The sequence below is a fragment of the Phyllostomus discolor genome, chromosome X (genome assembly GCF_004126475.2).
Source record: "Phyllostomus discolor isolate MPI-MPIP mPhyDis1 chromosome X, mPhyDis1.pri.v3, whole genome shotgun sequence".
Taxonomy (NCBI): Eukaryota; Metazoa; Chordata; class Mammalia; order Chiroptera; family Phyllostomidae; genus Phyllostomus; species Phyllostomus discolor.
Window position 1 is genome coordinate 13,519,386 of NC_050198.1, and position 60,948 is coordinate 13,580,333.

Here is a 60,948-nt window from a genome sequence, read left to right on the forward strand (position 1 = left end):
AATTCAATGCATTCCTTCATTGCACAAGTACTGAGTGTCTATTCTGGACAAAGAACTGGGCTGTTTGATGTATGGAGATTCAAAAAAAGACATGACAATGACCTCCTGAAATTTATTTTCTAATGGGTCAGATAGATTTTAATTAAGAAAAAACAAAATTTAGAAATGATTTTATGATGTTAGGAAAAAGAGAAATGCATTAATGACAGCTTATGAGAGGGCATTTTATCTGATCTTTGAGGTGAAGGATAGCTTCCATGTGGTGATGATGGTAAATGCAGGGTAAGTTCCTAGTTAGAGTGAATACCATTCACCATGTCCCTGTTACAGATAGGAGACCCATCAAACACCCAAGGAAGCTTAGTATAATGGAAGATCAGAAAAAGAGGTGGGCTTTGTGAGAGAAGAAGCTCAGGAAGTGGAGACCAGATCATGCAGGGCTTTGCCAGCTATATTAAGAATTGTGCTCCTTATTTTAATAATGTGAAATCACTGAATATTTATTTTTCAACATGTGGATAACATGATTATATATGGACTTTCTGGCCATACTGCAGAGCAGTGCTTGTAAGGAGGTAAGGTAAGAATGAATGTGGGTAAACCAGCTAGAAAGTGATTGCAATAATCGAAATGATAGTGAAGATTCTTTCCAGAGAAATGGAGATAAAGATAGAAATAAATAAGTGGATTTAAGAAGCATTCGACAGTTAACACTCACAAGGCAGTGATATGAAAGGTGAGGAAGAGGGTTCACTCAAGGGTGACTGCTTATTTTCTGGTTTATGTGCCTGCCAGTCTTCAAGGGAACACTACTGGAGGACCATATTTTGAGGAAAAGACAAAACATTTTACTTTATTATTTTATTTTATTTTGAAGAGACTATGTCAAAGTCAAATATAAAGGGAAGTATATAAAATGTATATGATGTGGTGGCTCTTCAAAAAATTAAACATAGGCCCTGACTGATGTGTCTCAGTTGATTGGGCATCATCCCACAAAATGAAAGATCACTGGCTCTATTCCCAGTCGGGGCATATGCATAGGTTGTCGGTTTGGTCACTTGTCAGGGCTCTGTAGGAGAGGTAACCAATTGATGTTTTTCTCTCACATCAATGTTTTTCTCTCTTTCTCCCTCCCCTCCCTTCTTTCTAAAAATAAAATAAATAAATTATTTTTATAATTAAATAAAGAATTAATGTCTGATCCAGTAATTCCACTGTTGTGTATGGACACAAAAGATTTAAAAGCAGAGACCTTGAACAGTTATTTTTACACCTATGTTCATAGTAGCATTTTTTACAATAGCTAAAAGGTGGAAACAACACAAATGTTCATCAACAGATGAACTGATAAACAAAATGTGATATATATATGTATGTATATATGCAATAGAATATTATTCAACCTTAAAATGAATGAAATCCAAATGCATGCTACAACATGAATGAACATTGAAAACATTATGCTAAGTTCCTAGCATAGGCAAACTTCATAGAGACAGAAAGTAGATTAGTGATTGATGGGGGGAGAGAAAGGCAGCAATGAGAATTATTGTTTAATGGGTACAGTTTCAATTTGGAAAGATGACAAAGTTCTGGAGATGGATGGTGGTGATGGTTGCAGAACAATGTGAAAGCACTGCATGTACTGAACTATACACTTGAAAATAGTTAAAACTTGAAATTGTCTGCTCTTTATATTTTGCCATAATATTTTTAATTTATTTTTTAAAATATTTTATTTATTTATTTTTAGAGAGGGAAGGGAGAGAGAAAGAGAGAGAAACATCAGTGTGCGATTGCTGGGGGTCATGGCCTGCAGCCTAGGCATGTGCCCTGACTGGGAACCGAACCTGCAATGCCTGGTTCGCAGCCCGCGCTCAATCCACTGAGCTAAGCCAGCCAGGGCAATTTATTTTTTAATTTTATTTTAATTGTTGTTGCAGTACAATTTTCTATCTTTTACTTCCATCCCAACCCACCCACCCAGCCCTCCCCTCCTCCCTCCCATTTCCACCTGCCCCTAGTTTTTATTCATGTATCCCTTATATGTGTTCCTGTAAACCCTCTCCCTTTTCCCCTGAAATTCCCTTTCCTCTCCCCTCTGAACTCTGTCAGTCTGTCCATAACATTTTTAAAAGGCATATGGATCTGGAGCTCAGAGTTCCAGGCTAGAAATGTAAATGAAGGAGTCATTGCAGTGTCTATGACAATTGAAGCCAAATGAAATTGCCTACTTTGAATATAAGATAGAAAGAAAAATAAGTATATAACTAAACCTGATGAACTCAAGCAATAATTGTTTACAGAGGAGAATTCATCTTCAGTGGTAATAGAAAAGAGAAAGGATGAGTAGAAATTTGAGAGGAAGACAAAAAGAGAATAATATCAGAGAAGTTAAGGGGCACAAACATTTCTAGTAGCCAGTGATCAATACTGTTTGGAAGAATTCCATTTCCCACTTATCTTAAAGACTCCTCCTGAGTCTATAATGTTAGAGTAGTTTATTTTTACTCTAAGGCATAGCTCTCTGCAATTCCAATTTCAGCTTTCACCGCCCCCCCCACCCCCCACTTAGTATACCATAGGGAATTCCCATCTGGCCACAGATAAGGCTTGAAGAAGTCATTTGGCAGGAATAAGCCACTCTGGAAGTAGGACTTATCTACTCATGTGAATTCCTTACATCTTTAGAACTTAGGCTCAGTGCTGTACATACATCTTTTCCATTGATATTTAAAAAGCTTCTGAGTATACTAGAATGTATGGCTAGGTGTAACATCGTATCCAGGTTATGATAGTGACTAGAGTCAGGTATTCTTGTGGGACCCAAGGCCAGAAATTCAGCCCCTCTGAGCTGTTCCAGAGGTTCTTCTCACAGAGACAATAGGTACTTAGGAAAGAAGGCAAAACTTTGTCCCAAAAGCCTTGGATCTCTGTGATTCTTCTTTCATGGTTTACAACAGGCTTGATAGCACATCCACATCTGCTTCCTACAATCCAAGCACCAAAGCATATGCTGTTTTATAAGGGCCAGTTACAGAAAAGCCATTTGTCTTGTATTTTGTACCAGCTAGAATGTCTTCTTTGGCTCAGGGCTCCACTAAAACTGGCAGGTTTTTGCTTTATACAGTAAATAAGTCTAACTAGAACAATATAATGTGGTATATTTTCTAATAGCTCAAGAAACTATCCAGGCATGTTTAGTGGTAAAGAAATGATGATATATAAATATATCCTATATTTTGCACCAGATCACTGAGACTCAAAAATATTTTCTCAGGTAACAAAATCTGTCCCTCCCAAACTCTGAGGCCACACTCAGGCATTTAGGGTACTGTTTGCTTCCTTCTTCCTAGATCCTATTGCAAGAAGTCATTACTGTTGAGGTTCATCATGATCTTAAGGAAGAAGTGTTAGTTGAGGTTCCTGTGTACCCAGTGGCACAGAGCCTGCAAATGGACATATTTCTATGGCAAGATTGTGAGTGTTTGTTCTTTCCCTGCCAATCCCAAGGTAATGAAACTGTTTTACAGTGCATGTGGTTGAGTTAGGAGAAATAAACTTCATAAAGAACCAATACTACTGTCCAGAGCCTTACAGGGTCTTAACAATTCTGTTGAAGTTCACATGAGTAAGAATGTGTATAAGAAAAAAACAGCAACAACATTCTATTAATCATACCTCTCTTTTTGTAGCAAGTTAGAGGTAAACAATAATGAAAAAAAATCTCTTAAGTACTAGGAATCGGTATTCCTAGATATCACAGGCTATCCACTCCTCCTGTGTCTCTGTCTATCCAATCCACAGTGTCTAATTCCTCTCTGAAACAGGGAAGTATCCAAATTCAAGCATTTAGAGTACTTGAATAATTGGCTAATTGGCCTCCCTGTATAATCTTAGCCAAGAATCTGTACTTCTTTCTATTATGAAGTGAAAAGTGGAATTTCAGACATTGCCAAGCAAGTGGAAATACATTTTGAGTTACTGATACATTTGAAGACCCTTTTTAAAAAAATATTTTATTTATTTATATTTAGAGAGGGAAGGGAGGGAGAAAGAGAGAGAGAGAGAGAAACATCAATGTGTGGTTGCTGGAGGCCATGGCCTGCAACCCAGGCATGTGCCCTGACTGGGAATTGAACCTACGATGCTTTGGTTCCCGGCCCGTGCTCAATACACTGAGCTACACAAGCCAGGGCAAGACCCTTTTTTATTGTTGTTCAAGCACAATTGTTTCCATCTTTCCCCACTACTCCCCCAATCCCACCCTCAATCCTACCACCCCTTTTTTTTGGTCCATGGGTCCTTTATCCATGTTCCTTGATGACCCTACCCCTTTTTCCCCCTGTTATCCTTTCCCCTTCCCCTCTTACTATCAGTTTGTTTTTCATTTCAATGTCTCTGGTTATATTTTGCTTGCTTGTTTGTTTTGTTGATTAGTTCCCACTTATGGGTGATATCATAAGACTCTTTGTCTAAGAAAATAAACTTGATGTAGTCAGTTTTTGGTGATTGTGTGACTAAAATTGGAAGGTTAAATCTGCACTCTCCTTACCTAGAATCTGCTTACCTAGAAATACACCTGGGGGAGGTGAGGTTAGTAAGGGACAGCTTTGCTGAAGGCTAGACTGAATAAATTGCTGGAGGGGAGGCAACAGCTTCTCTGACCAAAGTTATTGCAGAAAGACTGTATCCTGTCTTAGAAGTAAGTATCTATAGGTTGGCCAGTACCTTTGCATTGGGCTAATGGAGGAGCCCTTATACTCATCAGTAAATCAAAGAATCCATGGTATGGTGAGTTTCAATGGGAGTGGCATAGCTATTTATAGCAAAGGCAGAAATTAAATAATCATGCACATGCAAACGTTCCCATACCATTTATCAGTTGGCAGAAGCAGTGAATCAGTATAGGTCTTGCCATTAAGGTCTTGCCAAAAGAAGGCAGAGTGGTGACAAAAGCAGAAATAGTAAGTAGGAACAGAGACAGGGAATAGTCCTGGCATAATGTGGTAGCCTTTGATTGTAGGAGACCATTCTGTGTTGTGGGCACAGCTCCCACTCAGAGATGCACAGGACCGATGCCCACTGATAGGTTCTCCCGCAGAGAATCAGGCCTACAATGTGCCTAGGCTCCTTTGAGTCTTGCTCTTGCTAAAAAACTCCCTTACCCTGAATTGAGGACATTTACTGCAAAGTAACTTCCTAAAATCCATGCTAAAACTCCCCAGTATGGAGTGTAACCAGTTCAAGCACTTTTGCCTTTTCATTTGCAAATATCCCTCTTCTGTGATGTGATTAGCAGCATTGGCTCCTTTGTTTTCTGTAAAAGGTAAGCACCTAAAGCGAACCTGTGCATAGTCAATGAGGACCATCATGTAATGTGCCAAGAAACCCAGTAAAGGCTGGTCACAGCAAGGGCCAAGGCTTTTGCTCCCCTTGAGAGAAAAGCCATGCTGTCCTTTTTCCTCCACCAGACTCAGTAGTCCATGTAAATGTCTCATTTCATCCATAATGACTCAGACACTGCAGGCCAGTGTCTGCATCATTTGATTGTGAAATACTAGGTCTCTTTTTCTTGAATGGGGTGACAATGCAACAAGGTTATTAGAGAGGCACCATCCTGAATTTCATTAATGTTCTTTAGGAGATCCACTCTAAAACTAAATCCTATGAACTAAAGCAAACTGGAAAAAAAATCTAGTACACCAATTTCAGTCAGATCAATCATTTACTGTACAGCCTGTTATCATATAAAAATATCAGTCAGTAGTAATTCATTTTATTATAACAAGCTGTATATACACCTTATGTGATTGTGTTTAAATTATATAGTCATAGCTGATATGGTATATCAATTCTTTGAATAATTTCCTGTTGAAATATCTTACAGAAAGAATCCACATTTTAAGTCTTTGCTCTTTGAATCTTTCTTGGCCCATTTTCCTACTTGTAAGATAACTGGCCTCCACTATATGATTGCTCAGATACTAAATATTTTAAGTTGAAATTTCCAGTCTATTCTGACACTACAAGAATTAATTTTACCAAATACTTAACATACTGTAGAAATCTGGAGAATTATTTCTGGTCATAGATTACAAGAATAAAACTGCATCATATTTTTTGGCTTTAATTTTATTCATTTTAGTGGATGGTAATTTTTTCCCCTGGGAAATGTGTAATTTTATTTATTTATTTTTATTTTTTTCTTTCTTTCTTTTTTTAATTTTTATTTTAATTGTTGTTCAAGTACAGTTTTCTTTCTTTTACTCCCATCCCAGCCCACCCCCAGCCTTCCCCACCTCCCTCCCATTTCCACTCCCCCCTAGTTTTTGTCCATGTGTCCTTTATACTTGTTCCTGTAAACCCTTTCCCTTTTCCCTGAAATTCCCTCCCCTCTCCCCTCTGGTCACTGTCGGCCTGTTCTCTATTTCAGTGTCTTTGGTTATATTTTGCTTGTTTGTTTGTTTTGTTGTTTAGATTCCTGTTAAAGGTGAGATCGTATGGTATTTGTCTTTCACCGCCTGGCTTGGGGTATGATAATTTTAAAATGAGACTTGCCAGACATGTAAAAATATTTTTTAAGGTCAAGCTGCTGGATATTTAATAAATGCATTTTAAGAATTGCCTGTGGATATAGACATTTCATACAAAATTAGGGAAGAGAAAGGCCAATATTGAAAAGGACATATGAGAAAACAAAATATGATAATTTGGTTTAAAGAGTAGCCAATAAAGATGGGTTATTGCCTTTTACTTTAGAGTAAGTTATTTTATCTGAGGTTTAAATCTTCTTGAGATAAAATTTTGAGTCTTCATTTAAGGAGTAAACACTTCATATGTATCAATAAAGTTAACTTATATAATGGAATTATATTGTTTGTAGTTGCAGATAATAGAGAATAAATTTCTGTATGACAAAAGATTATGGGTCATTGTGATTCAGGTCAACACAAGTTCATGATGTTGGCAAAATGCACATTTTTATATGTTGTTGAAGCTGCCAAGAGTCTTCCCAGAGTCCTTTATTTAAAGGAAGGAGACTGTCTTTCTCAAGAAAGAAATCCTGTAAAGTTTTATGTACTTTATATTGACTCTTTGTCTTCCTGACATATTTAATAGTTCCTGTTAAAGCCACAAGATATTGAATAAGAGGTTCTCAGTTGGGTCACTGCTCCATTTGAATAAACCTCTAAAGCTTTAGTCTTCAGGAACTGCCAGCTATTACAATGAGATTCAATTCACATGTAAACAGTTTGTCCAAAGATTATTATAATCACATGTGAGACTTCTTTGAAGCTAAAGTCCTTCAAAAATAATTAGTAGCTAAGGATTGAGGCCTTTTGTAATGTTTTGCCCTCCTAAATTTGAGCATGTCTAACTCAGCTTTTGATTTTACACTGGCAAACTGTTTTTCGTTTTTGTGCCATGCAAGAAAAGAAAAAGTGATTGGCTTTATCTGTGTTACTTTGCCAGAGGTAGTTGGTGAGAACTCCAAATGTCCTTTCCAGCCACAGTCCCTGCTCTCCACCATTGTGCTTCATGTTATTCACTCAACAGGCAGAAAATAGGGTGTGACAATTGTGGGATTCGAATCCTCTATCCAACAAGTTTTGGGAAGTGAATAGCATTTGTTCACCATAACTTTAGTTTTAGTTTCATCTTCCTAATTATGTTTATACAAACTTCTTAAAGATGTATTTACTGTTTATTTGTACTTTTGTCAGCATATGAAGTAGCAAAATTTCCTGCCCATAGCCCAGGGCAGCCTTAACCAATGACTGAACCATGTAGCAGTATGAAAGTGTAGCTCCTAAGCCTGGAATAAGGATACATCTGAGGCATAACTTACTATCCAGGGATTCCCAGCAGGATCAGACTGAAGCTATACCATCTGAGAGACTTTCACTGGAGATTGAATTCTTCCTTGGCTTCCATATCCCTTGCAGGAAATTCCTGGAAATACTTCCTTAAATTATTTTAACACAGATCCTCATATGAAGGCCTATGTCTAACTTAAGACACACCTACAATTGAGACCTCAATGTCATGCCAAAATATCTCTTCCTGGTGGCAACACCAGCAGGAGTGTCCAACCTTTTGGCATCTCTGGGATACACTGCAAGAAAAGCTGTGTTGGACCACACATTAAATACATTGTGACACATAATCACAAAGTAAAAATCTCATAATGTTTTAAGTAAATTTATGATTCTGTGTTGGGCCACATTTGCAGCCATCCTGAGCTGAATGCAGCCCGCTGATCACAGGTTGGACACCTGTAAGCATATTGGAGTTGTTCTTTACATTTACTGCATGACCTCTCTATTGAATACCTGCTCAGTAACAGGCACTGAGAGAGATAAAAATAAGACAATGACATTATCTCTACCTCAAAGAGCTAATGATCTCTGCAACCAAAAGAGAAGTGACAGCCAATGTGACCACAGGTAGGATCTGCACAGCTGTCATTAGGAAACAAAGGGGAAGCAGCATGGGAAGGAGAACAGTTTCCTGAGCACCAGGACCACAGACTCTCATTGTCTGAGACACATGAGACACTTCCAGGTTCTATCTCAGCATCTTTTATCATGAGAAGAGGCCAAAGCAAAATTTTTCATATTTTAAAACTTGATAAATAGTTGCAGAATTGAATTACAAAGACTAGTTTATGCCTAGTTAAAGTAGGCCACAGAATGGAAAAAATGAGTGAAGTATACTGGTGGACATTATAAGGAAAGGTTGAGATACTAGTCTACAGACTGTTTAATAGCATGTAAAATTCCTCTAAGGTCAGAAGCCATAAATATGCTACATTTAGGACATTCAGAATTTAATAGCATATCCTACTATATTATGTGGAACTATGCATCATTAATGTAGGTCAAAAATGGTAAAAAAAAGAATCACTTTCATGTGGTTCCACCTAATCCAACGTTCTATGGAGTAGCACATCTTAGACATAAATTAAATATATATAAAACTGTATAGGTCATCTAGTCCAAGCTATCCATCCACACAGATGTGAATTCTTATTCCTGATTCTACCAACTTGCTTTCAGCATTTTAGTGATGCTAAGCTCACTCACTCATGAAATTTGTGATCATTTGTAGGGCTTCTCAGTTACAATGTTTGTAATTAATCCTACTTGTAATATCGGGAGGTGATAAATGTATTCCTCTTTAATTTTCTCTTCTTAAATTACAAGCTCATGTTTACTTTAACGTCCTTTTTATGATAAGATCCTCTTGATCACTCTTCTTTGGAGTCATTGTAACTGATCAGTTTTAGAGCAGAATGCACTATCGTATCAGAATTGTACACTGAGCTTATACATCATAGTATTTTCTCTGCAATTGAGGGTATTATAAAGAAACTGAATACTTTGCAATTGATCCCTCATGAGTAAATCAATAAGTTTTGTTTTATAATTTCTAATTGAAAATAATATGTAAAAATTAATCTAGGTGGGAAAACCAAAGTGACTAAAGAAGTTTGGTATTACCTCTATCACTTTTAAGTAAGGAGAATGCTAGGGGCAGGCCATGCCAAGAGAATATCTGTCAAGAGTTTAACAATAATTTGGGGTGAAGAAAAAGTGATTTGTGGATGACAAGACTTTGTCCAACAAGACAACTGTATTCAATGACTGCATTAAATAACTATAAGGGAAATAAAACATAATTATCAAATTTCTTTATCACATCCCTATTGTTAGAATAAAATGTACTTAAACAACTTAAATGAATAGTGGTCAAATTTCAAGAGTGAATAAAATTGAATGAGTAAAAAATAAGCAGATATTTATAACCTGAAAATAAGGTAGCAAGAGAAAAATAACTAGATAGGATATTTCTAACTAAAAATATTTCTAACTAGAAATGATAACAAAGAATCACCTTTAAACTATATCAGCGATTTAATGATAAGAATGAAACCCACAGGATTCTGGAATGTGTTAAAAATACAATGATATTAAAGCATTAAGAAATAATTTTTCCTTTATAAAGGAACTTGACTTTGGTTCCCCAGCTAAAACTTATTGGAACATTAGGTTTAATATGAGTCTCTATTTTAATAAAGAATATGAAGAAATTAAAGAGTATGCCAAATATTTTTAAAACATTGAAAAAGAAAAATCTAGTTGTATTAAAAGGCTCAAGTTCTGCCTACACAGAATATGGAATAAAAATGAATTAATTATTGTTTATGACTGGAATATTGTTTTTTTCTGCAGAGGATCAAATAAAAGGAAATGGGCATTAGTGAAATGAAAAAATCAATTACACATGAAGAAGAATTGGTTAATTATCTAATTGATGAAGAGTAGAATGGGTTGATCATGATGAGGTTTAGAATAGTTTTTTTCAGCAATCAAACTTATAAATAATAGAACCTCAAGGGAACATATGGCCATTCGCTCTCTCATCTTACATTTTTAGACCAAAAAAATAGGTACAGAAATTAAATTGCTTAAGTCACCATAGCAAGCCAATGACAAATCTAGCACTAGAGCTCACAGTTCTTAACTTCTAGGCTTGGATATGCTACTTAAATCTTTTGCACATTAGTTGGTTTTGTTTTCATTTGTACAATTGAAATAATAATGCCTAACTCAAAAGGACAATTGTGAATTTCAAATAAATATTTGGAAATTACTTAGCATGATTATCTATAACTGTTCAAAAAACACTAGCTTTTTAAAAATTGTTATTATTGCCTAGTGCTTTTTCATCTTATAAAAAAAATCTAAAACAAAAAAGATAACCTAGGACTATCTTTTTTGTTTCTTTTTAATATTTTTATTGTTGTTCAAGTACCGTTGTCTCCACCTTCCCCCCACCATTCTTCCCCTCTCTACCCCCCACCTTCTATCCTATCCCCTTTGGCTTTGTCCATGGTTCCTTTATCCATGTTCCTTGATGACCCTTCCCCTACTTTCTCCGTTACCCCCCTCCCACTCCATTCGGGTTACTGTCAGTTTGTTCTTTATTTCAATGTTTGTGGTTATATTTTGCTTCCTTGTTTGTTTATGGGACATCTTTTTTGTAAAAGTTTAGGTGAGAACACTAAAACGTTAAAAGTATATAATTTTTCCAATAGGTGAAAATGTATAATCTTAAATTATGCCACTGACCAAATAGCTGCTGAAATATTAATATTTTAGTATATTTGATAAGTAAACACATGGAGGCCATTTACACTTTCATTTGTTATTTATTTTTAAATCCAAAGACAATTTCTTCTCCCAGAAACCTACACTCAATATAGGCTTTATTGTCATCTCTATAAATGAATAAACCCAAACTTCCAAGAGGAAAAATAGCTAATTAATGTTCTCTCTGATGTGTTTAGTTTACTTCTGGCATCTGAGGCCCCAGGCTGATGACCAGAAAGGATATGGGAAAACACCTTATTTGAAACACCGTATTTGAAATTTGCACCTGCTTTTAGGAGTACAATTTGGGTATATCTATCAAATTAAAAAAAAACACACATACTTTGATTTAACAATTTTCCTCTAAGAATTCATCTAATGAATGTACTCAAAATGTATATATAAAAAATATTCTCACATATACACATAAAGATATATGTACAAGAATACCTTGCCATGTTACAGCCTTCATAACCACAAATGGAAAGAAGAATACAAAAATTTTAGTGTTATTTGTACAATGATTGTCATGTAATCAGAAAGAAGAATGGAATGGCAGAATATAGGCTGATGTGGGAGGATATAAGTGGTTTATTGATTATTACATTCAGCAAGGACTTGAGCTTATACTAAGTTCTGAGCTCTAGCTATGCAGCCACCAACAAGACAAAATCCCTGTCTCTATGGATTTTATAAGGTAGTAAGAGAAGCAAGAGTTAAATAGAAAAACCAGCAAACATATTATGTATGTCATATAATGCAATATCCTAAGTGCCATGAAGAACAATTTTTAAAATGGGAACAAAAAAGTATATATTACTCAGTAAAAAGGAGCTCCTACCCTTTGCAACAGCATGGATGGAACTGGAAAGCATTATGCTAAACAAAATAAGTGAGGTGTGAAAGACAAATACCATATGATCTCACCTTTAACAAGTACCTAAACAACAAAACAAACAAGCAAACTATAACCAAAGACACTGAAATAGAGAACAAGCTGACCAGAGAGGAGAGGGGAGGGAATTTCAGGGGAAAAGGAGAAGGGTTTACAGGAACAAGTATAAAGGACACATGGATAAAAATTAGGGAGGGTGGAAACAGGAGGGAGTTGGGGAGGGATGGAGGGGTGGGCTGGGATGGGAGTAAAAGACAGAAAACTGTACTTGAACAACAATTAAATTTAAAAATTATAAAAAATACATAAGAAACAAAACAATCTATTATAGTTCTATTTGTGTTAAAATTAAATAGTATAAAATTAGAGGGGATATACATAATTAAAGATATGCATAAGACATTTTGGGGGGAGATGCATAAGTCATTGTTGATAGTGTATTTCTGGAGAGAGGCTAAAGGACTGTGTGACAGAAAAATTATTAAAATATTAATGTTATTAAATTATAATTTTCTGTGCAATAAATCTTGTACATATGACTTTTTATCACATGCATATATTACATCAAATTCTTCACTGCCTAAAGAAAAAACTTGAATAGCCTTTTACTATCAGTGCAATGAAATTCCAGATTGTTACAATGGCTTACAAAGTTCTCTATGGTCAGGCCCTACCCACCTCTCTTTTATCATTTTTTTTTTTTGCACTTCACTGGCTATCACACAACAAACTGAGTTTTGTTTCTTCTCTCTATAGAACCTGAACATTTAGTAGTCTGTGTGATATGAACTATTTACAACTCAACTGAATTGATACAAAAAGCCATTTTATTTAGAAAAGCTAATATCCCTAAAATATAGCTACTTTGAAGTTTTTCTTGTCTAAGATGGAAAGTAAAATTTGAGAGCATATAGGCTCCTTTCCATTAATATTTTCATGTGTCATCAAATACCACTGAAATAAGCATTTTTAAATGAGAGACAAAAATGCATTTTTCTGGGCCAAGCAATTTTTCTGTATTTATTTGCACATTTACTTGAAACTTCTTTAGATATATGTACATTTATCATTCTATCAGAATGACATTTACTATATTAAGGAAAAAAGCTAACAGAATGTCACATTTAAGATCCAAATCAGACCTGGCTGGCGTAGCTCAGTGGATTGAGCACAGGCTGCAAACCAAAGTGTCGCAGGTTCGATTCCCAGTCAGGGTACATGCCTGGTTTGCAGGCCATGACCCCCAGCAACCACACATTGATGTTTCTCTCTCTCTCTCTCTCTCTCTCTCTCTCTCTCTCTCCCTCCCTTCCCTCTCTAAAAAATAAATAAATAAAATCTTTATAAAAAGATCCAAATCAAGTTGTAGCAATTCGTTAACTTTCTGAATCTAACAAGGTTAAAGAGATGTTTTTCTTTTTATTTATTTCTAGGATGTTGTTTGAAGAGAAATATGGCTAGGATACTCCAGGTTTCCTAAGCATTTACAGTATGAATTTAAATCCATGTCAGGAATGGAAATAGATATAATTGCAATTCATTACAAAATAAAATTTTAAATTTCTACACAAATCATTAATATGTGTCAAAACTAGAATATTGGTTGTTGGAGTGTAAAGCTGTATTTATATGTGATAGAAATATCAAAAAATGAATAAGTAATGATAGTTAATCTTTATTGAGACATCTACTCCTGTTTCTTTGTTCTGTTTTCACTGCAAGTATAAATGTTGTTATGAAGATATTAGGCAATGGAATATCCAAAAAATTGCATGTGATGATCATCAGAACAAGTTATGTGCTGATAAGTGTCATGAAGAAAAATATCTTAAAAAGGAACAGAAAGTATAATTACTCAGTAAAAAAATAAAGAAATAAATAGAACAATTTGACTGTTATAGTTGTATTTGTGTTAAAATTAGTGGGAATGTACATACATAATAACATATATGTATACAACATATTTGGGGGATATGCATAAGACACTTGATAGTGGATACTTCTGAAGGGAGGTTGAGGAACTAAATTATTAAATTATAACTTTCTATGATATAAATTTTGTATATGTGACTTCTTAAAACAAATATTAAATTGTTCACTGCTAAAGGAAAAAATATTGAATTGTCTTTATCTATAAGTGCAATAAAATGCCAGATTTTTACAATGGCTTATAAAATCCCCTATAATCAGTGTCCACCTCTTTTCTCATTTATTTCCACTCTGCCCTTCACTGGCTATCACACAACAAACTGAGTTTGTTTGGGGTCCTTTACAAAGGTATAATATACAAAATGCTGTTGCTGTGTGGAATTTTTCTGAGGAGAGAGTTAGATTCTCAAATGGATCTATGACCCTAAAGAGGGAAGAATCAGAGACTTAGAGAAAGAGTTTCTTTACTTTGGCGACTAACCCACTAGTTCTCAGCCAGGGATGATTATGTTCTACAGGCAACATTTGGCAAGTGTCTGCCAACACTTTCAGTTTGTCATGGAATGGAGAAGGGAAGGGAGGGCTCTAGAGGCATATAGTGGGTAAGGTCAGGAAGGCTGCTTAACATTTTCCAGTGCACAGGATAGATAGTTTCCAACAATAGAAGAGTTATGTAGCCCCAAATATCAACAGTGCTTAGGGTGAGAAACCTACTCTTAACCCATGCCAGGTCCTAAGATAATATAAGAGATGGGCTCCAATATTTTGTTATGCAACTTATGTACCAATGTAGGAAACAATTAATTATTTTAATCAGATCATTAATAGATATACTTGATGTGTGAATTTTATTATGAATCATAAATGAAAAGCATATCATTTTACTAGAACTTTCTGATACTAAGTGACCTCCTCCCTTAAAAAATAACACACACACAGATATCTGAGAGGATCTTTTTGAAGTTATTTAACATATATGGAAATAAAACTGCCACATGCTTTGTTTCATCACTAAAAGCATGGAATCCATTAACAAATAACTACAGAAACTTAGCTCTGTAAGTCAGGAAATTTATCAAGTGTAGCATATCTGTGTATTTGAATTGACTAAAAATTAAATGTTGGGATAAAAACAAAAGCCAGCTCTCCATAGCTTATTCATTTTTCCTTTCTCCCCAGTTTTATTGAGAAACAATTGACATACATCAGTGGATAAAATGTACGACATGATGGTTTGAGTTACATATGCTGTGAAAAGATTACCACAGTAAGTTTAGCTAACATCCATCACCTCATATAGATACAATAAAAAGAAAAGAAGAAATTTCTCCTTGTGAACAGAACTTTTGCTATCTTCTCTCTAAACAACTTTCCTATATATCATACAGCAGTGTTAACTGTAGTCAACATATTATTTATTTTACTATTCTTCATGTTAGAATCATTTAGATTTTCACCTGATGTATAACTTCTATTCCCTTAGATTCTACCACAATTAAATAATATATTAAAAATATTTTGGTAGTATTTCCCTTTGTTATGTTCCTGTTCACATAAAATCTGTTCTATAGTTTTATCATTATATTTTAAATAATTTCATTTATTTCTGTGTTTCAGTATCTCCATTTAACTGTGCTTAAATTTATTTGAAAACTAAAAATATTAATATATCTATCAAACTAATCTTTTTGTAAGCTGACTGAATTTCAGAAGAGCAATGTTGCTTATCAAGTACACAGTGTAGTATTAATGCTTGTGTGAACTGTGTATGACTAACCGTTGTTTCTTTAAAAAAGGTTTTATTTATATTTAGAGAGAAGGGAAGGGAGGGAGAAAGAGAGGAAGAGAAATATCAATGTATAGTTGTTTCTCATGCATCCCCTACCGGGGACCTGACCCGCAATCCAGGCATGTGCCCTGACTGGGAATTGAAGCAGTGACCCTTTGGTTTACAGGCTGGCACTCAATCCACTGAGCCACACCAGCCAGGGCTAACCATTGTTTCTTTAAGGCATGTCAAGTAATACCTACAAGCCAAATTAACATTGAAAGTTCAACTATTTGAACAGAAAATACCTGAATTTTCTTTCTGTCTACTTAAAGACAAGTTCATATTTGTTTTTCCTTTTTGTGAATCAAAAATTCTCTTAATAGTAAGGGAAAACAAACCCAAATTTTGAAGTAATATTCTACAGATAACTTTCAGGTACTTAAAGATATCAACTACATTGGAAATAGTCACATAAATTTTTTCTTGTCACGTATCTATGAGGTTCAAGACATCCCATGCCAGCCTTGTTTCTCATTATTATGACAATAGAAACATGACTGTACTTGAAATGTAAATACAGCTAGTATAATGACACTCCAACTACACTGTGGGACATTTTTATTCAGGAAAGACTACCTCGTAGAGTTCAATTCTTCCTACCTAATGGGTTTTACATTGCTCTTTTTTTTTCTTTTCCTACCTTGGCTAACCCAGTGTGCACAGCATACAAGGAGACAGAGGAGTTTGAAGATTTGGTTTACAGACCTGGACCTCTGTGTGAGTTCACACCCTTCTAAAACTTAATCAGCTTTATGATCCTTCACATTAATAGGTCTGTCTCCCCTTCTGAAAATTATCAGTTTATATTTGATAAACTCTAAGGATCTTTCTTGTTATAAAATTCTATGTTTAATTAAGAGAAGACTGAAGGGTGACCTAAGGACCATTTTTTATGAAGGTTACTGTTATTTTTGCAGGTTGGATTTATGGTAATATGCAGGAGTTTATGCAGAACTTTACTTGCCAATAGAAAACCAAATTATATAAACAAAATTTAAATTAAACCAGAAGAGAAATAGTTTCAATTCACCATTGGCATGTGCTACAGAGAATGGCATTTTGGAGTTAGAAAAATGGACAAGAGTTTAGGTTTTGAGATGAAGCAGATCTGAAATGGGATCAGTTTCCTGTCATTAATTAAATGTTTTTCAGAAGTTCTTTAACTTTTGGGGTGTCAATCTTTTCATCTAAAATATCTGTATAACAATACCTACTTTTCAAGGTCAAATATGTTAAGTGCCTGTCATATAATATAATCATAGTAAATAACAGTTAGAAATATTATAACCCTCCCAATACTTAAGACAGAAATCAACATTTGTCCTGATGAACATAATTTAATGCCTCCATGGAGGACTTTATAAAGGAAGCTCTTCAGCTTATTTTCAGGAACTATGATTCAAATTTCACATATTCCATTTTAAATATAAGTAGGCTAATATTGCTATCAAAATTAAAATGTAGGATATTGGGTGGCATCCCAGAAAAAATACAGCCAAGACTGACTCTACCTAGTTTTGGGACCTTGTACAAGATGCTTCACCTTGTTTCTCAATAAAAAGAGGGTTTAGACTGGATAGTTTAACAAACCACTTTTCGTTTTAAGTCCTGACATTTACTATTTAAGAAATAGTTTCAGTGGATGAAAATCTATAGAAATGTTCTTTAAGAAGAATAAATACTTTAAGACATATAAACAAGGACAAGTTATGAGCAAATGACCCTCAAAATTTACTTTACTTTTCCTCCTATGAACTAGTTTCCAAAACAAAAGGCTTCCCGATGATTGACAAGCCACTTCCTGTCAAGTGCAATAGTAAATCTTTCTGAGAAACTATCAGTAGGTTTGATTCTTGAATCTGTCTTTAAATAAACTCCATAGGGCAGTCTAGACACAGGACCCAATGGCAGGGAAGACATTTAGAGTCAAGTTGGAAAGCCTTGCATCCTTTAAAAGTAGTAGCATTTTTGTTTGTGTGGAATTAACAATATCCCAAAAAGGAGATTTCCACAACTAAATTGAGAAGCTCAATCTGCCATTATCAGTTTATCGGGTCATAAGAGGTTGAGGAGGGCACCACTTCCTGGGCTGCAAAGAGTTTGAAAATAGTTTCTTTTAAAAAATGTATACAGTATTCTCTTAACCTGACCTAACCTCTGATACTTGGTTAAAAGCTGAATAGCACTTCTTTTCAGCTAAAAATAACTAGCAAAATAAAGTGAGGTCACAATTTTGCACTAGTCATATTGATAGGGAAAAGGCCTAGAAAGAACTCTGTAGAGGTGATAAAAAATACCCAGTGATTGTTAAATAAATACTAAAACAAATCTTATGTCAACTTTAACATTTGTATTGTATAATATTTTATACCATTAATATATTCCTTTCCCTCAAAACCAGAAGTCTGGATATATACAGTCATGATGTTTCTTGGTAGTTTTGGGGGTTGAGAAAATGACAATAATATCCAATAATCTAGGACAAATTCGATACACATATATGTTGTGTACTTTTTAATAAGTATTCTTAGTGCTCTGCTAAATTCATATACTAAATGCAGGGTTGGAAGATCATGTTTTTCAGAAACTCTATAAAACAATTGAACTGAAACAAACCAAAACATAATTTTTATAACTAGTTTATTAATTATTCTGTTCTTTTGTATTTATCTTTTACAAAACCCAATTAAATGAATCATCCTCCTGGCTTTAACTATCCAATCCATTTCTGGATTGAACATCTTCAATTTTATCTACCTCTATCCCACCCCCTGTTACCAGAAACAAAGCCACTACATTCTTATTGAAAATACCTTTGCTCTGTTTTTAATGCTGTGTGTGAAGTCATAAATATGGCTTTATCAAAATGATAAATGAAAACCTTCAGGTCATGGTACCTTTTTCTCCACATCTAAGGTCTAATTTCTGCTCTATTAGTTTCCATATTAGACAGGAAATAACTAGTGGTAAACATGGCCTTTGGCAGGTAGATCTGACTTAGATCATCGTTACAGAAATGGAGACAACTGTACTTGAACAATAATAAAAAAAAATTAATGCCTTTTGCCTACTACCTGAAAAAGAAGCCAAGGATGGGGCTGAGTGGCTTGTCATGATGCATGAGGATAGAATATGCCTATTTCTTACTTGGGTCCTGTGACCCATGTCAGTAATCTGTTAGCTGATATTATTTGATGTTTTTAGTATATTCTTTACATGCACTAATTATGCAGTTTATAATTAATGTATATACTAATTTTAATTGATTAAGGGAATCTACATCTACTTTAATGCTGACATTTGTATTTCAATGAAATGACAGTGACCTGGGCCATCTCTGGCCTAGAAACCCGTTAAGTGCCTGAGTAGTCAAGGGGAAACATTGATGGTGATCCAGTGATGGTATTTAATGCAATTATTATATGAAAACTACACTTTCAGTTTGTTACCTCCTAGAAAGCAAGTTCATTTTATAATAGATGAAATATAGGAAAATGTAAAGTAACATCCTGTAAAGGGTTCTACCAGAACCCTAATTCTGCTTTTTCATGTATGGAATGTCTTAAAAGATAGATAGGTATAAGAAATCAAGCTGTTGGAATTATTTTTAACCCTTAATTATACCAAAATAATGGAATGCTCATTCATTGCTTGTTTTTTTTCTCACTTGAGACTGTTCTAAAAGTGCACATAACACTTCTTTTTTCTAAGTTTGTATACCTCAAGAAGACAAAGAAGCCTGCTTAGCAGTTCCTTTCCTAGCCATTTGTTTTCAACTCCCAAGACTTTTTCTCCAGGTATGATTAGTTTAGTAGAGAAATGTTCATTCCTTTTTTAAATATTTTATTTATTTATTTTTAGAGAAGGAGAATGGAAGGAGAAAGAGAGGGAGAGACACATCAATGTGTGGTTGCCTGTCACGCATCCCCCACTGGGGACCTGGCCTGCAACCCAGGCATGTGCCCTCACTGGGAATTGAACCAGTGACTCTTTGGTTCACAGCCCACGCTCAATCCACTCAGTTACACCAGCCAGGAGAGAGATGTTCATTTCTTTTGTATAAAGTAACTGTTTCAGCATCACTAAGATTTAGAAAGCATTTTATTTTGGTGAAGGAGTACTTCTTTGGCAGCCCACATCATTACAGAAGAGGCTATAATTTATGAATATTGCAAAAATAGTGGTGAGGATACAGACACTTGAGAACATAAGGTTTGCTGATAGTTTGGATATATTGACAAGAGCTTTCCAACCTGCCCAACTTCCCTACTCCTCCAAGTGTTGAAGTAATTGCAAATATTGTTGTCCCATTTTCTACAGGGTTTGAGGCCATATTACCTCAGTCTTATGAGTACAAAGCCTTCAGCCACCTTGTAAAACATGTTTAAAGTGGAAAAACATAGATTTAAAATTTTTAACAACTTACAGAACATATATTTCTGGGTGCAGATAAAATTTTCTGAAAATAACTCTTCACCTCCATGCTGGGGACTTTAGATGATTTTACTGTGATACCAATATATTTTTCTCCTCCACAAGACACAATACTCCATAATTCCTAAGGAAAATAATATATATAGGGGAAAACAGGAGTCTGTAACTAATAACAAATGAATTTTTGATATTGGGGTAGAATTTGGAAAAATAAAATCCGAAGGCACTTTAATTCAATTGTTAAAAATACAGAGGTAGGATCCAGACCCACAAGTGTGGGAAAGTTATCTTATGTCTCTGGATCTCTGGTTTCTCATATATAAAGCAGGCATCAGTAATACCCATTTTATAGGGTTATTACAAGGAGTAATGTTTTAATATTTATCAAAAACTTAGCCCTGGCTGGTGTAGCTCAATGGATTGAGCACGGGCCTGTGAACCAAAGGGTCACCAGCTTGATTCCCAGTCAGGGCACATGCCTGGGTTCTGGGCCAGGTCCCTAGTAGGGGGTATGCAAGAGGCAAACACACATTGATGTTTCTCTCCCTCTCTTTCTCCTTCCCTTCCCCTCTCTCTAAAAATAAAATCTTTAAAAAATGTAGATATGTATATTAAAAATGTAAATGTATATATGTATATTAAAAATATGTGTATATATACTATATATGTCTACATATACATACACACATATATGTGTATATAAGCACAATAAGTGTCAGTTAAATATAAAATATGTATGTATATTAGAAATATATGCAATATATGTATATGTACACATATATACATTGATATGTATACATACGTACATGTGCATTTATATACACATGTGCGTGTGATGTGTGAGAGGAAGTTATTGATGCAAAAGGAAGTGACACCAGAAAAGAATTGGGGGCATCACTGCCTCAAACTGTGTCCTAATAAGAACAAAATGTAAGGAAATTCACAATTGTATTTTTGCTCCCAGGTCATTTCTACCTCAATCACTTTAGCTACAAGTACAACCAGACTTTCTAAGATGCCTAATGCTAAATTAATTACATCCCTTTCTTCAGAATGAATAAAACTATTTTTGCTTTTCCATCTCAGAACTTGTAACATTAGTATTATCAAATATTTTTGAACCATGCATTGCATAACCTTACATTTAAATATGCTATGTTTGTTCTTCATGGGCATTAAGTAAACTAAAATGCCAATAACTTGGTTACTTTTTATTTTTATTAAGAAATCTGATTAGACTGGCACTGAAAGAATTTATTTGATCCTGTTAGGAAATTGCACTATAAGAGAGGTCTATTAACTCTTTCAGGATATTGTGAAGTCAGTGGGGAAATCACTAATTGCTACAGGCACAGGTGAATGCCATGAGTACCAAATTATGCATGGCAGCAGCAATTTCCTAAAAGACCTGTGATTTGTTAGTGGTTAAAGATTTAATGTGCCTCCAATGCCTAAGTCATTAACAGAGAATGATTTACGTGCAGGGAGACTCTAAATGAAATGTAAAATTTTGAGGGCATTACAAATAATAGTGAACCCAGTGAAAACGCTTGCATATTACTTAGTGTAAGATGCAAAAATTTTGTCCATTAATTCTGATATGTCATAAAAGATTCAAAGCTATTGAAAAGCACAAAAAGAGTGTTTTTAAATAGATTTTTTATGTGTATTTGTTTATAGAGAAAGGGGAAAGGAGGGTGAAAGAGAGGGAAACTTCAATGTACAAGAGAAACATTGATTGATCAGTTGCCTCTTGTACACCCGCAGCTGGGGACCTGGACTGCAACCCAGGCATGTGCCCTACCTGGGAATTGAACCATCAACCCTTTGGTTCACAGGTCAGCACTCAATCCACTGAGCCACAACAGTCAGGGGAAGAAATAAAAAAGCACAAAGAGAAACCTTGTCATAAAGTGAGACAAGAATAATTGGAAATAAATAAAAAAAGGTTGTATATCAGCATCTTCCTAATATGTATAAAATCTTCACTTTTCTAATTTAAAATAATACCATGGTCCCTATATTATTGGCCTTCCAACCTTTACTATAAGATCCTTTGGGAAATTTGTCATTAAGTTGTTTAAATGAGGGAAACAAAGACTAGATGTACACCTAAGCCTGTGGAACTTGTGATATGCAGTTATTTTATTTTACTTTAGTATTGCATTTGTTCTTACAATTTAAATAAAATTTTAAAATATATATTTGTATTTCCTTTAAATAACTATTTATAAATGCTCATGGTCTTCTTTTAGTCTCTATTGAAATATTAATTTTAAAAAATAACTTTAATCACAGCATATCAACCATGTTTGATTCCAATTACATTTTCAATTCCATCATTTTCATGAGTGCATAATTTCATTTAATCAAAATGTTACAACAATCATTTCTCTATTATAAAATATTCAACTTTTACTTTCATAAACAATGCTGTAATTAACATCCTCTTTTTCCCAACTTCACCGAGAAATACAATAAAACCAATCTATGTTAATCACACAGTTTGAAAAATTTTGGCAACTGTATGTATTTGTGCAGCTGTCCCCACAAACATTATATAGAACTTTAAAATCAACCCAAAATTTTCCATAGCGACTCTGCATTCATTCCCCTCATCTTCTGAGCCAAGCAACCACCACTCTGCTTTATGTTACTATAATTTTGCATTTTCTAAAACTTCTTACAAATGGGATCATGCACTATATACTCCTTTATGTTTCACTTTCTAATTTAGCATCATGATTTTGAGATTAATCCATGTTATTGTGTATATCAATATTTGCTTTCCTTTTATTACTGAGTAGTATTCCATAGTATGAATATACCACAATTTGTTTAGTCACACACCAGTTATGTGACACTTGGGTTGTTCTAGTTTCGGACTCATATAAATAATGCTACTTTGGAAATTTGTGTATATGCCTGTGATGGTTAATTTCATGTGTCAACTTGTATGGGCCATGAGGTGCCCAGATAATTGAGAAACATTTTTTCTGGGTATGTCTGTGAAGCTGTTTGTGGATGAGACTAACATTTAAGTGATAAACTGAGTAAGGCAGATTGCCCTCTCTAATGTGGGTGTCTTTCATCCAATGAGTTGAATGTCTGAATGAAGGAAAAAGCCTGACCCTCTCTTGAATAAGAGGGAACTTGGCCTGCCTGTCTGACTGAGCTGAAACAATGGCCTTTTCAGCCTTCACAATCAGAATGAAATATGAGATATTCTTGGGTCTCAAGCCTGCCAGCTTTCCAACTGGAACCTGGCTCTCCTGTGTCTTCAGTTTGCCAACTGCAGATCTTGGGATTTTCCATCCTCCATAATCACATAAGCCAATTCCTTATAAGAAATATCTATATCTGTATATATGTGTGTATATATTTGTGTATAATATGTACACATTCTAATGATTCTGTTTCTGTGGAGAATCCTGGTTAATATAAAATCTTTGTGTGGACCTACTTTTTAACTTTATTCTGAGTAAATACCTGGGTATGGGATTGCTATGTCATCAGATAAGTGCATGATTAATGCTGAAGTTTCACTGATAAAATATTATTTCTAAAAATGGTTGTACCATTTTGCATCCCCACCAGCAATGTAAGAGAAATAAAGTTCCTTCATATCCTAGTCAAAACTTAGCATTTCAATTTTTAGATTTTAGCAATTCTAGTGTAGATGTCATTGATGTTTTAATATGAATTTCTCTGATGACTAATGATGTTAAACATCTTTTCATGTGATTATTGACCATACATATATTTTCTTTTGTTAAATATCATTTCAATTCTTTTGCCCATTAAAAATTTCATTTGTTTTCTTAATATTAAGTGAATTTTATTCTTTATAGTTTATGAATACAAGGCTTTTGTCAAATATAAGACTTGCAAATATTTTCTCCCATTTTATGACAGGCAATTTCATTTTCTTAACCTTGTCTATGAAAGAACAAGAAACTATTTTGTCTTTTATGGATCAATGACTTTTGTCCTTTTTAAGCAACTTTATCAAAGCCAATATGACAAAGATTGTATCCTATGTTTTCTTCAAGAAGTTTTATTCCTGTATCTAACATTTAGGCCTATCATTCATTTTAAGCTAAATTATGTATATGACGGGAAGAGTCAGCTGTTATTTATTTGTTGCCATACAGATATACAATTGTTCCAGTAATATTTATTGAAAAGAGTATCCTTCCCACTTCAAACCAAGTGACCTTATATAGCATGTGGGTCTATTTCTGAAACCTTGATTATTTAAAATTAATCTTGATGTCTTTCATTAAGCCAATACAACACTACATAAATAATTTTAGCATTATAGTAAATCTTGCAATAGCTATTAAAAGTTTCCAAATGTTTTTATCAAAGCTGTTTTGGCTATTGTATATTCTTTTTATCTTAATGTAGTTGTCATAGTCAACCTATTAGTTTGGTGGGGATTACATTGAATCTATAGATCAATTAATGAAGTACTGACATCTTAATAACATTGAGTCTTCTAATTTGTGAATATATATACATGTATGTGTGTGTTCTTTAATTTAAACTCATCAATTAATGTTTTATAATTTTTCTCAGTACTCAGACATTGCATACCCTTTATTAAATACATTTCTAAATAGTTTATATTTGTATATTTAAAATGGAGTTTTAAATATTATTTTTCAAATATTAATTTCCATTTTATATAAATACAATCAAATTTTGTGTACTGACCTAGTAAACTGCTGTTTTGCTAAGTGTACTCATTAATTGTAATAACTTTTTGCACAGTTTTTTTACACTTTTCCACATATATAATCAAATGATCTGCAAATGTAGTTTTACTTCTTTATTTCCCAATCAAATTGTGTGCCATTTATTTATTCATCCATTCACTTAATTTTTTCATTTTGTGCTGTCTGGGTCTTCAGTATAATGTTGAATATAATGGTGGTAACTATTATAAAAGGCAATATCGTTGAACAAATTGGAAATGCAAAGAGTAGAATAGGGGGAATTTATAAGCTAATTAATTTCATTGTTGCTCATAATAGACTGCCTTAAAAATGAGACTAAAGACTAAAGATATTATATAAATGCCTGTGTTTAATAGTAACACTAAAACAAAGATTTTTAAAGTCCTAAATATTAATAAGGACTGCAAAATCCTAAACATATTTAAATAAAGTGGACACAACTCACTTAATTTTTCTAAGTTTCAGATTAAATCAAGGAGCAAAAAAAAATCAATAAAACAAACTATCAGCATCCTTAACACAAAATTAGAAATAATATGAATAAATAATCAAAATCATTAATGGAATTTTATTTTTTTTTTAAATTGTATTTATTTATTTATTTTTAGAGAGGGAAGGGAGGGAGAAAGAGAGAGAGAAACATCAATGTGCGGTTGCTGGGGGCCGTGGCCTGCAACCCAGGTATGTGCCCTGACTGGGAATCGAACCTGCGATGCTTTTGTTCGCAGCCCACGCTTAATCTACTGAGCTACGCCAGCCAGGGCCCATTAATGGAATTTTTAAAAAAGAAATATTTACAGCTACTTTAGGGTGTCTCATGCAAAAATCGTAAATGAAATGGATAAGATTATAGAAAAATCTACCAAAAGCATTACTAGAACAGAAAGTGGAAACATAAATCTCCTTAGAGAACTAGAGATTTGTATATAAAATAATAACCTCCACCCTATAAATAACACCAAGCTCAGATGGTTTCACATGAAATCCTCCCAAATTCATAAAGAACACATTATTCTAATGGTAATTCACCTATTCAAGAGAACATAAAAAGAAATTATTTAAAAATTATTTTCATAGAAATAAGCATGAGTAAAATTTTATCCATAACTTGATAAAAGTACAAACAATGAAAACTACAGAATAAATTCTCGCTTATCTCTCACTAATGCAGCCCACTGATGCAATTCAATGCAAATTTATATATTTTTTAATGTTGAAAGCACATTTAGACTGGATCAAAACCTATTTCTTCTTAAAACAAAATAAGAATATCTTGATAAAGTAGAATTCAACTGATATGCCATAAAAATGTTTCTCAAGCATACATATTAATTACAATGCATTGCACGTGTTCCAGTTAAAATCAGGAAGAGGACAAAATGCTTATAACACAACCACTATAAATATTGTATATATCAGCCAGTGAGATTAACAGGAGAAAGAAATTTGATCTATAACAGTGTAAAATGAGGAGGTAAGTGTTATTTCTGATGGCAAATGCTAAAAATGCGTTTGTGTAGTTTTCAGGAGAATGATCTGAAAAGCTACTACAAATGATAAGTTATTGGAGTCTAAAATTAGTATTGGGAAATCAATAGACATCTTCTACATAAAAAGTACACTTAAAATCAAATAAAATAAGATTCCATTCTTTACAATATCAACAACAATAAAGAGGATATAGATAGAAATAAATCTCCAGTGAAACCTATAGGTTTTCTGAAGGACCCAAGTAGAGTTGAACAAATAGAAAAACATACCATAGCTAGGAAGATTCAACAATGAAAAGATGTTTACTTCTCCAAAAGTAACTTTATATCTTATGAAATTTATAAATAACAAATTAATGTTATCTCTACTACTAAGAGTTTTGTTGCTGCTGTGTTTGGTTTGTTTTCTAAAATTAAGCACATATTATCGAATGTTTACATGGGAAAATATGCTGGCAAAAACAAATAGGAAAACATTGTAAACAAATCTATTAAGGGACACTAGCTCTCCACTAAGTTAAAGTATACCTTAAAATTGCAATAATTAAAAGCATGTTATACCTGTATATAAATAGAGAAAGCAATCAAATAGGATGCAAAGTTTAGAAATAGACCCAAATAAACATAGAAATCAGTATATAATAAAGGTGACATAAAAATCAGTTGGTAAAAGTGCATTCTTTTTTTTTTTTTTTTTAGATTTTTATTTATTTATTTTTAGAGAGGGAAGGGAGGGAGGGAGGGAGGGGGAGAGACAGACAGACAGACAGACATCAATGTGTGGTTGCTGGGGGTTATGGCCTGCAACCCAGGAATGTACCCTGGCTGGGAATCGAACCTGGGACACTGTGGTTCCCAGCCCGCGCTCAATCCACTGAGCTACGCCAGCCAGGGCTAAAAGTGCATTCTTAAAATCAATCTTGCTTGGACAACTGGAAACCATTAAAAGGTGTCTAATTTTTATACCTATCTCTCACAATAATACCCCATGATTGACTCAAATTAGATTAGAGATATAAATGAAAAACTAATACAGCACAAATATTAGAAGTCAGTATAAGTGTATTTTAAATACTGAAGTTGGGTACTACTTTCTAACAAAAGAATCAAAATCTGAAAGCTTATATGAAAAGAGTAATAAATTCTACTATATTATTTTTAAATCATAAGCAAAGTCAAAACAAATGAAAAATTGTGAAACATCTTTACAGTTAGTACTATAGACAAAACACTATGCTCTTTAAGATATAAAACATTTCTAGAAATCAAAAATAATGAGATCAACAATCCAATAGAAAAAATTAGCAAAGAACATGAACTGGCAATTCTCAGACAGGCAAATACAAATGAGCTTTAAAAGCCGTAAATAATTTTCTGATTTTTCACTTTTAAAAAGAGAAATGGAAACACCCACTACAGAGATGTGTTTTCTCACCTGTCACATTTCAAAATTAAAGCAAAAACATTATTGAGACTGTGAGAAAACAGCATTATCATGCAGTGCTGGTAACTGTGATAACTGGTGTAACTCTTATGCAGGGAAATCTGACATTATTTACCAAAATACAAATATAATTATCCTTTGACTCATGATACACACTTCTGGATATTTGTCCTACGAAAAATGCCTACATGTATTCTAAATGATATGTAAATGAGGTTACTCATCAAGGCAGTGTAATAGTACACAACTAGAAACAAACCATGTGTAAATGATAGGAAATCGATTCAATAGCCCAGCCTACAACTACACAATGGAATACCATGCATCTGTAAAAAGAATTAACAGTCTTTATGTACCAAGATAAAGTGATCTCCAATAACATTTTAAAGTAAAAAAAGATGACATATCGTGCATGCCACATTTTAAAAAAAAACCTGAGGCTACTGAATACATGTTCAAATTTGCATAAATACTGAGAAGGTAAGAAAAATATGATAAAAATATCAGTATACAGTGAAGTAGAAAGGATTGGAAGGTTGGGGTATTAAGAAAACTGATCATGTGTTTTGTATTATTTTGGTTTTTGAATCATGTACATATATTTCCTATTCAAAAAATGTCAACTGTGAAAAATAATCAATAGGGACACGTCCCTGCTCTCTACATTTTAAGGACATTTTAATAACAGTTTAAATTGATTTTTCTACTTGATGGTAAATCATATGGTTACATGTAAGAAAAGATTTATTGGATAAATTGAATATTAGAGGATTTATTTTTCTCCTAAACACAAAAGTGTTCTATTAATGATTGTGTCTGGCTCTTTGTGTGGAGGAGTGTCAGTTGTTTATTTCACTTACTATTTGAAGACTGGAATAAACTACAGGGAAACTGAATTTTTAACAGTCCAGACTATAGAGAAGGTTTAATTTTCTGCTGGAAGTAAAAGGGCAAAAGAAACGCTTTTGTACTCCAGCTGTAACTGCAGTATAATTCAGTTGGTAACTTGTCTACTAACTTCGTTGGAATATGAAATAGTAAATTCATCAAGCAGCAGAAAAGCAGGCTATAAAAATCCACTTTGTCAACTCATTTTTAACTATATTTTATTGATTATGCTATTACAGTTGTCCCATTCCCCCCTTCATTCCCCTCCACCCTGCACATCCTCTCCCACCCACATTCCCCCCTTTAGTTCATGTCCATGTGTCATAAGTTCTTTAGCTTCTACATTTCCTATAATATTCTTGCCCTCCCCCTGTCTATTTTCTACCTACCATCTATGCTACTTATTCTCTGCACCTTTTCCCCCTCTCTCTTCCTCCCACTCCCCTGTTGCTAACCCTTCATGTGACCTCCATTTCTGTGGTTCTGCTCCTGTTCTAGTTGTTTGCTTAGTTTCTTTTTGTTTTTGTTTTAGATGTGGTTGTTAATAATTGTGAGTTTGCTATCATTTTACTATACATGTTTTTTATCTTCTTTTTCTTAGATAAGTCCTTTTAACATTTTATAAAATAAGGGCTTGGTGATGATGAACTCCTTTAACTTGACCTTATCTGAAAAAGCACTTTATCTGCCCTTCCATGCTAAATGAAAGCTTTGCTGGATAGAGCAATCTTGGATGTAGCCCTGACTGGTGTGGCTCAGTGGGTTGAGCGTGGGCCTGCAAACTGAATGGTGTCAATTCATTTTTTAAAGCACAAAAGATGCAAGCATGTTCAGTTCTTCGCTGCTACAGAATGGATTCTTCAAATAACAGAACTATATTCACATTTATTAACATGATAGATCTTTGACTGATTTTTAACTAAATAAGTTGATCCACTTGCATATACTAGGTATATTTCTACTTTAATAGCTTTAAAACAGGATAAAAAACAAGTAATATTTTAGCTAAAAGGAATTGAAATGTTTTATAAATAAATAAGTACATATTTTGTTTTTGAGAAAATGGAATAAGATCTTGGACACTTAAATATATTTAACACTAAGTAATTATTAAAGAAAAATAAACTATGAATATTATTATAGGATTCAAATCAAATATCTCAGATTCCATGTTTTCAATATCATATTTTTTTAAAATAAGAGACATGAATTGTGGCACAAATGCTTTATAAGTAGTAAGATAAAGGCTCAGATCAGCAATCCCCACATGGAGACTACACTGAGGGTTAGCAGCAGCTAGGATTCAAAACTGTTTTTCTCCACCTAAGAACAGATTTATTTGCAATAATTATAAACAATATAATTGATCTGCCAAACGTAGATGCTGGCATTTTAACAAGTGTCATATTTATGTTAACTCTTTATTTTCAAATTTTGTTTTATAAAGTTCCAGTTGAGCCCAATATATAATAAATGGATGGAAATTGTAAAGGCAAAGATCATATACTACATTTTAAATGCCACTGAATACACACACTTGCACACACATACACTGGGTAGTGTTAACAATAGAATAATTAACATGCAAATTAAAAATTATTATAAATAGAGTAAACTTAATGTTAAAATATAAATTTCTAGGAATAATACAAAGTATATAATCAAATTGCTCAAAACAAGAAATAACTTGTTAATCTTTTAGGTGTAAATGCCTAAGATAAAGTAAATATATATATGTGTAAACCAGAACTTCTGTTAAAATTAAGTCTTGCAAATATGAATGCCATTTCCATTTATTTCCCATCAATAACATATTTAACTTTGAAAAGAACAAGAGGAATAAGTTAGCAATCTATGTTAGTGGTTTTGTGTTATTTTTTAATTGATATTCAAGCACAATTGTCTCCATTTTACCCCACCACTCCCACCCACCCTAGCCACCCCCACCTCCCACCCTCAATCCTACCTCCCTTTAGCTTTGTTGATATGTCCTTTATACATGTTCCTTGATGACCCTTCTCCCTTTTCCCTGTTATCCTCTCCCACCTCCCTTCTGGTTACTGTCAGTTTGTTCTTTATATCAATATCTCTGGTTATCTTGCTTGTTTGGTTTGTTGATTAGGTTCCACTTATAGGTGAGACCATATGATATGTGTCTTTTACTGCCTGGCTTATTGCACTTAACATAATGCTCTCCAGTTCCATCCATGCTGTCATGAAGGGTAGGAGCTCTTTCTCTTTCTTTCTTTCTTTCTTTCTTTCTTCTTTCTTTCTTTCTTTCTTTCTTTCTTTCTTTCTTTCTTTCTTTCTTTCTTTCTTCTTTCTTTCTTTCTTTCTTTCTTTCCTTTCTCTTCCTTCCTTCCTTCCTTCCTTCCTTCCTTCCTTCCTTCCTTCCTTCCTTCCTTCCTTCCTTCCTTTCTTTCTTCTTTCTGCCATGTAGTATTCCATTGTGTAAATGTACCACAGTTTTTTGATCCACTCATTTACTGATGGGCACTTAAGTTGCTTCCAGCACTTTGCTATTGTAAATTGTGCTGCTATGAACATTGGGGTGCAAAGGTTCTTTTGAATTGGTGTTTCAGGATTCTTAAGGTATAATCCCAGCAGTGGAATTACCAGTTCAAAAGGCAGTTTCATTTTTAGCTTTCTGAGGAAATTCCATACTGGTTTTCCACAGTGGCTATACCAGCACTGTGGAAAACCAGCACTTGTTATTTGTTCATTTGTTTATGATGACCATTTTCATCGGTAAAAAGTAGTATCTCATTGTGGTTTTAATTTGCATCTCTCTGATAGCTACTGATGCTAAGTATCCTTTCGTATGTCTCTGGACCCTCTATATCCTTCCTGGGGAAGTGTTTGTTCAAGTTCTTTGCCCATTTTTTAATTGGGTTGTTTGTGTTCCTGCAGTGGGGTCCTGTGAGTTCTTTATATATTTTGGAGATCAAATCCTTGTCCAAGGTATCATTGGCAAATATGTTTTCCCATACAGTTGGTTCCCTTTTCATTTTGCTGATGTTTTCTTTAGCTGTGCAGAAGCTTTTTATTTTGATGAGATCCCATTTGTTTATTCTTTCCTTTATGTCCCTTGCTCTAGGGGACATATTGGTGAAAACATTGTTGCATGGAATATCTGAGATTTCCCTGCCTATGTTTTCCTCTAAGATTTTATGGTGTTGCAACTTATATTTAAGTCTTTTATCTATTTTCAGCTTATTTTTGTGTATGGTGTAAGTTGGTGTTCACATTTCTTTTTCTTTTTTCTTTCTTTCTTTCTTTTTTTTTTTTTTTTTTGCATGTTGCTGTCCAGATCTCCCAACACCATTTGTTGAACAGGCTCTTTTTACTCCATTTTATGTTTCTTCCCCCTCTGTCAAAAATTCATTGACCATAGAGACTTGGGTTTATTTCTGGGCTCTCTATTCTGTTCCATGGGTCCATGTGTGTGTTCTAGTGGTTTTGTATTACTTAAGTTAATATAGCTCTACCATCTCCTTATGTACCCTACTCACTTTAACCAAAGCTTGATAACTTATATATTGCAACATAGACCAAACACTACCCTCTGTTATCACATTTAAATGCTCCTTAAGGTATCTCTCTCCACTTCCTCCCTCAATAATAAATTTTCTCAGAGGAAGCTAACTTGATTATTCTCTCCCTGATCAGTTCTCATAACCTGTCACTCTCCTTTTAATCAGAATGAGATTTGGGAAAATCAATTCTTAACAACTCTTTCTCCAGACTAATTCCAGACTTATTACCTTACTTAAGATAAAATATTATGTAGTCCCTTTATGTCATTAGCTATTATTATTAAGTTCCTACTTTGTGCCAGTCATGAGACAGATATTAATGCATGTATTTCTAAGAACACATTAGGTTGGGTACAAATTTTTTAATAAAATTCAAAATTTAAGTATTTTATATATATATAAAATACTGGGATTGAGTATATATATATATATATATATATATATATATATGTGTGTGTGTGTGTGTGTGTGCCTTATTCTCCTTCTTAAAGTCTATGTTTGTTTTAAAAACAGTTTATTTTCCATCAACCTTATTTCCATTCTGTTAAGAGTTTGTGGAAGAACAGCTTAAGACCACTCAGTGGTTGTTCTTACCCATTTTGTGGCCTGTGCATTGGGGGCTGCAGGCAAGTCTTCAGTGGCAGGCTTAGTGCTCCAGTCTGCAGTAGGAAACTGCTGAACAGGCACAGAGGTCACCTGTGCCTTCAGACCAGTCAGCAACCTAGGCTGAGCAGCAGTGAACTCAGTAGCTGGAGCTATCCATTCACCCTGAAATTCCTCCTTGGTCATAGCCTTTTCAGCAGCTGCCTGCTCTTCCTTCTTAGTCTCTTCAGGGTCTCTATAGAAGTAGAGATCAGGCATGACCTCCCATGACTGTTCATGAGGGATGGTGCTGCACATGCACAGAACTTCCCAGGCCAGCACCCACCACCTCAGACTCACTGAATGAGCCCCCTTGTTAAAGGATGGAAATGTCCATGTAGCACAGAGGAGAGTCTGTGTTACACAGAGTGATGGTGGGCTGGTTAACATTCAACGCCTCAATGAGAGGCCGGTGATCAACCCTGGGATCAGTAACCACCAAAAGACTTGGCTCCTGGAAGGCTGCCTGGATCTGGTTAATGAAGATGCCAGGAGTGAAGCAGCAGCAATGGGAGTTGCTTCAGTGGCAGCAGTAGACTTCAGCATAGCTCACTGACCAGTGTTCCTGGATGATATGATACTGACATCAGCAGGGTTTTCAATGACAACAAAGGAATAGGCTGCCAGCCGAAGCTTCTTGCAGGTTCTCTTCAGATTTATTATGTAAATGCCCTCACTTTTCCTTTTGTAGATTTGGAAGTCAAGGTTGGTGCCACCTAAGTAGATTCCTGCAGCAAGAAATTTGAGGGCACCCTCCTCCCTCATTTGCAGGACATCAATGCCTCTGGACATTGTGAAAGTTTCCCTTTAAATTACATGGGAACCAAGAACATCATATGGGCCCTTCCTTTGGTAGTGCAGAAAGTTAAAGTCTATGTTCAATCAGCACATTCTCCACCTTTTTTTCCCCAGATTTTGCAAAAAACAGTCCTTATCCCAGCATCCCTATGCTCACCTCCTGCTTATTTTTTTGTACTTAGCATATCGCTTAATATTAATACATCAGGACATGGCTTTTTATTTGTCTTCCTCACTCTTTTATCCATTGTATCTATTACACTGCCTGATATTTATCTGGTAGGCATTCAATAAATATTTTCTTAAGCAAATTTGTTTTTGAAAAAAATGTGAAGAACATGTTTTCATTTATGTAAAAAGGGTAAAGTAAGAAAATGTCTGAGTTAATAACCATTGAAGGACTCATTTATTGAATTTAAATTAAAACATAAAATAAAAAATTGGTGTAATCTAAAGCTCCCTGCAAGCAGAAAGTTTTATAACATATCAGGTTTAGTAAGATTAAAATGATAAGTCCTCATTTCTCTGAAGTGGGAGAACAAAGGAGAATAGGAGGAAGTGACTTTAGTGAGATATAATTAAATGCAAAACAGTCCATCCACTTTAAGTGTATGGTATCATGAATTTCAGCAAATATTTTCAATCGTATGACTGTTAAAACAAAAAAAGTGGATACCAGCCTTGAAAATTTCCTGAGCAGACAAAAGCAGTTTAGTCTTACAAACAAAGCTTAATTTAACTTATTTTGCAAGAATAACTTGATCCGGGTCATTTCTTGCTCATGTCTCTGGAACTCAGAAGCAAAACTTGAACAGTTTCCCATGGTTGATAGGAGATAACCACTGAATATTCTGATATTATAACCAATCTCTCTGAAGAATAAACAGTCACTGCTTTCTCACTATATAAGTTTCTTTATAACAATATGTACATCTTTTAATAATTGACTTTATGATTTATTTAGAAGCCATGTAAGAAAATCAGCCATGTTGTGTCACACAGACAACTTTGTATTTGGCCAAAATTAGCCATGAAAGCATGTAATCTAGCCTTCTTATTTTCATTTTATAAAACTGATTCTAAGTGACCAAATTCTACCATCCACCCCTTTTCCCATCAAGTGGATTCATTAATTTTTAAAGCACTTTATAACCACCATTTTCTATCCCTTACCCTTGGCAACAACATTATCCAGTAAAAGCTGGATCAGAAACATGGTTAAAGTCAGAAGCTGAAGTACAGATCTGCTAACTCATCCAAAATCTAAATGTTGGTACTAATTTAGTGAGTGGGTTGGTAGAGAGGGTGGCAGTGAGTGGGGAAGGTGAGAGAAAGGCTGAAGAAAAAGAACATATACACAGAGAGTTCATGTGATCCGCAAAGCAGTCAATGTACGTACCCAAACTGTGCATAAACAAGGATGCTAGGTTCATCACACTAATAGATCAGTGGTAAAAGACAGCAGCATTAAGAAGGATGGAAAGTGCTTCTACAAAAGGTGGGCCCTGGGCACTGTCCAAGTATACTTACCCCATGTTCACAAGAAGCCCAAAGTGCTCACCGTGTCAGAGCACTGAGGCAAAAGTGTGGGTACGAGAGCAAGAGGGTGTGTCATACATCAGCAGGGAGTCTGTTCAGTAATGAAATGTGGTCTGCCGTATTTCAGTTTGAAGTATCACATTTGGTGTAAAAATGGAACTATTCCAAAAATGGAGCAAAGCAGAAATTTTTATCTGCACAGAAATGAGAAGAGAAAGAAAGAGTGGCACTACTCCCAATAATAGATGTTTAATAAAATAGACTTTTGTTTACCTTTAAAATATAAAGTGCTTAATTCTCAGGCATGGGAGGGTGGTGGTGGTAAAAATTCCATTATATATACTAGTATATTTTTGCATTGTAGTTTTATAGCTTTATTTCACACATTAACATGAATATCCATGTTACATACCCTTAGAAATAATGTTCTCTTATTCATTTAAATATATCAATATATCTACCGAGATGCATGGATATATAGTTTTCTATGCTCACTGAGTGCTTTATTAAATGCACATTTAATAATTGATGAAACTCAAAGACAATTTAGTTTTCAAAACTTTATTTTTATTTTTCTTGAATAGTACAATTTCTGTGACTCACTAAATTATACAAACAATAGAAAAGTGTGATACATAGTAATAGCTCCAACTTTCACTAACACAATTTTTTTTTAATTTGAGGCAGTGAAAATAATTGGAGTTGGGTGCTGTATTCATCTTTTAAGACAGGTGGTAGTCATTCATTCTTTGGAGATATTGATACATTTTGGCATAAATTATAAAAAGACAAATAGACTAATTATAATGAAATGACTTGTATCTTCTGTTTCTGCAGATGCTTCTCTTCTAACTTTAAAATTATTCACATTCTCCTGGGACAGGGAAATAATTAGGCTTGCAGAGTGGATTAGAAACAAAAATGTAAAGTCAGGATAACACTAAATAAGGAAGTACTGGATGACATACCAACTCTGGCCAAATGGAAAGGTGAGTGGCAATAAAGGACAGGAGAACAGATACCCTTCAGTATTTAAAGTGTTCTTTCCTATCTGTTATGGCTACTCTCTTAAAAACTGAATGAGACTTTGTTACCTTCTGAACTCATCTGAAGTTGTTGACAACACTTTCTTTGCATAATGCTTGTTTATTTTCAATAAATGGTGTCTATGTAATAATTGTGAACTATGAAAATGCATTTTTGCTGACAGGCATATTTTAAGATGTGTCATCAACTTTAGTTGGGGCTTGTGGTGTATGAGGATGGTGACAGAAGATTTGGACACTTTCTGTGAATAACTCAAATGCTGTTTTTCCTTCTTTTTATAGCAAATCTATACTAAGGTTGGCATCAGTACATTCCTTCACAAGTTTATAGGGGCAATTCAACTTCCCTCATTATGGGTGGAACTTAGAAGTAGTGAATTTGAGAAAAAAGTCACTGTACAACAGCCAAATTAATCCCACTTGGTTGACAATAAATCAGCATCTGTTAATAGAATCAGAAATTTAGGACAGCAAAAATCCAAGAATTCTGATTAAATATTTAAGATACCAGGACATTAAAAATAAGCACTAAAACATCAAAACTATTAAAAACAAATACTAAAATATTAAAGCACCAAAAACAAATATTGAAATATACTGAGATGTTGGCTTAATTAGATAAGACACTGTGTAACTTTATAACCCCTAAGGTGCTCAGAGACACTCAAATGCAACAAGCATCTGAAATTCATCATATTAAAAATAAAACCAGAAGGCACCCCTTCAAGCCCCACCCCATTCTATTCCTCCTATTCTCCCTGAATCAGGGTCACATAAGGTAGATGACTAAAATAAGGGTGTTCCTTATCTTTCTTTCACAGGCCTTATCCAGTAAGTAGGTCAACAGCATTTCCAGTCAGTCAACAGTGAATGCTGTACATCTCTTGAATCTGCTCCATCTGTGTTGCCACTGCCATTAAGTTCAAGGCTAGATCATCATTTATCGGCAATATTCTGATAGCCGTTTACTTGGTGCTTTCATTTGTTTTCAATAAATCTTTACTTGGTGCCTACTCTGGACTCTCTACCAAAAGCTGTAGCTATAAAGATTAACCAAAAGCAGTACTCACATTCAAGTAACTTACTCTTGAGTAGAGGAAACTACACATAAAAAAGTATCAATGGTATCATACATGTGCTTGTAAAACAGTTCTTTCAGCTAGAATGCGAGAAATTGTTCGAATTTAGTTTTGAAGCATCTAACTTTGTATCTACCTAACTTATTCCTCTTCCTGAAAATCACAATTATAAAATGCAAATCCAATCCTTGCTCAAATCATTGAAGTATCTATCTACCCATCATCAAATAGATAAAATCCAACTTGTTTTCTGTATGTTTATAAGAAATCAGCAGTTCTTACAGTATGCTTTGGGACCTATGAGAAAGGAAGTGGGTCCCTGAGTCCTATTTAGTGGGTCTCAAAGGTCCAAATTATGGCCATGATAATCTTAAAACGTTCTATGCCATTTCTCACCCTAAATCTCTTACAAATGTACAGGTGAATTTTCCAGACATGGCATAAGAAATATGCAACACTGGGAAAAAATAAATTTGTTTTATTTTGGAAAAATTACATTTTGGAAACTATTTATGTTAACATGTAATGGGTTTGTTATTCTTCTTTAAAGAAATAATTTCAGGGGAAAAGGGGAAGGGTCTGCGGGAACAAGAATAAAGGACACATGGACAATAACAAGGGGGAGTGGAAACGGGAGGGAGGTGGGAAGGGCTGGGGAATGGGTTGGGATGGGGGTAAAAGGCAGAACACTGTACTTGAACAACAATTAAAAAAGAAAAAAGAAAAAAGGAATTGATAAATGTTTTTAAATTTATCAGCTTTAATCCCTACTGTGGTAAACATCAGTTGACATAAATCACATATGGACGAGTACCTTGGATTTCTCAAAAATTTTTAAGAATGCCGAAGGGGTCCTCACACCAAACAGTTTGAGAACTGTTTCTAAAAAAAAACCTTTCTCCTAGAGTAGGAACTGCCTTTTAGAATAAGGAAATAGCTTCTGGGAAAATTAAGCTTATCAGTCAGCCATGTCTGAGAATGAATTACTTTAATCTTTCAATCAAATTGCCTTTGCTTTAGTAGCTTGGGTACAGATTATAGTGTTCTGGGTCATCCTGTCCTCCAAAGTTTCATATATCCTTATAGGCCATAAGGCAGTAAAGGAAAAAATGAACTCTACCTCCTCTATGGTTGAACACACTTGCTGATCACGGCAAAAGCGGCCTCCACTGGGACCTCCAATCAGCTGACCCTATCAAATTTGCCCTCTTTATCTCCCGCTTTTGTTCTTAATTCTCTTTCGCATAGTTAAATTCATGGTTCTTTACAAAATATGTCAATATGTGTAATTAAACTCCTTTGCCCCCAAAACCTCCATTATCCTCAACTAGCAAAAGAACTCAGATTTTAGCTTGAACCTGGATATTTGTCTACTCTCTTCCTGTCCTCCAGTGTCTGAAACAGATGAAAACTAACAACCACGCTGTCTCATTCCCCTTTTATGGGATCAAACCACAAGTGGACCCTCTCTGCTTCTAGGCAAACACTCTCCATTCCCCTATTGGACTCCTACTCCCATTCACTGAGTTGACTATTCCACACCTTCTTCTGCCTCAAGGACCCAGCACAGCTTTCATCCTCCTCATTCATGGCTGATATGCTTCCTTCTTTACTCACTGGGAGAATGGAAGCTATTAGAAAAGAGCGTGCACATTTTCCCACCAGCAAAGACGGCATTCTACCTGCCCCTGTGCTAAATATTTTGTCTCCTTTCCTGTTACAATTCCCTTACCTATGCATTGAATTCTATACCCTCCCCCTATTCAAGACTGTTCTTCCTAAAATTCCCATCTCCCCTGCATTATCAGTTTTTACCCTTACTAGTCAATCATTGTCACTATCATAGAACAACCAGTGGTAATCCAATCCAGGTTAAGAACAGACGATCTTGATGGCAAGCTCCCTTCTCATAGGAATTCCACTGAATGTGTAGATCGCCTTGGATAGTGTGGACATTTTCAAAACATTAAGGGGTCCAACCCATGGACACTGCATGCCTGTCCAATTATTTGCGTCTTCCTTAATTTCTTTCATCAATGTTTGGTAGTTTCTATTGTGCAAGTCTTGTACTTCCTCTGTTAAGCTATTCTTAAATATTTTATTCTTTCTGGTGCTATTGCAAATGACATTTTTTCCTTAATTTGCTTTTGAATAGTTCATTCTCAGTTATTCTGAATCCGAATCTAGATGAGCACGCTACAGAAAAACTATCAGAGAACATTCCTAATAAAAATAGATGCAAAACTCTTCAACAACAAGAGAAAATAGCAGACCAAGTTCAGTAGCACATTAAAATGACAATACACCATGACAATATGGGATTTATCCCTGGGATGCAAGGATGGTTCAACATAAGCAAATCAGCTAGGTCAGGAACAGACTCACAGAAACAGAGATCACATGGAGGGTTATCAGTGGAGAGGGGGTGGGGGGAGAATGGGGGGAAGGTACAGAAAACAAGAAGCATAAATGGTAGATACAAAATAGACAGGGGGAGGTTAAGATACTATGGTAAATGGAGAAGCCAAAGAGCTTATAGGTATGACCTATGGACATGAACTAAGGTGGGGGGAGTGATGGTGGGAGGGGGTCCAGGGAGGAGGGAATAAAGGGGAGAGAAACAGGAGACAACTATAATAGTATACTCAATAAAATGCATTGAAAAAACATAAGCAAATTAATCAAAGTGATACACCTTTAACAGCATGAAGGATAAAAGTCACACAATCATCACAGTAAGTGGGAAAAAAAATAGACAGAATCCAATACCCTTTCATGACAAAAATTCATAAAAAGCTAGATATAGAGGGAACTCACTTCAACATAATCAAGACCATAAATGAAAAGCTGACAGCTAACATCACACTAAAGAGTGAAAAGCTGAACACTTTACCTTCAAGATCAGGAAAATGTGAAGCACAGCTGCTCTTGACATATCAATACAACACAGTACTGGAACTCCTAGCCAGGGACATTAGGAAAAAAATAAATGAAAGGCATCCAAATTGGAAAGTGTGAAGTAAAATGAACCGTTTGCAGATGACATTTCCCTATACATGGAAAACTCCAAAGACTACTAACACACACACACATATGCACACACAAAAACTATTAGAATCAATAAGTTCAGTAAAGTTACAGGATATAAAATTCTACTTTCTGCACACGACTCAATGGGAAGTACCACCAGGACAACAAAGAGAGGAGCATTAATTTGGGAAATTTGTCTCCCTGGCCCTCTCCTTATCATTTTACCAAGGGATGGTAAATGATAGCCCTTGACAGTTCAGACTCTCCACACTGCCCTTTCTGGCTCAGGTGTTTGACAACTGCTCTCTAGCTTCCCCACTTTTAGGCCTAGAGGTACAATATAATGTCTTCCTGTTCTTAAAGACCCTGAGGTCCTGACCTTTCTCTTGAGAACGCCCTACAGACATCTCACTTTTGTAAAAATCCCACTTGTGAACTGCTTCAAAGTGCCCAAATGATATGCATTTCTTGGCAGTAGCCTGACGGATCCATCTCACATTCACATTCAATTTAGGATTCAATGTTGAAATTTCCACTGTGAAAATATATTTCAAACCTAAACAGTTTTCACCGCCTGTGCTATCTTCACCCTCATTTAAGCCACCTTAATTTCTCACCCAGATTAGAACAATAGTTTAGTACTTCTGCTCTCTCTTCTTACCTCATTCTCTTATCCACACAGCAGCCTGTGTCATCTTTTTAAAAGTAAGTCAGGCAACGCCATTCTCCCACTCCAAAGCTTCTAAAGGCTTTCCACCACACACAGAATGAAAGAAAAATTAAAATTCTTGGTCATGGACAGAAAGGGTCCAAGTAGTTGGCCTTTGCATCTCCTGATGCCATTTTCTGACACTCTCTGTCATGCTTACCTGCATTGTTTCAGTCACCGTGGCCTCCTTGAAGTGCCGTGAACACTCATATTCTGCTTCTACTTTAGAGCATTTGCACTCAACATCACTATATAGGGAACATTCTTATCCTAGAAATTCCCATACTCCATTTCTCTCTTTTTTTTTCAGCCCTCTGCTGAAGTATCGTCCCATAAAAGAGACCTTCTTTGAATGCACTATCTAAAATAACAACTTCCAGTCTATGAGTACTTGCATACCTTTACTTCTCTTCATACCACTCATCAGTGCCTCATATGATCTATGTGTTGACTTGTCTATTGTCTTTTCCCCCTCTATTTTATGCTCTATGAGTGAAGGATTACCACTTTCATCAGAACCTAGAAAAGCATGTGGTGTTTATTTAGAGACTCGAAATAAATTTCTGGAGAATGAGTGAATGTATGAGTAGGAATGGAAATATACCAAATGGATCAAATAAATTAAATGCAAACTTAAATGAAAAGCCAATTCATAATCACTTTGCTTCATGAGTTTGTATTGTAGAAAAATCAACCCAAACTAATACAACAGCATCAGATTAAAATAAACTGACTCAAACTCTGAAAGGGAAATTGTTCCTGAAAATGGGGCTAGGCATGTTTCCAAATCAAATTATGAGGGATTCCTTCCCAGGACCAAGCCAGAATGAGCATAATAGGGTTTAAGCTCTAGTTCCCCTAGGTGGGTGATTGATTGCTTTGTTGTATATTGTTTTTGTGGTCCATGGCTGAAGAAGACTCCTTGTTAATGAACTACTCTGTAATCTATCATACATAGAAAAGGTTATATATATGTATATATATATGTGAGTATATATATATATATATATATACACACACTCATGTATATGTATCTGTCACTGAATAGACAGTAAAAAGAATAACAGCATGCCAATATCCACTATAATCTATAATGTCTCCAATAGTTTATTCAGTATTCCCTCTTCCAGATTTTAACTTCCTGTTCTTCTCTTAATAATTACCCTGAATTTGAACTCAGTTATTTACTTGTGGTTCTAAATACATTTTTTATACATGAAAACTATAAATTTCTGCCTAAAAAATGAAATTACGGAGTAGTCTTCACTCACTTGTGTAGTTCTTCATTGTTATTTTAAGATTCACCCATATTCCTGCATTTAATTTTAATCCATGAATCCTCATTTTCATACATTATTCCATTATAGAAATATATGCTAAAGGATTCATCAGTAATACTCTTGATAGGCCTTCAGGACATTTTCAGGCGGCTGTGCTGTTCTCTGCAGAACACTATGGATATTCTTTTGCGTGTGTTTCCATTACATTTAGGAATAGAATTCTTCTCTCCAGAAGACTATATACTTCTATGTTTCATCGGCTTTCCATTGATCTTGCAATTACTCCGAGGGAAATCTGGTTTTCCCCACTTGGTCAGTAGTTCACTGTAGCCATTAAAAGATTTACGGGCATCACCCTAGATAAATCATTTGCCAAAAGCTCCGAAGATAACATAGGAATCACACTAACAGTCTCTGAGTTTTCTTTGCCTAAAAGCGCACACACCCAAGCCTCTTTCCTATTTTGGGAAATATTTTCAATATTGTGATACCTCTATAACATCACAGAAGAAAGAATTCCTTCTTCATGATTTTTTTATGGTGGTGTTCTCCAAGAATCCTAAGCCGAACAAACTCCAAATAAATACATAGACTCTCTGGTGGAGGAAGAAAGAGCTGTGCTTCTATTTCAAATTGGTGATGCAGTCGCTATTTCAATATCTATATCAAACTGATCAATTAATTTCAGCTTTGATGACACAGAGGGTCTAAAGTACTGTTCTCCCTAAAAAAAAAAAAAAAGCCTGCCAGAGTTAACGGAAAACAAAACACAGGACGCATATTTAAATTTGCTATGCTATTCAAATGAATAATAAATATCTTTATTAGTAGTCATGCCTAAGGCAACATTTGGGATCTACTCATGCTGAAAAGGGATTCATTTTTCAATCCAAAATGCAATTACCTAGGCGTTGTGTTTTTTATGTGTCGACGCTATGGCTTTCCTACCAATTAGAGTTCTCGAGGTTTTCCTTCAAGTGTTTGATTTGGTGAAGATATTGTTCGCATTTCAGGAACTCACGATCTGTGGGGTCCTTAGCAGTCTCGCATTGCATTTGACTATTCATTTCAGGACTGTACATTACCTTCGATCAAAACACCGAGAGGCTTAGGGTAAGTGCTTTTCCTGAGGAGGATGGGCTTTGTGGCAGGTTCTCTAATAAGAACGCCTCTCAACTGCATATGTTTCGATCTTCGACAAAAGAAAAAGCAGCAAGACACTGGTTGACAGTGTAAGACAGGTATGTGCACCAGGCTCCGGGACTAGATAATGAAAAACAAAACAAAACAAAACAAAACAACCCCCCCTCCCCCCCCCCGCCCACAAAACCCAGGCATTCGAATAACCGCGAGTAACCGCGAGACTGTAGATGGGAAAAAGTCTTTTGAACCTCATCGGCTCCCGTCCTGGGAACGGCCTCTGGCGGTTACCGTCCTTCCAGGTTTTGCCTACCCAAAATGGTGGTGAACCTGTAGGGCTACCTTCTTGTCCTCTGGTCTGTTACAACCCAGGGCTGTCCAGCCACCTTCTTCAGGCCTCTAGGACTTTTACCGCTACAGCAGGCGGCTACAGCTACTATCGTCCTAGATGTCTGGTAATGGGGGTAGCACGGATGGCCTAGGTGAGCCCTGCAAAGTGGAGGCCAAGATGGAGACCTCGTCAGATCTCCATTCGACACCTGAACCTCAAATGAACTTGAGATTGCCCAGAGATGGTGACGGAGGCGAGGATGGTAGTGTTCCCGAACTTGCTGGCATAGAAAATCTAAGCACAGATGTGCAAAACGATGGTGGCCGAGACACACTCGAGCACAGTGACGGCGGACTAAGACGAGAAGTAGAGGAAGGTGAGGAAGACGCGGCCGAAGACCGGCGCCAGGTACCGTGCGATGAGAGCAACCCTGGTCAGTCTTTATCAGATGAGGCTCGGGCCCTGGAGGACTGGGTGTCGTCAGAGACCTCTGCCCTGCCCCGCCCTCGTTGGAACGTCCTTACTGCTCTGCGAGATCGGCAGCTGGGGTCGAGCGCCCGCTTTGTGTACGAGGCCTGTGGGGCAAGAGTGTTTGTGCAGCGTTTCTGCTTACAGTACGAGCTAGAAGGCCACCGTGGTTGTGTCAACAGTGTTCACTTTAACCAGCGTGGTACCTGGCTGGCCAGTAGCAGTGATGACCTGACAGTGATAGTTTGGGATTGGGCCCGCCAGCAGCCAGTCCTGAACTTTGAAAGTGGTCACAGAAATAACGTCTTTCAGGCCAAGTTCCTTCCCAATTGTGGCGATTCCACCCTGGCCACGTGTGCCCGTGATGGGCAGGTACGGGTGGCACAGCTCCCTGCTCTGCCGCACAGCAGCTTCTCTAAGCAGGTGGCCCAACATAGGGGAGCCAGCCACAAGCTGGCTCTGGAGCCAGACTCCCCTTTTAAGTTCCTGACCTCAGGTGAAGACGCCGTTGTCTTTGCCATTGACCTCAGACAAGACCAGCCGGCTTCAAAAGTGGTGGTAACAAAAGAGAATTGGAGGAAAGTGGGACTCTACACGATCTCTGTGAATCCTGCCAATACTTACCAGTTTGCTGTGGGTGGAATGGACCAGTTTGTAAGAATTTACGACCAGAGGAAAATTGATGAGAATGAGAATAATGGAGTACTCAAGAAGTTCTGTCCTCATCACCTGGTCAGCTGTGACGCCGGAGTATACATCACCTGCCTGGTGTACAGCCATGATGGCACAGAGGTCCTGGCCAGTTACACGGATGAAGATATTTACCTCTTCCACTCCTCTAGCTGTGATGGGGCCCAGTATGCTAAGAGATATAAGGGGCACAGAAATAATGCCACTGTCAAAGGTGTTAATTTCTATGGCCCTGGGAGTGAGTTTGTGGTGAGCGGTAGTGATGATGGGCACATCTTCCTCTGGGAGAAATCATCCTGTCAGATCATTCAGCTCCTGGAGAGAGGGGACAGGGCAGGTACTGTAAACTGCCTTGAGCCCCACCCTTACCTCCCTGTGATGGCGACCAGTGGCCTAGACCATGATGCCAAGATCTGGGCACCCACAGCGAAAGATCCCACTCAGCTTCTTGGGTTAAAGGATGTGATTAAGAAGAACAAGCAGGAACGAGACAGAGAATGGCTGGGCCACACTGATGTGTCTGACAGCGACCTGGTTTTGTTCCTTATGCACCACCTGACATACAGAAGTTACGGTCCTCATGTTGGTCACTGGGTACCACGCTCAGTTGGACTCGGGGAAGCAGAGTCGCATCAGTCTCCCCATTCCACAGATGTATCCGAGGACGAGGCTGCAGACCAAGAGTGCTAATAACAGGGACAGGACCAAGAACATGTGCAGCGCCTGCCATCCTGAATGCTGCATACCTGATCCAGCTAGATGTCACCGCAGTAGGCTGGACTTTCAAGTTTGAAATTCAGATTGACTAATAGATTTGCCTTTCTTCTTTTATTTTCCACAATAAAAACTACCTTTCATATCTTTCCTGTGCTTTCCTTCTTTCCTTTCTCACATGCTTCCTCCCTCATTCCTTTCCTCTCACTAGGTCTCTTTATTCCTCTTTCATTACCCCTTACTTCTGTGTAAATGTAGAAGGAATGTATTGATGGCTCACTCTGTTCTCTTACGGTGCACTTCCAAAGGTTCCTGATTCTGGTGAAATATTAAGAGATGTATTGAGTCTGTCATATCATTTCTGACACTGAAAACTCTCACCTTTCTTCCATCATTAGTAGTATATTAGTGAGTTATTTGGTTGATCTGAAAGTTGTATGAATGTGTTTATTTTTTAAAAGTGAGTAAAATGAACTGCATGCATAAATGTACACACTCGTGTAATAATACAGTGTCTCAGAGAGAGGAAGGGAGAGCAAGAATGGTAAATGTAGAGAAAAGGTGGTTAGGTAGATGCATAGGAAGTGAATTTATCTATCCAGAATTAATAACTTGGTGTTGTTCCTGTTCTCTGAATCCATACGTTAATAGTGAGGAATTGAGCCTGACAGGACTGGAAAGGATTAAGTTTAGTGGCCTGACACTGTTTGCCTGGTACTTTGAATACTTGTGAAGTAGCATGGCTGAGAATTCCCACAGGATTACCTTGCATAGAGTCCTCTGGGACAACCGTCTCCTAGAAGGTACCAGTCAGGAAATTAAGAATTCTTAGTATTTGAAAATACATATATATTAGAACCAACATTAAGAAGAACTTCCTATTTGAATAAAGAATAGTTTCTACGTACAGATAAATTGTGTGATATTATTGGGTGAAATATCTCATCAACTCTATGCATTACTTAAGATTGATTTGAGGGGTTAAATTGCTTTTAAAACTCTTTTGTTCTAAACCTTATTTAATGTAAATGTTGGGTGCAGGAGGTCCAGTTGGTGTGCAATAACAGTGTTTCAGTTTTACACCTGTTACTTGTCTTGGTGATGCAGAGGCCCTCCTTGCCCCCAACACCCCTGGGAAGTATAACCCACCCTGCTTTGCAGATGTTTGTTGGTAAAGATGGATGTGATAAAACATCCTGTGCCCTGACAACAGTTTTCTTGGCTAATGCTCCTTAAGTTGACATCTCCGGGCCCTTGAGCGCAGTTGGAGAAGTATATATAATGAGATTACACTTTAGAATTTTAGAATGGAAAACTACATGTCCAAAATTTCTGCTGGCTGAGATTCAAAGTTAGGGACAGCTGCCTAGGATTCTAGCCCCGTGGGGTAGCCCCTACCAAGCTCTGCTGTCAGGAAAGGATGTTAAATGTCCCTAAAGAACACATGAGCCTGAAGGATGCACTGTGGTTTAAAATGTGCCATAAGGAAAGCAGAGTTAAAACTAGAATCCTAGGTTCAGGGCAATCCCGCACAATTGGGTGGGATGTATAATGGCAAGAACATCAACACATTAAAAAAAAAGGGAAAGAATGTTTGAAATTTCCAGTGACAGTGGGTGGCTGTGAGAACAATGGCAAGGGGCGGGGGTGGGGGGGATAAGTGCCTAGTTCTTTTGCCACCTGCTATTCGGCACAGTTTCTCTCTATTGGTGGGGGTGGGGTGGAGGAGGGACACAGGATTCATAGGGAAGGGGTTGTGCTCTGAACTAAAACCTTCTTCAGGTTTCCCTGCGTGGCTGTGGGATTGCTTGTGCAAGAAGAAGAGGCACTTGGAGCCACATTTGGAAGGCAAGGGCAAAGTAGTAACCCCATTTGGTTTATGCTCAGAAAGTAGGGCAGAGGCACATTGGTACTTACCTACTGGCTTGCCTTAGTGTGAGGCAGCAGCCGGGCCCACAGCCACAGCAACCCCCTTCAGATCTTTCTTCAGCTTCAGCAGCTCCATAAGAAGACTGCCCACTTCTCCTTCCCGCTCTCATGCCACCTTGGCTGGAGGCCTGGGGGCAGTGGAAGATCAGTGTGGGCCCCAGTTTGTCCTTGTGGGTTCTGGTTATTCCTCACAGGTTCCAGTCTATCTTTGCTTCCCCCACTGCACATCCACCTATCTCTCCTTCCTGAATGCTGTGCTGAGCCCAGGCTCCAGCACCTGGAGCAAAGACAAAAACCTCACGAACACTCACTGCTTAACCAGACCCCACAATTACGTACTCTCTGGTCCCTATTATGAGTCACCTCTCTTTGGACCCTGAAGGAAGCAGCCATAACCACCTGTTTGGATTGAGTAAGTCACCAGATTATGTAGACAATTTGCCATTTGGAAGAGTCAGTTCCTCTAAAGAGAGGGGCTTGACTTGCATAGTATAGATGGGTAGGTACACAGATAGGTTGATAACAGGGAGTGAAATAATTTTAAAAGTAAAGTTACTGTGATAGATGACAACCAAGCCGGTAGTGTAGATCCCAGAAAATGAAAGTAATGTTAGAACTTTAGTTTATGTAAATATTGGTGTGTTAGGAAATAGAAGAGAACAATAAACATCACAACCAACCTTCCATGAGATGGGGGACAAAGCTAACACTTCTAGCATATAAGCAGGTGAAATTCCAACTTGAATTTCTCAACCCAAACTATTTTCATTCCACAATGTGCTTTCTACAGGACAGTTCTATGTAGGCTCTCATGGCCTCTACGCAGGGTTATAAATGTCTTCTCCTTAGGCACAGGTTCTAACTGCAAAAAGTTCCTGCATAGGCCAAACTTTACTTTCATAAAGACAACTTCTGGCAGTCATTCCTTAAAAGGACAGGTGTGGAAAAGACCACAGGTGGAAAATGTATGTATATAAAGGAGTCTAATTATGAAATGGCAAGCCAAAAGAATTTTAGTGAGTCATGTCAGTCCAACAGTGACCTTCAGCAGTGCTGCTTCTACCACACGAGACAAAAGCATAAGGCAAAACTTTTCAGTAGTCTGGATCTTAGCCATCCCTCATGCATATCCATGAACTTCATTATCTTAATTTGCCTTGTCTTCCATCTCTTCAATAGTAAAATCTGAGGTTTCGACTTTCAGATTTCATTCTCAGAGACTTATGGGGGACTGAACGCACATTTCCTTAATGGACAATGAGTTCAGAGATGGGTGGTGTATGGCAAGGAGCTTACTACACCAGTCTCAAGCTGTGTCGTGGGGAGGACAAGGGATTTTTGGATGTTTTCACTGGGAGGGGCTTCGGAAGTTTCTTATCCTGTTGTTTCATTCAGAGTATCATGCTTTCCTTTTCCCTGCTAGGTTTGGCAACAATTTTATTTCTAACTCCATTGTATAAGCAACCACCCAACCACCTATGGAACTTCATACACATATACCAGCAAGTATATTCAAGTGTAGTTTCTCAATAATTCTCTTTTGTTTGTATTTATTGATTTTTGAGAGAGAGTGGGAAGAGAAAGAGAGAGTGTGTGAGAGTCAGTCTTGTTGTTTTACTCACTTATGCATTCACTGAGTGCCCTGATCCGGGATCAAACATGCAACCGTGGCGTACTGGGGCAATGCTCCAAGCAACTGAGCTACTGCCCAGGGCTCAATAGTTTTTCATAAAACCCATATTAAAATGGAAGACAGAAAACTTAAGTTCAGAGAAGTTAACTGTCCAATGCCATTGAGCTCAGGAGGTGTAAACCAGAGGATTACATGCAATTTGCAACTAAATTATTCCAAAAATAGTGGCACATAGCATAACTGTTTTGGTGCGTGGTCATTTGGCCTAGGTGACGATGGAAATAGGGATCCCACATCTCAAGATTTTTTCATGATATTTTTAAGGGTTTAGTACTCTTTATCTGATATTGATCATAAACCACAGTAAGAGCGTGATATTTAAAAGTCACCTTTCACCTATTAGGGTGGCTGCTGTCTCAACTTGAATTTTGTCAGCTGTATGGCAGGCATGTTAGCACTCAAGCCCTTTTCATTCATTGAATTGTAGTCCTCTGAGTAGAACAAACTAAACACCAACATTGAATCAACAAAAACAAAACATAAAATACAAAGTATGGAAACAGTACATTCTTGGGTAGGAACCATGAGGATTTGAATGGCACTAGATGAAAAGGTTTCTGCTAGTGAAGGTACCAAAATTCTGACACTTTGAAACTGCTATGGGGGATATTAGTTTTAAGCTGTTTGCTAAGGGACAAGACTCAGAAATAACCTTTCACCTTATTCCCTTTCCTTCCCAAGTGATTCAGATGGAGAAGCCTGTTTCAGGAAGGAGGTTTTAGAATGCGACCTTAGCCTAATTTGAATTAAGTATGGGAAACAAGAGGGCTTCAAGCAGGTAGCTTTTGACTGGATGCCCTCTGTGTCCCCTTGTTTCTCAGTGGCCTAGAAAGGAGTTTCCTGTTGTGTGAGTGTGTATTCCGTTATTTCTCAATTACCTGTAAATCACCCACTCTCACTTCTGAAATCTAATACCTAGTTCACCCTCACTCTCCTTTGTCCAAAAATATATTAGATACTCAAAGTTGCCTCACAGTCCTAGGAATTTCCACACCTAAGCATTCCCTATGTGCATGTATTAAACTTTGATCTCCTCCTGTTAATCTGTCTTGGTTAATTTGGTTATTAACTGAGTTTAGACAAATTTAGATGGTAGGGAGGAAAATATTAATATATTTTTAGCCCTCACACTTATAAGTCTCAAATTCACATCACATCTTACCCTGACTGATTGGTTCTTTTGCTCTGCTAAAAATATTATAATAACTCTGATATTCTAGGGATTCTCTTCTTCAGCTGACAGGTATAACCAAAATTTAAAGGGACTAAAATCCATGATAGATAGCCATTAAGATCTTGCATCATATAAGGAAACATTTTTTTCCATAGTGAGCAGCTTTCTAAGTAAGAGTCAATATTTGGTCATTAGGTGTTAGACTCTTAAAACTAGTAAGTTGCAATTGATAATCATACTCTTTAATATTTTTAAAAGTTTGCAGTTATGAGGTTTGGGTGAGTAAGGGTACCTGTAAAGGTTTTTAAATGTTCTTAGTGATGTGGAAATAAACTTACATTAACATTACCAGACAGAACTAAATATTTGTGGACTGGGGGGAGATTTTGTTCCATGCTTTCTCCTGTAGTGGCTTTCATAAAAAAAAATCTGTGTGGAATTTTAAGGTGATGGAACTCCTCTGTGTGATACTGGAATGGTAGATATATGAATCAATGCATTTGTTAACACTCATGGAGTTATACATGAAAAATAATAAACTTTAATAAATGCAAACTAACAAAAATTGAACCAGGGTGTCGGAGGATCTTAGAATCGAACACTGTGACAAATGAATCGAAGTCTATTACAAATGTATGACATATCCTCACTGAAGTAGGTGGGAGAAAAAGAAACTGACTAAATAACTTTGTCAAGTGCTGTTTTGAAGGGCAATTGTAAGGGTAAAAACAAAATGAAATGTATGTAAAAACTTTATCGACAAATTGATATCTCATAATGATTCACATTAAGTGATAATTTTAAATCAGCTGTATATATATGTCTTAGGTGAAAAAATCAAAAGGTGTATGATGGATAGCGACAATTAGGTGTTTTACTGTCAGAGAGGTAAATTACAGATAAGCAAGGAGGGAAGGGTAGATGAACCCTGCAGTACTGAATCAGAGTTGAAGATATCAGTATCAATTCACAATTAGGTTAGCACAATAGGTGTATATATATATATATATATATATATAATCTAGATAATAGCTGTAGAAATAATGTTATAAATGTGTATATACATAGGTTAGTACACACACATATTTCATAGCTCTGTCCCCCGAGAGGCCCTGGGGACAGTGATACCTCAGTAACAATGGGTACCCCCCAGCTGTCAGATCTTGATTTATAAAACTATTCTCTAATAAAAGGAACAAGGGATCCTGGGGAAAATGTGTAATTTTGGAGCTGGGCCAGGAAATATACAAAATAAACTTGGAGCATCTTGTAGTTCTAGATAGCATGGAAGTGGATGAGGGCCCATCAACGTGACACATGAAAACTGAGTTCCCAATGGCCAAAGCTGGAATAATTTCACCCCCTCCCCAAATAAAGTGGTATTACATTATGACCTAAAGACTTAAATATTCACCAATCCATCATGGTATAAATAAATAAATAAATAAATACATTGAGAGAAGGGCTAAATCTCACTACAGAATAATTCCAAATAGCATGAGTGGACACTGACTTCATGAAGAGATGGAGTTTTAATCTCTGTCTACTTTGAGTATGAGCTAGATTTAGTGTCTTGTCTCCAAGGAGCACAGCATATAAAGGGAAAAAATAGTAACCTCACAGTAAAAAAACAAAACAAAACTACCAACACCACTTAACCAAGTGATGGTGGCTAATATCACCAGCGATAAAGTCACACTGATGTCGTATGTCTCCAATATGATTATTTACCTCTCTGGTTATTCTTTCTTAAAACCCATAACTTTGCTGTGGCCATGAAAATATATCAATGCAACCCAAACTGAGGGACATTCTACCAAATATGGGCCAGAACCCCTCAAATCTTTCAAGGTCATAGGAAACAAAGAATAGTTGAGAAACTACCACAGACCAGAGGAGCCTAAGGAGACAATGTGACTAAATGCAATGTGGTGTTCTGTATAGAATCCTGGAACAGAAAAGGACATTAGTGGAGAAAGTGATAAAATCTGAATAAAATCTGTAGTTTTGTTAGTACTAATAAACCAGTTCTTGTTCTTCGTTAAACAAATATACCAAAGTAATGTATGATGTTAACATTAGGGAAAAAAGAGTATTATCTGGGAACTCTGTGCTTTTTCTTTGAAACTTTTCTGTAAGTCTAAAATTATTTCAAAATAATAAACAATGCACTAAATATCCCCAAAATCTTTACTGTTAGTAGCCATAGTAATTCTGGTAATATTTATCATGTCAGTAGAAATAAATTAGCTCTCTTGGTTTATGAAGTCTCTGCTTATTTTGTGATTCATGCTGAGTAACTTTCATTATTTGTGACCTTTTGAAAATATTCTTTCTTTCATCGTTTCTCTATTTTGTTCAATGATGTGCTTCTGGTAAGTTGCTCCAAATAAAAGTGAAATAAAAAGTGTAAATTGAAATAAAAATGAAATTTTAAAGGACAACATTTAGCAAATTCTAAAAAGAAAAAAATTTATCAGAGACATTTCACCAAACTAAATTTTAAAGTACATAGTATTTTGAAACATTACAAAATATTCCTGCATAGCTATTTTCTTTAAAGCACTGATCATTTAACAGGAAACTTTTCTTTGCAGTAAGTAAAATTTTAAAGACATCTTTAGAGCTGAGGTGGAGTGGAGCCTGATTTACATTGGCTGAAATGTTTCTAGGAGGAGAGCAATTAAAATGGTGAGTGTAGGCAAGTCTTTTCAGAAGTTTGGCTATGAAGAGAAAAAGAAAGAAGGAGTGACAGCTGGAATGAGATATAGAATTAAGGGGTCATTTCCATACTTTATTTTTTACCATAAAGGATATTAGAAAAAAAGCATATTGGCAGTAAACATCTAGGTGAGAGCAACAAAGAAATGATGTGGGAAAGTGAGGAAAATAAGAGGATTCAAGCCCTTGTGAGGAAGTGTGATCTAGAAGCCAGTGGAGGAATTACCTTTCTTACAATCAGACCAGACGGTAGAAATCAGTCAAGAAAACTGACAGGTTTGGTGTGGGAAGATGAGTGTGGGGAGCCTGATGTCATTGCTTTGACATTCTGGTTTGTAAAATATGAAGTAAGGCCATCAGTTTAGACACATGGGAATTTTGTGGATTCAAAAAGAGAAGCTAATTGAACCTCATTTTCTCAGAAAATAAGAAAATAAACTTTCTAGGATTATGTACTTTTTTTTCTGGGCACATTGAGCTATTAAAATAAAATTGTAACTAGACACAAAAAAGAAAAAGAAATTCCAGCCAATACCACTGATGAACATAGATTCTAAATTGCTCAATAAAATATTGGCAAACCTCATCCAGCTACACATTAAAAACATCATACCATGATTAAGTGGGATTCATCACAGGGATGCAAGGACGGTACAACATTCTCAAATCAATAAATGTAATACATCACATTAACAAAAGCAAACACAAAAATCACATGATCATATAAATAGATGCAGAAAAAGCATTTGCTAAAGTATAGCACCCATTTATGATAGAAACACTAAGCAAAGTGGAAACAGAGGGAGCATTCTTCAACATAATAAAGGCCATATATGAGAGACCTACAGTCAACATCATACTCAATGGGCAAAATCTAAAATATTTCCCACTAAGATCAGGAACAAGACAAGGTTGTCCATTTTTACCACTTCTATTCAACATAGTGTTAGAAGTTTTAGCCACAGCAATCAGACAAGAAAAAGAAATAAAAGGCATCCAAATTGGAAAGGAGGAAACAAAACTGTCACTGTTTGCAGATGGCATGATAGTGTACATAGAAAACCCTATAGACCTCACAAAAAAAACCCCTGCTCCACCTAATAAATGAATTTGGCAAAACAGTGGATACAAAGTCAATATCCAAAAATCAAAGGCACTTTTGTATACCAGCAATGAAACATCAGAAGCAGGAATCAGGAAAAAAAAATCCCATTTGATATAGGAACAAGAAAAATAAAATACCTAGGAATAAACCTAACCAAGGAGGTAACAGACCTGCACTCAGAAAACTACACAACACTGAAGAAAGAAATCAAGGCAGACACAAACAAATGGAAACAAATACCGTGTTAATGGATCAGAAGAATTAACATCATTAAAATGTCCATACTACCCAAAGCAATTTATAGATTCAATGCAATACCTATTAAGGTACCATTGACATATTTCACAGATATAGAACAAACACTTCTAAAATTTATATGAAACCATAAATGACCCCAAATAGCTGCAGCAATTTTGAGAAAGAAGAGCAAAGTAGGAAGGATCACCATACCTGATACTAAACTGTATTACAAGGCCACTGTAATCAAAACAACCTGGTACTGGCATAAAAACAGACAGATAGACAAATAGAACAGAACAGAGAGGCCAGAAATAAACCCAAGTCTCTACAGTTAATTAATATTTGACAAAGCAGGAAGCAGCATAAATTGAAGTAAAAATAGCCTCTTCAACAAATGGTGCTGGGATAGCTGGACAGTTACATGCAAAAAAAGTTAAATGAGCACCACCTTACACCATACACAAAAATAAATTCAAGGTCAATAAAAGATGTAAATATGAGTCATGACACCATTAAAGTCCTAGAGGAGAACATAGGCAGGAAAATCTCGGATATTTCATGCACCAGTATTTTCATTAATATGTCCCCTGGAGGAAGGGACATGAAAGAAAGAATAAACAAATGGGATCTCATCAAAATAAAAAGTTTCTGCACAGCTAAAGAAAACAGTATTAAAAAAAAGAGAACCAACTGTATGGGAGAACATATTTGCTAATGATACCTCAGACAAGGGTTTAATCTCCAAAATATATAAAGAATTCACATTACTCCACTCCAAGAAGACAAGCAACCCAATTAAAACATGGGCAAAGGACTTGAACAGACACTTTTCCAAGGAGGCCATACAGAGGTTCCAGAGACACATGAAAAGATGCTCAGTATCACTAGCTATAAGAGAGATGCAAATTAAAACCACAATGAGATACCACCTCACACCAGTCAGAATGGCCATCATAAACAAAGCAACAAACAACAAGTGTTGGAGAGGTTGTGGAGAAAAGGGAATCCTGGTGCACTGTTGGTGGGATTGCAGACTGGTGCAATCACTATGGAAAACAGTATGGGGTTTCCTCAGAAAACTAAAAATGGAAAAATGGAACTGCCTTTTGACACGCCAATTCCACTGCTAGGATTATATCTTAAGAACTCTGAAACACCAATCCAAAAGAACTTATGCACCCCAATGTTTATAGCAGCACAATTTACAATAGCCAAGTGTTGGAAGCAACCTTAGTGCCTATCAGTAAATGAATGGATCAAAAAACTATGGTACATTTACACAATGGAATTCTACACAGCAGAAAGAAAGAAGGAGCTCCTACCCTTTACAACAGCATGGATGAAACTGGAAAGCATTATGCTAAGTGAAATAAGCCAGGTGTGAAAGACAAATACCATATGATCTCACCTTTAACAGGAACCTAATCAACAAAACGAACAAACAAGCAAAATATAACCAAAGACACTGAAATTTAGAAGAGGCTGACAGTGACCAGAGAAGAGAGGGGAAGGAATTTCAGGGGAAAAGGGTAAATGGTTTGTAGGAACAATTATAAAGAAGACATGGAAAACAACAGGGCGGGTAGAAATGGGAGGAACGTGGCGGGGGGCTAAGGGTTTGGGCTTGTTTTGGGGGAAAAAGCAGAAATCTGTACTTGAACAATTAAAAAATTTGTAACTAAAGAAGTTTGCCTTGGTCATTGCATTAATGACATTTCATGTGAAATACAGAATTAGCTATGAAATAGAAAGTAAAGATGTCTGGCAAAACTTTGCTTCACTGAAGAGAAAGGAGTTACCTCTGTATGAAATAGATAACAGGCATTATCATGACATCCATGACTCTGTCAAGGTCACCTTCATTTAACATTCAATCTGGAATTTGCACTCCCCACCAAATGTTTATAAAAATTCTTGTTGATCATACCTACCATATACTTAGAGAATGCTAAAAAATTCAGTACTGTTCAAATCTAGGCCCTTCCTAGAGTTACTGGAAAAGAAGCCTTCTGCAGACTACCATAGACGAGAGGCATACTATCATACTCTTTCAGAAACCCAGTTTCTAAAACCTGGACTAAAATCTGAGGAACCTCTGTAATGAGTATCAGATACCTTGACATTAGAAAATGAATATCCCAACATAGTCCAGGATGGTGTACTTAAAATATCAGCAAAACTGTTCTTTTAATTACTAAGTGAACAAAGAGATATTTTAAAGTAGAGTGAGATCTAATGGGACCTGTATTAAAGGCTGAAACTAATCACTGAAATCAGAAGGCACCTTATGGCAACTGCTATATTACATCAAAGACAATAAGCTATTGTTCTTAAATTTTAGGGGAGAAATAACCTATGAGGTTTGTGTAAATGATCACTATATTCTACTCTCATATTAGTTCCTATTCATTAACAAGATGATGTCACATTGTCTCTATATCCTATCATACTATTGACAATCAGTTACACTTTAATGCATTTTGTATTAATTACATCTCTTATTTCTCCATCACGTGCTGTATTTGCTTGGATCTCCTCAACAGCTTTGAATGGTAGTGATGTGAGTGCACATCTTTGTATGTTTTTAATGGTAATTAGGAGTGGTTCTGTGTAGGCTAAAAAGTAATATTTCATTTACCTCCCGTTTTCTAACGTTTTCTAGGCTGTGCTAATAAGAAAATTAAAAGTCACACATTAACAGAAGAAAAATCAAAGTTTAAAAATTCACATGGGGAATTCTTGTTGGCACACAAATTTGTAAGACAGTGATGCATTCTGGGTAAATCAGACATTTTTTTGACAAAGGAGAAAAAATCAGGAGAACAAGGTCTTAGATTTCAGAACTGAAAATGGTCTATGAACTGGTAGTTGAGAAAGAGAACACACCTGGCAGAAAAACACCTGCTAGGACACACAGAAACAATGGGACATCTGAGGTATATAGCTCACACCTGCTTGAAGCCCTCTTGTTTCCCATACTTAATTCAAATTAGGCTAAGGTCGCATTCTAAAACCTCCTTCCTGAAACAGGCTTCTCCATCTGAATCACTTGGGAAGGAAAGGGAATAAGGTGAAAGGTTATTTCTGAGTCTTGTCCCTTAGCAAACAGCTTAAAACTAATATCCCCCATAGCAGTTTCAAAGTGTCAGAATTTTGGTACCTTCACTAGCAGAAACCTTTTCATCTAGTGCCATTCAAATCCTCATGGTTCCTACCCAAGAATGTACTGTTTCCATACTTTGTATTTTATGTTTTGTTTTTGTTGATTCAATGTTGGTGTTTAGTTTGTTCTACTCAGAGGACTACAATTCAATGAATGAAAAGGGCTTGAGTGCTAACATGCCTGCCATACAGCTGACAAAATTCAAGTTGAGACAGCAGCCACCCTAATAGGTGAAAGGTGACTTTTAAATATCACGCTCTTACTGTGGTTTATGATCAATATCAGATAAAGAGTACTAAACCCTTAAAAATATCATGAAAAAATCTTGAGATGTGGGATCCCTATTTCCATCGTCACCTAGGCCAAATGACCACGCACCAAAACAGTTATGCTATGTGCCACTATTTTTGGAATAATTTAGTTGCAAATTGCATGTAATCCTCTGGTTTACACCTCCTGAGCTCAATGGCATTGGACAGTTAACTTCTCTGAACTTAAGTTTTCTGTCTTCCATTTTAATATGGGTTTTATGAAAAACTATTGAGCCCTGGGCAGTAGCTCAGTTGCTTGGAGCATTGCCCCAGTACGCCACGGTTGCATGTTTGATCCCGGATCAGGGCACTCAGTGAATGCATAAGTGAGTAAAACAACAAGACTGACTCTCACACACTCTCTCTTTCTCTTCCCACTCTCTCTCAAAAATCAATAAATACAAACAAAAGAGAATTATTGAGAAACTACACTTGAATATACTTGCTGGTATATGTGTATGAAGTTCCATAGGTGGTTGGGTGGTTGCTTATACAATGGAGTTAGAAATAAAATTGTTGCCAAACCTAGCAGGGAAAAGGAAAGCATGATACTCTGAATGAAACAACAGGATAAGAAACTTCCGAAGCCCCTCCCAGTGAAAACATCCAAAAATCCCTTGTCCTCCCCACGACACAGCTTGAGACTGGTGTAGTAAGCTCCTTGCCATACACCACCCATCTCTGAACTCATTGTCCATTAAGGAAATGTGCGTTCAGTCCCCCATAAGTCTCTGAGAATGAAATCTGAAAGTCGAAACCTCAGATTTTACTATTGAAGAGATGGAAGACAAGGCAAATTAAGATAATGAAGTTCATGGATATGCATGAGGGATGGCTAAGATCCAGACTACTGAAAAGTTTTGCCTTATGCTTTTGTCTCGTGTGGTAGAAGCAGCACTGCTGAAGGTCACTGTTGGACTGACATGACTCACTAAAATTCTTTTGGCTTGCCATTTCATAATTAGACTCCTTTATATACATACATTTTCCACCTGTGGTCTTTTCCACACCTGTCCTTTTAAGGAATGACTGCCAGAAGTTGTCTTTATGAAAGTAAAGTTTGGCCTATGCAGGAACTTTTTGCAGTTAGAACCTGTGCCTAAGGAGAAGACATTTATAACCCTGCGTAGAGGCCATGAGAGCCTACATAGAACTGTCCTGTAGAAAGCACATTGTGGAATGAAAATAGTTTGGGTTGAGAAATTCAAGTTGGAATTTCACCTGCTTATATGCTAGAAGTGTTAGCTTTGTCCCCCATCTCATGGAAGGTTGGTTGTGATGTTTATTGTTCTCTTCTATTTCCTAACACACCAATATTTACATAAACTAAAGTTCTAACATTACTTTCATTTTCTGGGATCTACACTACCGGCTTGGTTGTCATCTATCACAGTAACTTTACTTTTAAAATTATTTCACTCCCTGTTATCAACCTATCTGTGTACCTACCCATCTATACTATGCAAGTCAAGCCCCTCTCTTTAGAGGAACTGACTCTTCCAAATGGCAAATTGTCTACATAATCTGGTGACTTACTCAATCCAAACAGGTGGTTATGGCTGCTTCCTTCAGGGTCCAAAGAGAGGTGACTCATAATAGGGACCAGAGAGTACGTAATTGTGGGGTCTGGTTAAGCAGTGAGTGTTCGTGAGGTTTTTGTCTTTGCTCCAGGTGCTGGAGCCTGGGCTCAGCACAGCATTCAGGAAGGAGAGATAGGTGGATGTGCAGTGGGGGAAGCAAAGATAGACTGGAACCTGTGAGGAATAACCAGAACCCACAAGGACAAACTGGGGCCCACACTGATCTTCCACTGCCCCCAGGCCTCCAGCCAAGGTGGCATGAGAGCGGGAAGGAGAAGTGGGCAGTCTTCTTATGGAGCTGCTGAAGCTGAAGAAAGATCTGAAGGGGGTTGCTGTGGCTGTGGGCCCGGCTGCTGCCTCACACTAAGGCAAGCCAGTAGGTAAGTACCAATGTGCCTCTGCCCTACTTTCTGAGCATAAACCAAATGGGGTTACTACTTTGCCCTTGCCTTCCAAATGTGGCTCCAAGTGCCTCTTCTTCTTGCACAAGCAATCCCACAGCCACGCAGGGAAACCTGAAGAAGGTTTTAGTTCAGAGCACAACCCCTTCCCTATGAATCCTGTGTCCCTCCTCCACCCCACCCCCACCAATAGAGAGAAACTGTGCCGAATAGCAGGTGGCAAAAGAACTAGGCACTTATCCCCCCCACCCCCGCCCCTTGCCATTGTTCTCACAGCCACCCACTGTCACTGGAAATTTCAAACATTCTTTCCCTTTTTTTTTAATGTGTTGATGTTCTTGCCATTATACATCCCACCCAATTGTGCGGGATTGCCCTGAACCTAGGATTCTAGTTTTAACTCTGCTTTCCTTATGGCACATTTTAAACCACAGTGCATCCTTCAGGCTCATGTGTTCTTTAGGGACATTTAACATCCTTTCCTGACAGCAGAGCTTGGTAGGGGCTACCCCACGGGGCTAGAATCCTAGGCAGCTGTCCCTAACTTTGAATCTCAGCCAGCAGAAATTTTGGACATGTAGTTTTCCATTCTAAAATTCTAAAGTGTAATCTCATTATATATACTTCTCCAACTGCGCTCAAGGGCCCGGAGATGTCAACTTAAGGAGCATTAGCCAAGAAAACTGTTGTCAGGGCACAGGATGTTTTATCACATCCATCTTTACCAACAAACATCTGCAAAGCAGGGTGGGTTATACTTCCCAGGGGTGTTGGGGGCAAGGAGGGCCTCTGCATCACCAAGACAAGTAACAGG

The 60,948-nt window shown here is 36.5% G+C and overlaps 1 protein-coding gene and 1 pseudogene across 1 annotated transcript; one reads left to right on the forward strand and one right to left on the reverse strand.

Annotated features, from left to right (window-relative positions):
- Positions 1 to 32,852: 32,852 nt before the first annotated feature.
- LOC114505331 lies at positions 32,853 to 33,821 on the reverse strand (annotated as a pseudogene).
- Positions 33,822 to 44,062: 10,241 nt separating this feature from the next.
- On the forward strand, positions 44,063 to 45,793 carry LOC114505603 (DDB1- and CUL4-associated factor 8-like). Its single transcript, XM_036016852.1, has one exon. It carries the CDS (start codon positions 44,063 to 44,065, stop codon positions 45,791 to 45,793), a length of 1,731 nt encoding a protein of 576 aa, XP_035872745.1.
- The last annotated feature ends 15,155 nt before the right edge of the window (positions 45,794 to 60,948 follow it).

Excerpts from the sequence above, each read along its gene's own strand:
- LOC114505603 (XM_036016852.1), top strand. The coding sequence starts at position 44,063 with ATGTCTGGTAATGGGGGTAGCACGGATGGCCTAGGTGAGCCCTGCAAA.